At 30.4% G+C, this 72,089-nt stretch overlaps 2 protein-coding genes across 2 annotated transcripts in view; both read left to right on the top strand.

Moving 5' to 3' along the window:
* The window catches only part of LOC148278522 (uncharacterized), a 48,854-nt gene extending 42,408 nt beyond the window's left edge, over positions 1 to 6,446 (top strand). The window contains exons 4-6 of the mRNA XM_088231283.1: positions 2,735 to 2,868; positions 3,023 to 3,263; positions 5,961 to 6,446. Coding sequence (XP_088087409.1) covers positions 2,735 to 2,868; positions 3,023 to 3,263; positions 5,961 to 6,034 — 449 coding nt within the window. The 3' untranslated portion in view covers positions 6,035 to 6,446. The remainder of the gene's footprint in view (positions 1 to 2,734; positions 2,869 to 3,022; positions 3,264 to 5,960) is intronic.
* A 17,994-nt stretch (positions 6,447 to 24,440) lies between these two features.
* On the top strand, positions 24,441 to 56,217 carry LOC148278521 (glutamine synthetase 2, cytoplasmic-like). Its single transcript, XM_088231277.1, has 6 exons — positions 24,441 to 24,640; positions 43,721 to 43,913; positions 44,963 to 45,124; positions 48,009 to 48,480; positions 54,357 to 54,496; positions 55,763 to 56,217. Exons 2-6 carry the CDS (start codon positions 43,724 to 43,726, stop codon positions 55,909 to 55,911), a joined length of 1,113 nt encoding a protein of 370 aa, XP_088087403.1. The 5' UTR covers positions 24,441 to 24,640; positions 43,721 to 43,723; the 3' UTR covers positions 55,912 to 56,217.
* Positions 56,218 to 72,089: the final 15,872 nt, after the last annotated feature.

Genomic DNA, 72,089 nt, shown 5'->3' with positions numbered 1-72,089 from the left:
CCAGTCTGTTTTTTGGTTGGCAGGAAAATATTGCTTTTATCAATCCGCAAAAATACAATCTTTGTACTTGAAATTTTAAATAAATAAACTATTATTTAATTTAATCAATCAATTTTTACTCTTCAAATGAATAAAAATCAATGAGTTCGATTTTGGTATTGTGTTTAGCTTAATAAATGAAGATAGGTTATTGTATCAGGAGCACATAAATGCACGGCAGTACGCTTCAAATATTACTGACAATTGAAATTTCAATAGGTAATTCAGTAGGTGTATATGATCATTTTATCAGGCTTTGATCGCCGATCTACGTACATAGTTCTACATACAGCAGATCTATCGTCCAATGTTCTGTGAATATCACTCGCTGGTAGAGGAATGTTGAATTTTCACTATTGCCGCATTGTTTGAGGCTTAAATATTTGAAACCGAATGAGGAGAGCCTAGCAAACGAATAATCCCCCCCCCCACACGGGAGAGTTTGTTTCAATTGGTGTTCAAAGAACTAAATACTACACATTTTAGTAAGCTTTTGATGTTTTTCGATTCAGTGGTCTGATTAATGTGACATAAATTCATCGAAACGAAATGCAATTACGGAAAAATCGAAAACGAACGTAACGACAAATATTCATGAATTCATTTCAAATAATCAAATTGGAAAAAAAATATGCTGTCCTACATTTTTCAGATATTTATGAAATTTACTCTTTCAGTTGATGAAATCTGACAAACAAAACAATTTTTCATCTATTTATTAAATTCTACAGTTTCAAAACACAATTTTGTTAATCAACGGTTAGCAGTTAAAATAAATTAATTTAAAAAATATTTTTTACCAAGTGCAAGATATTACCTCTTTTTTGGTGTGGTGTTTATTTTCGTTTTTTTTTTATTGATACTTTTCGCCTTATTAGTTTTATTTATAAATATATAAAAGAATACGTTTATTCAAATATTACAATAGAGATTGAAGAGGAAGATATAGGGAAGTCCAGTTATTTACAAAGCTTATGACCTGTCATTGTCTGGTTTAACTGGCCACTTTACACACTGCGTAACATTTATCATTATGCTGGTTTTAACATCCATATTTCTTTAATGTTTCCCAATTGATTTTTGTGAAGCAAAGAGCTAGAACCGTTACTGATTTAAACATACTAATTACAGGCCATAAGCTATGCAAATGTCTAGATTTCTATATTTGTTTTTCAAAAATGTTCTCCATATATCTTGTAAAATTGAAAAAAAACATTTGTTAAACGTTTTAACACATGAAGTAAATTTTAGATTTATCAAATAAACATATTAGTTTTGGCGTTAATTTAGTTTTCATTTTCTTTTATAAATTTATTGCATAAAATAAGTAAACATATTTAGTAACAAGGAATCTATATAAAACTAGTAAATAGAAGATGAAAACGGAGTGTTCTCTGTTTAGGATAGTTTCCATCTTAAATGGCTCAGCCTGTTCTAAGATGGAGATTTTTTATCTTTTAAAGCATGAATAGTTTTATATCGATCTAACAATAACAAAAAAAACTCAAACCACTTAACTATAAATGCCCAGCTCATCAAATGTAAGAAATTAAATTAATTGTTATTTTACATAAGGTAAATATATTTGCCAAGAATTCGTGTTACTTAAACATAAATAAAATGGTATAATATCTAATAAAAAAACAGAAATAAAATAATGTATGTTAAAAAATAATATGTGTACTAATTATAAAAAGTACTACGTTTATTAATCTACATTTATATTTACTTTTTTATTCTCGCTATACTATTTATATGTGTAGTTAATTTTATTTTAAAATTTGTTTTACATTTTGATTCTTTTATATTAAGCATTCAATCAAAATTTTACTAAAATACTGATGAGAGTCAACGTACATTTGTTTGAAAAAGGCCCTTTAAAAAAAGGTCCAGATAATTATTTGAATATTGCCTAGCAAAATACAAAAAAAAGGTACGAAAAACATGAACATGAACTTTGCTTTGCATTGAAAAACAAACTTATCAAGGTATTTGGATTCTTTTAAAAATTTATTTTATGTATGCCCGTTCGAACGGTATTTTGTATTCAATACAATATCTTAAAATGAAGGATTAGATTATGAATAAAACTTAACAATGGCATTTCAGGTAAAAAAAAACATTTGTCATTTGCATAGTTAAGCCTACCTCTATTTCATAGAAACACTTTTGTAGAAAATCAAAATACTTTCTAACTTGCCTCTTTGGATATTTTTTTAAATGATTATCTGCATTAAATTATAGCTTTAGTACGGCGGCAAAAAACTACAAAAGGTAAACAAAATTGATTTGGAGCCGATACAAGCCTTAGATTTTTTCATATCAAAAGTACAAGACCAAAATCTGGGAAACTGACAAAAATTCTTTTTTTTTAAAACGTAATAATAAATTGATGACACTTAAGAACAGACCACTTTGCAAATTCGTTTCAAATGGCCTTCTCTATCTTTCATTTTTTTGTTGTTCTCTTTACCAAACAACCTGTTTATTAATATAAACTAATTTTGTTTTTTTATTACGACGAATACAAATATTTGCTGTCAATACTGAATCACAATATTTTTATGCAAAATAGCAAAAAATCTATCAAAATATTATCTGCAGCTTCAATTTAACTATCGCATTTTTTTATGCTTGTTTGAATTCAAAGTCGTCAAAATGTTTTGTTTATTTAGGATTATTTATTTTTCCCCAGCCCTTCCGAGGAGGGACCCAAAGATAGAAGGATTGCTCCTTCGATACTATATAGGGGAGGACATAAGGGTGAACTGTACGTCAGACGACTCTCTCCCTCCTGCCGAGATCACGTGGTACGTCAACGAAATTGAGGTAAGATAATATTTAATATAAGCTCAGCGTAGAGGCGTAGACTCTCTAAGGTTATATTATAAATCGAATTGAAGTATTTGAAATATGGATCCACCGTAGTATCCAACTGTACAAGTAAATCGCATTATTTAAGATACTTTTTTTTATTATTTAGGCCTCCTTTCTAAATCTGGAAGGATTCTGGTCAAGTCCTCCTGACAAACTTGGGCTAGTGAAGAGGTCCCAAGGGCTGAGACTGATCGCTGAGAGGTCACTGTTCCAGGCTGGAGGCCTGAGGCTTCGCTGTGCCTCGACTATATCCAGCAAGGTGGTTGGAGGCCCGTACAGTAGACAGACTGTCGGAGTGACGCATCTTCAGCCTCAGGCATTCTTCGACAAACTGCCATGGCTTGGAAGTAAGTTGGTAGAAATAGTTTACGCTTAAAGCAGCCATGTGTTTATTAGATTTTAAATTAAATTTTCACGTAACTACCTGCCGCTAAAACTCAGGTAGTATAAAATGAAAAAAAAATACATATTAGCCAACCAATAAGTTAATTAATTTTAAAAGTATAATAGTTATATCTCTATCGGCACAAACCATAATTCTTCTTCTTTCTTTTCCACATCCGCTCCTAAGTGGAGCATGTGGACATCACCAGCTGCCTCTGGGAGACTCTATCGCCAGCCACCATTTTCGCCTCCTTCCACGTTAGCGTCCTAGCGCCCCTTACTTCCGCCGAATAGTCTAAAGTCGTCATCGACGGCTTTCCAGGATGGCGTGAGCCCGAAGGTTTAAAGGAGAGGCAACTTGGGCTTAGGTTTTTCTGAAGAATGCGCAGCACGTGTCCAAGTCAGGTCTACCACCGCATTCTCAAGACTCTTGTTATAGGAGGCTGCTGCGTCCGTTCTTGGACTTCAATGTTAGTTATAAAATCGAACTACCTTTTACCTAATACTGCAAGGTAATAATGTAATACTGTACTAATAAGGTCCCAGAATTAACACCCATATAGGAGTACTGGCATTACGCAAGAGTTGAATAATCGGCATTTTGTTTTGACTGAGTATAGACTAGAGTTCCAGACAACACGACTCATGTTAAAAGTTACTCCAGCAAATCTTAAGTGAGTTGCGAGCTCTTTGTGCATGCTTCCATCATCAGTTATGTGAATTCCCAAGTATTTAAAGCTGTCAACTTTCTCGATTCTCGATCCATTATTTTAAAGAGGATGATTGAGGTCAGAACAGGATTTGTTGCACGAGTCTTTTTTGTATTAATATAAAGGTCCAGACAAGTTGAGTTTTCCTGAAGTTTGTAGACCATTTTTTTTGATAAATTGATACTGGTTCAAAAGAAAAAAATCAATTTAACCATCGCGCTATTTCCTCGTAGGAGTAGGCAGAAAAGATAAAATGCTGCTTTACCATGTCTTTGAATAATAATATTTTTTCTAAGTTTTACAAACCCATATATGGTCATGCCATGTCAGTCTCAGTCTATTTCGTTTTCTATATCCATCAACATTCTAATCGACAAACCTTTTAACTGTTCTTTGGCTGTCCATTCGCTCTACAAGTTCAAACTGGCAGAGCACTTCTTTCTTGATTTTGCGAAAACAATTTTTCTCAGCCTAACATAATGCACAGATTCCGACATTTGTGCACTAATCGTATATAGTTTTACGACACGTTTGCCTGAGAATTCGCATTTTGACAGTATTTAGCCTGCTCACATCCGTCTTTTAAAATTTTGGTTTAACTTAAATTAAAATTCATTCAAAATTTGACTTAAATTTGTTTCGAAAGAGAAGAAAAACATTTTTGAGAGGAAAATATGGGAGTCTAGACATTTACAGGGCTTATGACCTGTCATTTGGACGTACTCAAACATTTGGACATACTCAAAACATTTTAAAAAGTTGATTCACTATTCATCCGGTTTTCCGGCAGTATTTTTAAAAATGTATTTATTTTGAAAAATCAACCCATTCCTTTCCAGAGAGGCATTTTATTTTGATACCTTGAATCTGATAAAAGTATTTAAATAAAAATGAGCATTTGACTTGAAATAGAAAAATTAGTAAAAATTCAAATATTTTTTTGCACTTTTAACGAATTTCTGGCGAAAAATGAATAAATCATGGGTATTTTAAGACAATAATTGCTTCTTATTTTCGTTTCCATAGTCTTCTAATATTATAATGCATTTCCTCAAAAGACAGTCAACTACTTTTCAGTTCTTTGTTTTTATCTGCCATTGCCGATAAATGCTATTTCTTTCCTGGAAAATATTATTTTTTAAATTAACTGCTTTTTTTAATTTGTTTATAAGGACCTATCATTACTGCTAAAAGCAATTGTTGCTTTTTATTAATACTGCTTACTGGTATCAAAATCGTTTTAATTAATAATTGTTTTGTACCTTCAACAATGTTTTGAGTTTGTTTAAACGTTTGCAGACTGGCTAGATTTCTTCTTTAGGGAGTTATTAGGATCTAAATTTGTTGCAACAGAGAGGGAAAACCTTTTTGAGAAGGGAATAAATATTTTTTTCAAAAAAAAAAAAAGAAATATTTGCGTTCACAAATATTATGATTTTTGGGGCCATTTTCAACAAGCGGTAAATAACTTACTATTAGAAAACGGGAATCAAGTTCGGTAGAGTGGGGTTCGAACCTAGGACCTCTGATCCGTGAGTCCGTAACACTAGCCACCGGACCACAACCCGATTCAATGGGTTCCGGAATATGGGAGTTTCCGTCATTGGCTGGTTTAAGCGTTATGTTACGCAGTATTTAAATTAGCCAATTTTAGGTCATAAACCCTGTAAACGCCTAAATTTTTCATTCTCAAAAGGCTTTTTCCTCTCTGTTAAAACAAATTCAGTTTTGTACCTTATTCAATCAATATTTTGTATGATGAAAGAGGATTGTTTATCTTCTAAGAGATGTTTTCAATTTGTTTTATCTAAATTATTTAAATGGTTTAATTACTGATCAGAGTTTGAGATGTTTTAAACTGCCATAAAAATTTATTAAAAAATTCCATTGAATAAATTACGCAACATTTTATCATATGAATATATTTAACAATATTTTTCTTCATTACAGATTCCGGATCGAATTCATCAAAATCATGGCTGGCTCTTGTATTTCTTCTTTTATTTTATTTTGAATTATTTTAATTTGTTTTAATGTCTTGCCCTTTAAAATTTTAATCCTTAAAAAAAACACAACTTTCAAAGGGACTTTCCTTAATTTTGTTTTTTTTCATTTTTGATGTTATTTTAATAGTGTATATATTTTATTTATGTTTTAATTAATTGTATGAAATTCAATTTTAATTAAATAAACTTAATCATAGTATCAAGCAGGTCCCTGTGATATTAGAAAATTTCTGAATTAATATGCAATATTATCTCGATGTATTACTAGGTTTAATATTTTTTAAAAAGATATTATGTAAAAGTAAAAAAATTAAATCTTGTTTTATTTTCTTTGCCGGTAATTAATTAAACAAAGAATTTAAATAAATATTTATCGTAATATAATTAAATATGCATGTTTGTATAAATTGTAAATATTATAATAATTAATGTGTGTACTTACCTATCTTTGCACTGTAATATTGTAAGGACTATTAATTTACCGTAAGCACATTAAAACAATTATTCATTGTTAAATTTATTGTTTTATTTATACGAGTACTGCTGAACAATCATTTATAACTTTATTAACATTTAAAAATTAATAAATAAAAAAACTTCACTTTTCCACTCCTGAAATTATTTATCATCATCGAAATTCTTTTTCCGGACCTAATTGTGCAAAGGGCACTGCATTAGTACACCAATCGCAGCGTATCTTAATCATTTTTGTTGTTACATGAAGAAAACATGATCAGTCTTACGCTTCAGGTGCCAGTCCAGGGACAATGAAATATTCTAGTGTAAAAATACAATTTTATATCAACCATTACGGGAATCGAACCTGAGGCTTCTTGCTTGGTAAGCAAACGCGCTTATCATTACACCACGAGGCTGACTGAATTTATTTAAATGTAATAGTTTTCCATGAGAATAAAGCGTGTATTTAATTGTTTTCGTTTTTTTTGTTTCATTACTTAGGTGTATGAAAATAACTTATGAAAATCGTAAATTACTAGGTAATGGTAATGTTTTGAACAAAAGGAAGAATTTTTGTATCTGGGAAGCATGTTTTCAAGAGATGGAAGAGTAGAAAAAGACGATGAGAAGAGAGTGAATGCGGGCAACAAAATAAACGGCGCACTAAGCACAGTAATTGCTTATAAAAATATGTCAATCGAAGTAGAGCTTGCAGTGCACAACGGAGTTTTAGTCCCAACACTTATGTATGGAAGTGAATCATGGAACTGGCAGAGGAAAGATGTAAGCCGAGTGAACTCGGTTGAAATGCAATATCTTAAACGAATGTGTAGGAAATAAATGTTTTTTTTTTAAAATTACTTCACATGAAACATTATTTTTTTTCTTTTTTATTTTTTTTTATTAATGAAACGGGTTGCGAATGATGAAATCAGGCAAACGTGTTAATCTGAGTCAAGTATAATTGACAAGATTAAAAAAAGGTCTCTGAGATGGTTTGGTCATGTAGAACGAATAGATGACGAAAGAATGGTAAAACAAGTATGTATTAACATATTACAACAGAGATGAAGAACTTTTAAGAGAAGGTTTATGACCTGTCAATGGCTGGTTTAAGTGGCCACTTTATGGCACTTTATGGTTTAAGTGGACAAGTATGTATGGCAAAAATGAACGGTAACGTGGGACGAGGATGACCAAAGAGGACGTAGACATGATCAGATAAACCAAAATCTTAAGTTTGGTCATACCAAAAGTAGACAGAACCAAAGGGCATGTATGTAAAGATGTATGGATGTGGAAGAAGCTAGGAATATATGCCAGGATAGACGTGTGTGGTGGTCTAATCTGTCTGCCTACCCCTACGGGGAAATGGCGTGATGGTAGAAGTAGTAGTTGTAGTAAGGTACAAAGGACAACCTTAATCATCATTGTCACAAGAAGGTAAGATGTTCAGTCAAAACCGGGTCGTATTCTCGTGGTAGTATTGCGGACTCCCGAGCTACAGGTCTGAGGTTTAAATCCCATTCTACCACAACTCGATTTCCATTTTTCCAGCACAAGTAACATACGACTTTGAGGAAATGAGATGAAAATTTTAATATTTGAGTAAATAATAAGAATTCGAGTATTTATCTTATATATTTTTTTAATTTAAAATTTACATGCACAATACAGCACTACTGCCAATTACAATGTAAACATAAGTTTTTTTTTTATACAATAATCTTGAAAAAAAATCCATCTGAATTGTGAGCATAAGATTTGTCAGCAGGTTCATTTGTTTATTGTTTAAATGTTTCATACTTAATCCACATTTGTTCTACTTTTTATGATTCCTCTCCCCGGTGAAGGTTGGAAATCATCGCATCTAGTTTTTGTGCTTTGTTGGCAGCTCCCTGAACATTTGAACAATGACAGTTCTGCAATGGAACCAGTCACGCAAGTTCTTTAGCCAAGAGATGCGCCTTCTACCTACACTGCTTCTTCCTTCGAGCCTTCCCTGTTGAATGACTTGTAAAATGTTATATTTTTCGTTTCTAATCACACGCCTAATGTACTTAAGTTTTATTTTCTTAATGGTCTTCAGAACCTTCATCTTTAGCTTTATCCTCTCCACTGCTGGATAAAGGCCTCTTTCAAACGTCTCTATTCCTTCTTATCACCCGCTTTCATCATCCATTCAGTACCAATTAATCTTTATTCATTCGTTGGAGAACATCATCGTTTTGGACTCAGTCCACTGAACAGATTTTTAATATTTTCCTTTAGAACCACATTTAATCAAAGGTTTCGATCTTTTTTGAAGACGCTTGGTTTAGCCTTTACGCTTTGATGCCGTAAAAAAGTACTGATGAGACGCAACACCATACAATGCTTATTCGGAGGTCTAAATTAATGTTTTTACTACAAAAGAGGTCACGTATGCTGAAAAAACAGTCTCGTGCTATCTCTACACTGACTTTGATCTTTTGTGAGTGATTTCAAATATCATTCAGTTGGCGGCCTAAACATGTGTGTGGATGGACTTGCTCAATAACCTTCCTTTAACTTTTAAAGCCATCAGTATTAATTTCATTTGACGAAATCGCTTATTGTATTTTATTTAATTTAAAATTAAGACAATTATTGATAAAAAAAGACCTTTTCTTTTTCAGCCAATTATGGCTTCATGTTCAAATTATTGAACATTCGTCTGACTCCTGTATTTTACTTGTTACATGTTACATATATAAAAACAAAACGTGTAAAATAAAGTACACAAAAGAACATTTAAAGATAAAACATGAAGTCAATAAATAACTATAAAAAACAAAGACAATAATAATTAATACAGAGAGAAAGACTCTAAAACTGGTAATCCCAGCATGGAAAAGATCCATCTTTCTTAGCAGGTGGTTCAACAGACCAGTCATCCACCTCACAGGTATCATCAACGGTACACTAGTGATGCATTTAGGAAGAACCAATGGTATATATTGCCTAGCTCGGCGCATATAATATTCCGCTTCAAAATGTCGGGATTACAAATTGACCCTTTCAAAAGTTTTCAGGCCAACTTTACCAAGGCAATGCTTCTTCTGGCCCTCAAAATATGATATCAAGCATTTCTTAATAATAACAATGATGGGTCGTGCAGTGGATAGTATCTATATTCACTCATGGACGATAAAGTTGAAGAAGAAACCTCATCTGTATCCTCAATTTTGTCTATCTTTTATGCTTAAGTGTCAATTCAAAGACTGTGAATTCTTTTAATGTAAAAACACCTTTTAAAATAAATGTTTTTTTGTGATTATTCATAATATCGTAGTTAATAATAAATAATTGAAATATAAAAAATATTCTTTTTAAGCTAATTATGGGTGCTATTCTGAATCTCCGTGCAGAGGTAGAGAAGAAATAGATTGGAAATTTTTATTTTTGGCATGCGACACACTTTACTTTATATATGACCACACTGATGATTGAACTCCAAATAAATATTAACAAGTGAAACCAAACATCATGATTTTTAATTAATATTATTGAGACCTTAAAAACGAACCTAAAACACTCAGTTAGGTTGAATTAACCAAACAGTTTTGAAATGTCAAATTACAATGAAAGCACCCACCCTTTTCCCGAAACTTTTCATAAAGATTTGTGTCGATCTTCAGTTTCAGATGTGTCAAATTTATTTCCTGTTTTGGGAGTTGTTTTACTAATTACATCACATGACCAGAGACTTAAATAATTATTGCAATGAAACTTCGATATAACATAATATTACCAAGACAAAACTATAATATTTTTGTAGCATAACGGAAAAAACAAGTGAATTTTTTTTTCAAATATTTTGATGAATTTTCAAAAAATTGGTCAAGCGGAAATGAAATATTTCTTTACAATCAAACCGCGAAAATAACAAAACATAGAAACTTTAAAACCTTTCATAGTGATCAATCAAATCCACATAGACAAAACAATCACGTTTTTCTAATTTCCGAGTATGACAGTGAAGGAATACAGGTTAGCTCCAATTTGAGACCGCGGCCGCATGCTCCAGATCCCGCTTCGGAAAGAAAGAAAAACGTAATAATACAAACAAAACGACTAGACAATGTCAATTATAAAACTGTTAATTTTACGTCATTTGACGTTTAACCATCAGTGTGACCATATCTAAAGCAAAGTGTAGTCGCATGCAAAAAAAAATCACAAATTAACCACTATCTTCTCCTCCGCCAAAATTTAGAATAGCATCAGATTCAAATTATTTTTTTTGTACACGCAACACATTTAGCAATTTAAAAATGAATAATTTTGTTGTGTTTTGCTAACATACATATTAACAAATTAAAACAGATAAAGTGAACATTTTAGAAAAGGAAATAAAATAAAATTAAAAATATTAAAATAAAAATAATAATTTTATTTGAAATAATTATTGACAACCCTATTCGCGAGCTCGTTTTAACCGATGTAATAAACAAGCTTGACTTTTAAATCAAAACGTATCGTCTCTGAAGCCTCCAAACGGCTTGACGCGGACACTTGTTTTACCAAATTTGGTTGAATATTTTTTCCTCGTCAATATTTCACGATCGAAATTCTTAAACAACGGGTCAAATATGGTAACAACCAGTGGGTAAGCGAAAAAATATACGTGGATATTTCATCATAATCGTAGAACAACGACGCAGATGATTTTTTTCAACTCTAGATGGGAGCGGTTTATAAATTATTTTTTAAAATATTTTAAGCACTAACTTTGTGGTTATTCATTTTATTAAAATAAACAAAAAAGTTTTTTTTAAACCCTTTTTTTTCAAGAGTGTAAATAAAGTTTAGTTACGTAAACTTTGACAAAGAAGCTGGTTTGCTTTAAAACCGATCGAGAGTGGTTTAATTGATTTTTTTGACCCAAGTACCTGTTCGAACTACTCGGCAGCTAACGTTATTTTTTGAATCTCCTGGCAGTCAAAATTATTATTACAATTTACCAATACCTAGACTACACCGGCTAGGTAACGAGTATGGCGAAGTTGATATATTTCGTCTGTCTTTATAGAAATATAGGTTAAGTATTCAAAAGGTTATAAATTAATTTGTATAAAAGTTCTTAATATTGCTATTAATTACTATTATTATTTACGATTATTATCATTATTTACTATTTTTTTTCTCATGTATCTCTATAATAATGTATAAACTTATATGTATGAATATGTATGTGCATGTATGTGTATGTGTAAGTATATATATGTACATGCATGTATTTATATGTGTGTGTGTATGTATGCATATGTATGTGTATGTATGTGTGTATGTTTTCATATGTAAATTTGTTAAATATTTTTCTATGTACCCATATACCTATGTTGGTACATTTCCTTATTTTTACTTATTATAGTATCTTTTAGTTTTTCTTATGTTATCTTTAATTTTAACTAAATTTACATACTTATGTTTCACTGCTGCATTTAAATGTAATTGCTTATATATGTAAAAGCCCGTAGGGCGTGTAATTAATAAATAAAACTTGATAAACGCAAAAATATATAATTCGATACTTGGATTGGTTTTATAAATACTTTTTTCACACCTGAAATTTAGTCTTCATATAACCTTTTTAAGATAAAATATAAAATAATGCCTATTTAGCATTTTTTGCACATCCGTCATTGTTATACGACCACGACGGTTTTTTCTGCCTCGGTGTAGTGTTTTTTGAAAAAAAATGTACAGACAAAGGTTTACTTTTGACCTTATAAAACCAAGTAATCAAAACCATTTGGGGGTTATCAGTAAAACCCTTACAGGGTACGGCAGATTAAAAAAAAAGAAAAATGAATACCTCTAAAACTTCTTCATAGATGTAGGTTTTGCACTGCAGATAATAAAACACATGTAAAGGTGTAAACATGTTATGTGAATATGATGTTTTTTAATTCAAAAGAAACCGCATCTTCGGTGAAGTATTGGTAAACCTGAAGATGTGAGAGAACTCGCCCCTTATTTAATAGCCTGTAACTTTAAGGACTCGGGCATGGAGGGGGAGATTCAGCAGTTGACGTGAAAGCACTCGCCTTCCATTAAGTGGCCCGGCCCTTCAAATACCTAGGCTTGGAGGGCGACAATTAATTAACAGGGACCCGTCAAAGTAGATCTTTACAGGGCACAGTACCGTCAGTAACTTGTTTGTTAGTAAATATTGCACATTGTGTAAGGTGATCACTTTAACCAGCCAAAAATATGTATTTTGTCCGCGTTTACAAGGTAAAAGAACAACAATAAATTAATTTTATTTGTAGATTATAAACGTTTTCTCTTTTCAAAAAATGCCCTTATATGAAGCCAGATATCAAAAATAAGATTACCAATAAAGAAAAAAACCAAGTTAAATAACTCATCCTACTTGTGGTTTATTTCATTTTGTTACGGACTGTATTTACCACAGTAAATAATTAATTTACCCATATACTTGTACATAATAAATTAATGCAGCGAACTATCAAAATAATGGCACAACGAACGTCCATTCTAGAAAACCTGCTTCAAATTATTCCTACTCGTGTTATTGTATTAGCCTTCTGATATGTTCTCTTATGAATTGTTTATTTTGATTTGATGAAACCAATCAATAAATATATTGTTTGCTTTAAAATTCTAAGAAATGGCTTATAAACATCACAAAGCGAAACAAAACAAAAACAACATTTTTTATGAATATTTTTCCACAAGGTTACATTCCTCGCTTCGCTTGTAATGAACATGTTGTTGATTCTATCCATGTTGATTTTAAGTATAACTTTCTTTTTAAAAATATTTTTTCAACAAACATTACATAGTTTAATTTGGCGCGTGCTTTCATTGTCAGAAATCTCGGTATTTGGCAAATTACTCGAAAAGCTGATGATCTATCGGATCAACTGGCATTTTCATCGCAAAGGTAAGTTGAGTCAGACGCAATACGGATTTACGCATCAGAAATCAACAGTAGACGCTCTTAACGCATCAGTCAAGGTAATTAGGACTGCACTGCATGACAAGAAAATGATCGTAGCAATCTCGCTCGACATAAGAGGAGTTTTTGATAACGCTTGGTGGCCATTTTTAATGTGCTAACTGAGCCGTAAGATATCCCCTGGAAACTTGTTTCCATTGGTAAAGAGCTATCATCAACGACGGAAAGTTGCATTGTCACACTTTGATGCCACTCTCGAAAAGGTAATGACCAAAGAATGCGTTCAGGGATCCTCCTGCGGACCGAGCTTGAATTGGGATTACATCCTAAATTATGTACTCCAGAGAGATTTGGGGGCGGGAGTCAAACTGAAGAAATTTGCGAGCGACTTTCTTTTGACAGCTGTAGCACACAATACAACAGAACTTAAGAGGATGACAGACAATGCGTTGAAGATAATCACAACATGGGGCACAAAAGCTAAACTCCAATTTTCCGAAGACAAAACCAAAGCGATGTTTATAACCATTAGAAAAAACCGCCAGCCAGCCATTCATATGAACGGAGTACAGTTAAACTATGTGAACTACTTTAAGGTTCTGGGTCGTACCATTCACTCGTCGCACTCGTCTCCTACTTTATAGCCTCGTAATTAAAATGCCTAGGCATGGAGGAAGAAACTCAGCAATTTATACGATAACACTTGCCAACTCAGTTGCCCAGCTCTTTAAAATTCTACGCATGGAAGGCGAAAACTTATTTACGGGGACCCGTCACAATATACAGAATGTCTTGTTGGAATGTTTGAATTTCAAATATAATTAACGGGACAGCAGTTGATGTGAGGGAGAGTAGAGAGCACTTGGTCGATGAACCTAGAATTCGGGTTCAGTAGTCTCTATAGACCGTAGGATGGGAGCACAACGTGCTTTTGCGATTAAAGATTATTTTAAGAGTGATGATACTTACGCTGCAGCCCTTAGGAAGTATTCTCAATACAATTTTCGCAAAACATGAGATGCCCTTGTTGAAAAAGCAAATTGAGAAGTAACGTGAATCGAGTTGTGCCATCAACCAACTCATTCCGGAACCCACGCCTACTGTTTGAACAGAAGAAAATGTCCGTCGAGTGAGTGATTTGGTCCATGCAGATCCACAGCGTTCCGTACGAAGCACTCGGCTGTTTTAGGTATCTATAAGTCTACTGTTTTCGTGACTATGAAAAAAAAAGCATTTATATCCATGCAAATGCAATTAGTGCAAGCATTGAACAAAAATGATGGTGTTTTAAAGAAAACTTATTCTGAAAGAATATTGAAAGTTTTTTCTACGCAGCTAAGATTTAACAACGTTATCTTCAAGAATGAAAGATATTTTCGGTAATTGTCAACTCTGAGAGAAAAGGCCACATGATTGGCATATTTCTTGTTCTTATTACAGAAAGAAATCTCAGATTTAACAGAAGCACATGGTTTCAATAGAATGGAGTCACTGCCCATACTGCTAGGGAGTCCATGGACACGGTATGAGCGCATTTTATCCACAAAACGTGATATCGAGAATTGGGGACATATGCTGGCATCTAAGATCACCCGACCTCACTCCATGTGATTTTTTTTTATGGGGCTATTTAAAATTCAAAGTCTACTTCAACAAACCACAAACAATAAGAGACCTGAAAGAAAAAATTCGATGTAAAATCAACAACATTTCTCCGCAGTTCTACAAGAAAGTGGCAGTTAGTTTGTGCACTCGATAATAATAGTACCTAAGAATGAAAGGAAAACATTTGGAAGAAGCCATATTCAAAAAATGAAACCCAACAAATGCATAAACGTTTTGATGTAATTATTTAATTCACTATTTTCATTTACAGCGCTTTTAACTGTGAACATTCACATGAGATACACATACGAGTATATTCACACATCGAAGTGACAGCACTGACCCCCATCTTACAAAACGTGAATAATAAATGAGAAAGTATTTTAAAGAAAGAAAAACATGGCAAATTATAAAGGGTTTAACAATATTTAATTTAAAGAATCAAATAAAAGTCGAGGAAAGGATGTTCAGAAGGGTTAAGTGGGATTTACATGAAGATTGGAGGAAGTGATGGGTTAATTTAGAAGAAAAGGAATCTATCATGTAGAGCTGTAAAGTGTAGTACTATGATATTATTACCTATGTAGTAAAAGATTATTATTTCATATTTATTTTTATTTATTTTTATTTTATTTATTTATTCAACTTTTGTACATAATGTTATTTGTACATTGGCGAGCTTATTGCCAAATGGCAATTTCTTCCAACCAACCAATAAAATAAAAGATTTATTCAACAATGTTTGATTATGTCCAAATGCTTGCAGACTGGCTGGATTTCCTCCCTAGGGAGTTGTTCATATTTAAATTTATTTCAATTTCAAAGATGAATCTCACCCACGTGATAAAGGTTTCAGCTCTTTTACTTCACAAAAGTCAACAGATGGAAGAGTTGAGGAAATGTGGATGTTCAAACATGGGCAGAATGGTGAATGTTACACAGTGTGTAAAGTGGCCACTTAAACCAGCCAATGACAGGTCATAAGCCCTGTAAATGCTTAGACTTCCATATTCCCTTCTCAAATTTTTTTCCCTCTGTTGAAATAAATTTAAAAGATTTATTTTTATAATTTAAGTTACAGAACATATTCAATAGAAAAAAAAATTAAATAGCTAAAAGTATATAAAAATAGAAATAAACGTATTTGTTTATAAATTACCTTAAACCAAAACTATTACTCAATGGGAAAAGGGAAAAAAGAGGAAAGAGGAAAAAGGAAAGGAGGAGAGATTTAAGAAGAGAAAGGAGATGTTTTTTCAGACGTGATTTAAACAGAGATAATGTAGTAACATCTTTGATGGTGGATGGGAGATGATTCCACAGTCGAGCCGCATGGACACTATATAAGTTAGAGAAGAAAGAGGAATTGTGGATGGGTATTAAGAGAGTGCCTTGAGAATTAGAACGAAGAGGTAAACCATATACTGATAAGCGTTGAAATTTTTCACGCAGGTATATAGGAGCGTTAGGACTATGAAGTGCATTGAACAGAAATACCTATTACTACCTATTGTTGTTATCAGTGGTTTTTCAGGCTCTCTTTATTTTGTATCCTTTAGTTTACAACAAGGATCCAATCTCGGACCTCTACTCTTTCATATATTTATAAATGACATTCCTTTAAAAATTAAATTTTCCAAATTTCTTTTACTTGCGGATGACCTTAAAATATTCCAAATTAGAAAATCAATTAATGATAAACTACAAAATGACTTGCATTCTTTGTTATCTTGGTGTCATAAAAGCGACTTATTTTTCAATATGAAAAAATGTATTTCTATTAAATTTACAAAAAAAATGAATTAAATCGTTTTCAATCATTCAATTGACAATCACATTGACGACATTTCCTAGAAAACGTCCTAAATCTGTGGATTTATTTTGCGAATATCTAAGCCATTTAAAAGTCCAAAAAATGCAATTGCAAAATCATTTTTTCGTAGCTTGCCTGAATTTTATTATATAATATGGTCTCCTAATTATAATATTCCTATAACAGGGATTGAATCGCTGCAACAAATTTTTAAAATCGTTAATATTTAGAATTGGATCAAATACTTTCATAATTTACTATAATGATCGTCTAGAGTACTTTTATATCTTCAGTTTAAAATTCAGAAAGATTTTGACGGGATTGATATTCTTGCACAAATGAATATCTAACTGTATAAATGCCCATGATATCCTTGCTCAGATAAACCTTAATGTACCTCACCGTAACTTGCGTACTTAGTTAAGAGTATTACTGCAAAAGTGCGACATTTCAGAAGAGCAAAAAAAACTTCATTATGAATCTAATTATTAAGGTACACAACTCTTTTGCAAAATTAACATTTAAGTGCTTTGTATAAATAACAAAAATATTCAATGGTGTGATTAACCTTATGATCAAAAATAAACGATCATTTGGCAAATAAATCCTTTTTTTATTTTTTTATTATCCTCTTTAAAATACTCGCCATTTGCGACGGTACACTGATGCAAACGATTAATCTAATCGGTTTTTTTTAGTTTTCATGGGCCTGCAAAGGTATAGCTTTTAGCTCTGGCAGCGAATTCTTTTTTATGGCATTAATCGCCTTAAAGCGCTTTCCTCTAAATAGCAATTTTAGTCTTAAAAAAAAAAAAGTCAGACTGGTCTGACCTGGTCTGGAGAATACTGTGCTTGACTGATGACATTAGTCGAATTTTCAGCCAAAAACTCCGAAACAATCAACTCTGTATAAGATGGCGAAATTTCATGATGTAAAATCCGCACAGTAATTTGACGCTGCTTTTGGAAAAAAATCAGTTTTTTGGGACAAGGTGAACAGCGACGCGTTTCATGCCCAAAAAATCGGTCAAATATGATATCCTGATCCATATGAGATGCTTAATAATGCAGCAAGCTCTCGGGTTGGTACACATCGATTTTTCAACACGATTTGCTTTGCCTATTCAATGTTTTCTTCGTGTTGGACGTTGTTAGACGTCCAGTATATTTATCATCATCTTAGAATTCACGAACGTTGATGAACCTCTTATGCCATTCGTATGCTTGTGTTTTTAACTTATATGATTTACCAAAGGCTTCATTTAACATTTACAATAATTCGGCTTACAAAATTTCATTAGCAACATAAAATTTGAGGCACGCTTATTGTTCCAATTTTTTATCCGGTGTAAAAATAGCCACACAACATTTTTTTAACAGACGCTGACAGAATGCTGAACATTCGATCGCCGTCAAACTTTGTCAGATATTCAAAAACAATATTGTCAACGTAACGGCAGTTATCTGATTGATGCAGCGCGAGCATTTCAAATAAGAAATTTCTGTTTTTTTTTATCATATGATACTGCTTAAAAAATAAAAGATGGGACAGAAATGAGTCAACGTTTACTACTTAAACTAGTTTATACTGTTTGTACCACTCGATGAATGATAAAAATGAATCTACTTATATTACTAAGATTATCTTGTACTACTTGTGCCACTAAAAATATGACTCAAAAACAAAAAACATTTCCTCATATAAATCATAAAATCAACAAATTTCAGCTATGCTCTTATGTCCACCCATCAAAATAATTTTAAAATCTGGCTAAATTAAAAAGTGCAAAAAATTTCATATTTAATGAGCTTATTATTCAAACTTCAATTAAGTAAATTGCATCTTTAAACTTAATTGGCCGTTGAAGTTTTTTTAATAATATCTGGTTTCTGAAAGCTTACCCTGTAATCAAGAAACTTGTTTCAATTCTTTGAAATGCCGTTAACTGTCGAATACTCAGTAGTAATTATTAGGAATATTACAGTTTTGTAATTTGGTAGGTTTAATTCATTTTTTTAACCTTGTGCAATCAGAAATTACAAAAGAAAGTGTGTGTTGTAAACTGACCAAGTGGACAAACGATAAAAAAGTACGATTTTGAATGTTTAAAAGTATCTGCAAATAAAAATTATTGAAAGCATAAAGGTAAGGCACTTTTTTAATTTATTGTTTATACGTTTTTTAAGCTTAGAATAAAATACAAAATATTTAATGAAAATAATAATAACGTTCTACGCACAGGCCATGCTATGGGGAATATTTAATTTGCTTTTAGTAACAACAAAAAACATACTTACGGGACTTAAGGCATGAAAAGCAAAATAATGTACCTGTAGTGAGGAAGTAATTACCGGCATGTATTAAAGTATTAAAATATTTATTTTAATGTATATGCATAGAAAAAAAGTAGATTTTACGATTAACAAATTATTATTTATACATATGTATCTGTAATACGTGAACACAGATAAGCCTACCTAAATATGTGTTAAAACGCTAAATCACAAATAACTATCCACGCGCTTAAAAACATGCTAAGCATTTAAGCGATCACAATGAACAATAATGAACATGCTACGTTATCCCAGTCATAAGTCAACGCGTGTGTAATCTCTAAGTCAACGCTCGTGTTGGTTTGTTTTTTGTTTTTCTCGTAAACAAATACAGTTCGCTAGTGAAAAATTGGCGTTTACTATAAAAAATAATATAATATATTGCATTTGCAAAATAGTAAGGAGTATCTAATAAAAAAAAGGGAAAATTAAATTACAATTACTATGGCGACTGCTTTTCTTAACATTTGGCTTGCCAACCGCTAGTAAAATGCAATAAATAGCACGATGAATAATAAATTAATAAATAAAAATATCAGTTTTGGAATATTTTCCATACTTACACCGGTGAAATTTAAATATGTGATTGCGCAGCACATTCACGTCGCGAAACGTAAATATTTTGATATTTAATATTAGGTGTTCACGAATGTGGCATTGTGATCGCGAATACGATAAACAACCATGGTGAGAAACTGTTATCACGTCGCTTATTAGCACGTCGATAGTTATTTGTGATTGAGCTACTGGGTAAACTTTTAGAATGAAAGGCCGCATTACAAATTGAAAATGAACGCCGGGCCGCGAGTAAAATACCATTTAATGATTCACATAATTTATTTTCATAAAATAAAAATTTCAATAAATAAATAATATGAAGTACTCAATATGTGAATCAAATTTTTAAATAAATATAACTGCGTATTTGAATAGTGTAGCGAGAGAATTATTTTGAGAAATATTTATATTATCCAGATTAAGAAATGATTACTTTATACAATTTGAAAACATATTATTTTTATTCTCATACATTACTTTAAATTTGTTTCATATTAAATATTTTACCACATTATTTATGTTTAAGTAACGTTATGTATTCTTGGCATATATATATATATAAATTATATATATATATGCATATACTTTATATGAATATAATTATTATTATTTAGTTCTTACATTTGATTAGCTATGCATTTATGATTAAATAGTTTTAGTTTTTTTTCTGTCATTGATTAGTAGAGAATTATTTATAATTTAAAATATAAAAAACTCCATTTAAGAACAGGCTGAGCTATGTAAGATGAAGATTATTCCAACCAGAGGACGCTCCGTATTCATTTTGTCATTCACTACTTTCATACAGATTTCCTGGTATTAAATATTTACTTATTAATGCAACAAATTCATAAATAAATAATAAATAATTTATATTTTAAGTAATTCTCATATACTTATTATGACAATTTAACGAGTAGAAAAGAACTGGTTACACCTTTCAACATTTTTCGCCGTTAATTTTGTAGTTAGTGGGAGACACAATCAGGATAGAGAGTCAGTGCATGGATTATTATTTATATTTCAAATGAAAGGGCATACTACACATACATAATAACTTTAACACTTTATGCCACAACACGCGAGAAGAATGTTACATTTATCTTTACTTGATTTACTATGTCACTATTTTTACCTGAGAGTCGCCATTCATTCTGAAACACACGTCTAGGTTTTTGGTTCTGTTTCCCACGAAGAGACAGTATTCTCGATTCCACCTGGACACAATTTTTTTTTAACATTTAAAATATCAATGCCATTAAAACTATTATCAATTTGGAAGAAAAACATTTGGGTTTTAATTAGTACTAATTTTTTTAATTGTCGATTTATAGATTGAAAATACGCTTTTTGGCCTTGCGTTTTTTATCAACACAAAAAATTGCACTACCTTCATCGTTATTAACAAATGCTATTATATAAATATGCAAATCATTCTGAAAATCGATTTATTTCAGAACGCCCATTAAAAAAAAGTTTATCATAGTTGGGGTACTTATTATGTAAACTATCAATAAAACTTTTTTTACTTAAACGAGCTAATACAAAAAATCGTGTACCTATCCTCTGATGTAAATCATCATTATTATCAAGCCATAATTCGCACTCGAAGGCACTATTGCAACATTGCAGCGATTATCTGTTACAGACGGGTTAGTTTTTTTATTTTTTTAAATGCAATAACTTGCCAATTTATTTATAATATAGGGTATGTGGCAGGAGGTTATAAAATATACACTACAACACCCAGATCAATTCAGGAAAATTCTTTCTTGGATATTTTCGTGCAACGAGCGGGAATCGAACCCGTGACGCCAGTTTCACAGTTGGCCGTCTAACTTACTGCGCCACGGTACCTGTGTATGTATTGTGTATCAATGGATTAACCTTCAGGCGCCAGGCAAGTCCAGGAACAGTTTTATTCAAGTGTACAGAGGTTCGCGGTTTTAGATCTCGACTAGCTAAGAAATTCCTGTGTTTAGGCAGGTCCATTTTCTTTAGATGTGTTTTTTATCATTAACTGATGCGTTGAAAATTTAAATAATAATTACAGGAGACTGCTGTGAGATATTGCATCGATATATAAACTATTAAGCGTGTTGTCCAAATGCCCTCTGAAATATATGTATGTTTATGTAATAACATTGAATATTCATTTTTGCTATTATTTAATTATGTACATGTTTCCACATTCCATTATGTTGTATCCCAACTCAACACGGGGCCCTTGGACTTATAGAGTTTGGGATACGTTATTATCGTTATTATTTTTTGTCATATGAATGTATTTGTATGAATGAATAAATAAAAAAATTAAAAACTAATATTTTCAAAAAATTAAAAATTAATATAAATAAGAAAACATACAATGAAATATTTAAGTATAAAAAACCTTTAAAAACAAATATTTTCTCTCAACCTTCCTAGTATTTGAACCTGGTACCTCTAGCGTGGTTGAAAAATGAGCCAACCTTTACACTGCAAGGCAGCAGTTTATTTACCGAGTTCAGTGCTGCCATTGAATAAATAAAACACTCAAGAATTTCGATTTCAAAACCACAGTAAATGCACTGTACTCTGGGTCAGATGCAAAAATACAGTTGTGTTTTTGAAATCGAACCTGGGTCCCCAAGTATGCTATGCGATTGTGCCAACAACTGCACTAGCACGCAAATAATCTCCACTCGATTGTCAATATTCAGTATTTTTTAAGTTTATCAGTAGTGCACAATCCACTTTCGCAAACAAAATGTTTGTCACAGAAGGCAAAACTAGCAGTTTGTAAGTTTGAGTTCTTGTGCCGACCTCGTGTATGGAAGCGAAGTATTAAATTATAAAAACAATGATAAAGCAGGCTTGAATTGTGTCAGAATGAGATCTTCCAAATAAATCCCTGGTTAAACGATGTATGATAGGTGCACAAATGTTGAGATCGGTGGATTATGTAAGACTGACACTAGCATTATCGATAAAATCAAGAATGAAGTGCTGCGTTGGTTTTGAATTGTAGAGCAAATGGATAGCGAAAAAACCGAAAAAAGGATTATCGATGCGAATGTTGATAGCGAAAAAACCGAAAAAAGGATTATCGATGCGAATGTTGATAGCGAAAAAACCGAAAAAAGGATTATCGATGCGAATGTTAATGACTGCAGAAAACGATAAAGACATAACACGACCAAATTCAACAAATACTTGAAGATGGGCATGTCAAAAGTCAAATTATTTCGTTGTCTGTGAATGGAATCTAAATCGTAAGACTTTTTGCGATACGCTATAAGTGGAGATCTATAAATATGAAAAGCGAATGAAATTATAAATAAATTAATTAAACGAAATAACAAAATAATTTTTTTAACCCTAATTTATACCTAATAAAAGGGATAAATAAGATAAATAAGATAAATAAGATAAATAAAATAAATAAAATAAATAAAATAAATGAAATAAATAAAATAAATAAAATAAATAAAATTAATAAAATTAATAAAATTAATAAAATTAATAAAATAAATAAAATAAATTAAATAAATAAAATAAAATAAATAAATAAAATAAATGAAATAAATAAAATAAATAAAATAAATAAAATTAATAAAATTAATAAAATTAATAAAATTAATAAAATAAATAAAATAAATTAAATAAATAAAATAAATGAAATAAATGAAATAAATGAAATAAATGAAATAAATGAAATAAATTAAATAAATAAAGTAAATAAAATAAATAAAATAAATAAAATAAATAAAATAAATAAAATAAATAAAATAAATAAAATAAATAAAATAAATAAAATAAAAAAAATAAATAAAATAAATAAAATAAATAAAATAAATAAAATAAATAAAATAAATAAAATAAATAAAATAAATAAAATAAATAAAATAAAATAAATAAAATAAATAAAATAAATAAAATAAAAAATAAAATAAAATAAAAAATAAAATAAAATAAACAAAATAAATAAAATAAATGAAATAAATGAAATAAATGAAATAATTGAAATAAATTAAATAAATGAAATAAATTAAATAAATTAAATAAACTAAATAAATAAAATAAATGAAATAAATAAATAAATAAAATAAATTTAAAAAATAAGAAATAAAATAAATAAATAAAATTTATGAAATAAATGAAAAATACAAAATATGTAAAATGGTTGTTAAAAAATTAAATAAATAAACAAAAGGTTGTATAATATAAAATAATCAAAAATGTTTTTAAAAAATAAATAAAATTATTAAAATAAATAATAAAAATAAATAGAAGGAACTAAATAAATCAATTTGTTTGCGAAATAAATGCACAAATAAAATAAAATTTAACAAATATTATGAATAAAATTAACAAAGTTAATTAAATTAATCAAATATACGAAATAAAGAAAACAAATAAGTTAATGAATACGATAAAACAAATAAAATATTATTTTTTTTGTTACAAAAATGAATAAGATACGTCGTAATTGGGGCACCAACGCAAAATACCCTATGCGCCAATGGGTGCGGATTCCATTGTTTTGGTGTGTGTACGATTGTTTACACTTTTAAAACAAAAAAAATGTTTGTATAGGTATCAATAAATACTATTTTTAAAAAAACCTAATGTTTATGAATTTATTAACAAATAAAAAAGTATGCGTTAATGCCGCTTGGTTATTGTTACCACCGTCGAACTTTGCGTTCTTGAGTTATCTCTCCACACTACTTGCATATTAGTAACATGTTGGTTCTGAATAAATACACCGCGCGTACAATCCGCGAGCGTAGTCGGGAGTAGTATTGTGAGAACAGTCGACAAGTATCGTCGTGTAGTATTAATATCGGTGAATCGATTTGAAAGATTATTTTGCTATTCGTGCTCGGGGTTAGTGAACCAGAGAGTTCCGTAAACAAAACAAGTGAGTAACAATTATTGCAAACAATAATACATTCACTATCGCGAAAATATTATTTGCAAGTATTAAAATAACAGATAACAAATCACCGACCACAAGTGACAACCCACTTTGTTGGCGGGAATCCAGTTTATTGTTTTATTTAAAACATCATAAAACAAGATTCAGAAATAGCGATCTGTATGTACAACTTGACAGAAAGTTTATTTTTATAAATGATTTTAATTAATGACATGATGATACTAATTAATACTCGTACTATAATTTATTTTTTTGTTAAACCAATAACAGGTTCTGTCGGTCTTGCGACATCGTCAGACTATTACGCTTGTTAAGGGGTTGTATTGTTTTCTTATATAATAAATTCTATGAAATTTGTGTGTAGTACTTTTAAAAATAAATATTTTATCCAGTTTGGCAAATCGATGACAAAAGGGTATTATATGTATCTGTCACCTTTTTCAAAACAAAACATTCTATTTTATATGGCTTAATGATATGATGTTGATAAAATTATGAACAAAATCTTCTTGGTCAAGTTATACTTTATTTAAAAAATAACTTTGTAGTTTTATCAAGGAATATCTACAAAAAAATATTTAGATCACAAAAGGATATATCTCTGTACCGTACATTCACGGAGAATAGACCGCTGTGCACGTGCAAACCACGAGCCCACTGTGTGATATCGCATGATTGTCCCGTTTCACACCACGGCAAAAATCTACAGGATATGATAAAATACAATACAGTGGATCGATATTTATTGTTTCACAATTATTTATTTATTTAATTCATGGCAAACGCAATAACCAACACACCATGAGACCAACTAAGCTCCAGTCGGTTTCTTTTTGCAGAATTTTTACATGAGAGTACTAACTCGCTAAATTTAAATAACGGTTTTTATAAAATTATCATTAAAATCTCTTTTGTTAAATTTGACTCAATTATTTCAATCGGGTTGTAGTCCCGTGGTGAGTGTTACGGACTCACGGATCAGAGGTCGATGGTTTGAACCTCACTGTACCCCAACTTGATTTGCATTTTCTAATAGTTAGTTATTTACAACTGGTCATAAATGGTCACCAAAATTATAATATTTGGGTACTAAATCTATAAGAACGCTTATATATATTTTTTTAAACTAACATATTGACTGAGGCGTTTTTATTGATATTTTTATTAAAATCAGTATAAATAAACTATGGAGTTTTATAAAAAAAAAATATATAAATATTTTCATTTATTGTTTTTCTTGTAACCTTGTTTAATTCTTTCTGCTGTTGTTATTTATAAATGACAAATTATAACTAAAAATAATAATACTGGAATAAGTACAAACGAATCTTATAAATGTCAATCCATTATAATTTTACAAAGCCGTTAAGATTAAGATGATATGTGTGAAAAAGGATATTTTCCGTTGGATATCACGCGGCTGGTTTGTTTATTTGGAAATTCTTGTAATACTGAACAGACTTTAGAACTTATTTCAAAATGGCGTATTTAACGATGCGGTTCATTTGTTTTTTTCACACTGTTTAGTTAGTTTACTATGCGACAGAAAGAATTGTTTACTTGTTCTGTACAGTTTAAAAAATGACATATACTTTTTTTGCCATACCATTACCGAGTAATCACAATATTTAATATAAAAAAATGTTTTTAAGTTGAAAATATATATTCAGTCTAACACACCTTTAATGTTATTATTATTCATATTTTATATTATTTTGTTCTTTTTATCCATTTTTAAACTCTTCGTATTCTGTCCATGTTTGAGCATCTATGTTTTTTTTAGCAAATACCTGGGCTTCCATATTCCATTCTCCTTCTGTCTAAGTAAGTTAACAGAGATGGAGATATTTCTTAGGGACAGAATTTCCGAAGTAGTATCTATTTACAAGTTTTATGACCAATTGTTAAAATATAATTAAAATAATGTTTTCCATTTACATTAAGATATTTGTAATGTTATGTTTATATCAATAAATAAATTAACGGTGAATAAGATTTCAAAATAACATAAAAAATATTTATCAGGCCACCGAAAACAACGAAAAGTAAAAAAAATACTTACGTTTATAGACGCATGATAAGAAATTTCGTAAAAAATACATTCTTCCGTGAGATTTTTTTGACATCATGTAAATAAATAATAAAAACAACTATAAAGATACATGTATAGGTATTTTAAGACAAAACAATCGAGCTAACTATGACTGCTATCGACAAATCTGTTATCTTCTCATTGTTATTGTTACCTAGGGCTCCGATTTTAATAGGAAGTTAAAAGAGTTATCTTAATATAAAAAAATTATGTACGAAAATTAGTATATTTGAACGAAATTTTAAAAAGTCTTCATTAGAAACCTGTAACTTAAGATGTGAGTTGCTTTTTTAAACAAAAATATTTTGTTTTCTATTTGAAAAACTGGGTGCTTGTTTTATGGAAAATTAAAGGTATTATCTTCATTTTCCATTAAAATCGTTACCCGGGTAAATTGAAAAAAATAACTAACCTACATGAATCTTGCAGCGATCCCGTGGCTAGTCCTACGGACTGTCGGATCAGAGGTCCGAGATTCAAACCTCATTATACCCCAATTTTATTCTTATTTTCTTTAGTAATTTTTAAACAGCTAATTGAAAATTATTAAAAGATAAAAACAATAAGTGAATCTCATTAGCAAGTATTTCTGATTTTTTAATATTTTTTTATAACGCATTCATTTCAATTTTTGATTGTATTAAAATAATTTTCAAATGGGTGTATATATGCCCAATTTTGCGTTACATGGTATTTTTTCAGTATTTTTTTGTAACAACGCTTTTTGTCATTAATTATGTACGTTTTATAACATTGCCAATCCACTTAACTTGGTTTAAAATGTCAACGGTTGAAATTGTAATTAGTACCGCCATGAACGAATTCCGTACTGGCATATTTATGTCAATCAGCTAGTTTCGTATTAAATATTCAATGTCTTTCAAGGTAAAGAATCATCTCTATCTATAAAGAACCGTAGCAAAAACAATAAGGATGCACTTATTTTATTTAACTTAATCAAATGGAAAATAATTATTTTTAAAAAGTTGGTTTTTTTTACCAACAAAAGAAAACAGTTTCATAAAATGTTTTAATGCGTTAAAATTAACCAACAATATTAAAATAAGATGTATCTAAATGTGATTTTAATTGAAATTTATTGCAACTAAGACGAAAAACATTTTTCCAATTTTGTACTCCTTTTTATAAGTACGACTAGTAAGTAGATGAAATAATTTAGTGAGCTAAATTCACCCACATCAGAAGTTTCAGCTCTTTTTACTTCATAAAAGTCAACTGATATGAGAGTTGAGAAAATGTAGGTGTTTGAACAATGGCCGGCTGGGAATGTTACACAATGCGTATTTCAGTGGCCACTTAAACCAGCCAATGTCACAATTCCCGTAACTGCCACGACTTCTATAATCCCTTTTCAAAAATGAGTTTCCACTCTGTTGTAATAAACTTTGTTTAAATTCAGTAAACAAATAATCAAAAAATCCAATCCCATTCTTAATTCTAAAATTTTATACTGTGTTATTCATAAATTAGTCGCTCTGTAAGTTAAAAACAATCCCGTCAAATATTTGACTAGATATTCTTGGTAATATTATTGTTGTGATTAAAAATAATACTCATTGTTTTTATGGTAATCCTAAAAAACTGCTCAAATGACAAATGTAAAACTTAAAAATAAGGTCAGGTTCGGCAAGAGGAACAAAAAATTATCCATCAACATCTTTAGAATCAAGAGCCTGTTTACTCAGTTGGTTTGACAAAAATACGCGCTGCTGCTCCAGAATAAAAATAATTATGTTTTTATTGCTTTCCATTTTTTCTTTAAGAAGTGCAATTTCTGACAGAGCAGTAAAAGCCATTTTTTTAAGCTCATTTGAATAATAAAAGGTAATTTCATTGGTGGTTACTCAAATTATTTGTATTACAGAAGATAATATCTACATATATTCTGACTTTATTAGTCTTTGGCTGGTTTAAGTAGCCATTTTACAAACTATGTAACATTCACTATTCTGTCTATGTTTAAACATTCACATTTCTCAACGCTTCCAATTGTTGATTTTTATGAAACAAAAGAGATGAAACGTTTATCATGTGGGTGAGATTCATCCGGCTGAACCAATTTATCTACTAGGCAACGCCTGAAAACAATTTTCCAATTTTTTTACTTCTTGTTTTACCAGTTAGCTAATTCAACAATGTTTTGAGTATGTCAAAATGTTTGCAGACTATCAGGATTTCCTCCCTAGGAAGTTATTCAGATATAAATTTGTTGCAACAGAGGGAAAACATTTTTGAAAGGGAAATATGGAAGTCTAGGAATTTACAGGGCTTATGACATGTCGTTGGCTGGTTTAAGTGGCCACTTATACTCTGAGTAACATTCATTATTCTGAAAATGTTTTCCCTCTGTTGCAAAAAAAAAAGATTTGAATAACTCACTAGGGAAAAAATCCAGCTAGTCTGCAAACATTTGAACATACTGAAAACATATTTTTATCATTAATAACACTATGTTTTTAGTGCAAAAAGTAGTTTTATAAAAATCATAATAAATATACTTTCGTTTTGGGGTAAATTAAAATAAAAAACAATATTCTGGAGTCAAAGAGCGTTTAATTCGATTGACAAAAAAGTATTACACTCTTACCATAACCAGGACCTTTAATAATTTCGTTTAACAAAACATTTCATAATACTGGTTTTATTATCATGAAATTAAATAACTATACAGGTTCAGAATACAAAAAGAAATTGATAAAAAATATTATCCTTACCTAGGGTATACGTTTTACAAGATGACACATACAAACAAATACTTTTTTTTTTTATAACCTTATACCCAAATTATTTTTTGCCAGACAAATTACGTATTTTTTGCTACTGATGTGATGATGTAATATGTAAAATAAAAAAATTCAATTTCGTTACGAAATTTATTTTCCCAGGAAATATGTAATTAAGATTAATATGACCACATGTTTTAATCCGTCATGTTTTAATACGCCACAGCATTGTACCAGGGATGGATCCTTTCCGGTTGCTAATAATAGTAATTACTGTTAAAGTATGATATTTATTTTAACCTTTTACATGCTGTGTGAAAAAACTTTATTTTGTCACTGTGTGGTAATTTGAGGTTACCTTATGTAACTTGAGGTTAGGAAATGATCTCCGAATGATGACTGTTTCTGTTCATCTTATTAAAATTTAGACGGATTTTCAAGGCCAGACTGAGAAACTTCAGAGGAACATTCCTGAAAAAAAAGTCCTTTTTCAACTATTTTTTTAAAGATTACCATAAGGAATGTTCCTCTAAAGTTTAGCGGTCTGGCCCTGAAAAACCGTGTATGGGTATTTAGCTGAGTAATCTAATTTGGTAATATCTACATAGTTCTCTCAAATAAATGTTTTATATATTTGTCCCAGGGTACTCGATATTTTGTCATTTTTGGAGATCCTGATATATTTTTATTTTTTAAATGTGATGATTTTTTTCTAATGTACTTGAAGATTGCAAAAAAATGTATCGTGATAATATTTTATAGTAGTTGCCAAGATAATAATTCATTAAATTCAATTTACAATGCCGATTACATCTCAGGGATGGGCCGGCAAGTAATAATAATTAATAATTAGTCAATATCAAATCTTTAGTGCAACAAATGATCACCATCTAATCAATTATATTCTGACATGTAAATTTAAGTGCAAAATATTGATAAAAATCACAAGATATTAATTGCCCTACCTTTTTCATATCCTAATGAATCTTCTGAACACATTATGTGGTCTTGTCTTTATCCCCTCTCTTCGAATACCGAATAAAGCTTCGTGCCACTATCCATGGCCCTGTTATATATCTTGTCAGATATATAGATCTGGTGGCTTCCAAAATAAATTTCAAAGCTTTTAAAAATGTTGTCAATATATTAATTTATTTGATTTTATTTCATAAGGCAATTCAACAAAAATACATACTAAAAAACAAACAATTTTAAGGTATTCGTTGATACAATTTCACATGCATATATATCTTCAATTATAGAATTACACAAAAAATATAGAATTACATATCTTGCTGCTTAAAATATCAACCCTAATGTATGGGAGCGAAGTATGGAATTGGACATATAATGGTGAAAATAGGTTAAGTGCGGTCGAAATACGATCCCTCAGACGAATTTGTGGTAAAACGGTGTACATAATGATAGGAACACAAATGTCGAGAACAGTGAACTGTGTAAGGCTGAGACATGCAACATCGACAGAATCAAGAAAGGGGTGCTGCGTTGATTTGGACGCGTAGAGTTAATAGACAACATAAGAACGGCTAAAAGGATCTACGACGCGAATGTTGATGGATACAGAAAGCGAGGAAGACCGAAAAAGACATGGCACGATCAAGCATGTCGAGAATATGAATAATTAGCGTGCGTGCATGAGATAATGTATAAATGTAAAGGAAGCGAGGTCTGAATGCAAAGACAAAGTGATGAGGCGCTATCTCTGCCCACTCCTACGGGGAAACGGCGTGATGATTTGTTGTTTGTTGTTGTTGTTGTTGTTGTTGTACATTTGTTGTTTTTTTTATTTTTATTTATTTATTTGTTAAAGTTTTATGTACAGTATAGAATGCAATGAAAAATAATTTGTACGTATGTATTTATTAACTGAAATTTATTCCTGAGAGATTATTCGCAAATGTTGAAAGAGTATCATGAAAAATGTAATCATTTCGGCGAATTGATCACGTCCAATCAATTTAATCCCAGTCAGTGAAGAATTTACTTCCCTCATTACAACAATCGAATGAAGTGCATTTAATTTACTTCTGGATTACCTTCTTTCAGCACAAAGATGCCAAGGTTATCAGATTATAGAGAGAACATACGGACAGCTTTTCTATTTAGGCAACGAGCAATTTTTCCATGTATGTGGGCACCGCCAAGGAGACTTATGTCCTCAGATGTGGTTTGCGGTATGTGGCGGGCAAACTATGCGCTACCTTCTTTACATACAAACTTTGAACTGTCTAGATTACTTGTATGGCATTCACGGGAGTAAAAATAAATAAATTATAAAAATAAATTGATCTTTAAATAGGTAATTAATCACGAAATGATAAGATGTAAAAGCTGATTAAATCAATAAAGAAATATATATGTATTTACGTAGATTCCATCAAAAGATTTAATTACCCTTGTCTTAAGCGTGCTGAAAAATATTTTTTCATGTAGGTCATTCAAATTTTAGTCTTTAAAATATAGCTTGATTAAAGTGACAGCTGCCAAACTAATGTGACTAGTGATGGGAAAGTACTGATCACTGACCATGTACCGATTACTTTTTTTTATGCAATCATGAAACTCTGTTTCCAAAAATTAATATAAAAACGCAAAAACAAGACTATAATAGTGTTTTTAAGACAATTATTAACCAATAAAAAAGTAATTTGTACTGTTTTTCGTGAACAACATCAAATATTTATTTTTTTATTCGATCGATTTACATTGATCAATTTGTCTCCTCTCAATCATTCTGGCGAAATAATGTAACCTTTTAAGTACGTCGTTAATAATTGGGTTTTTTTTAGTTCTTTCTTTTGTTTTATAGCTGATTTTATAAAATAATGTTGATTAATATGACAAGCATTGTATTCAAAAAATAAATTAACATGCCAGATATGAATGATTTTTCATGTGTCAATATAAATCACTCTTAAGATGTTACTACAAAGTTATGTCGTCACTTTTGGTGACAACTGTCATTCTAATCAAGCTATAATATTTCAAGGACTATAATAGTTTAAAAAATTACATGAAAACTTATAAACCATTAATACGACCACAACCCGGCTTATTTCATTGGACATTTTTAGTATTTGACTTCAAATTTTTATCTATTTTTTTAAATGCAACCAGCCGCATATTTTTAAATACTCGACGCGTTATCAATTTGGGATGTTTCGGAATCCACCCAAATTGGCTTTGTAAATAACAGACGTGTTGGATGTAGATACCTGACACGTTAACCGGCTCAGTAACTTAAACGAACCAGATTCTTTTATTTAAATCATTTATAGATAATACAATGAAAACGATGCTGTTAATGTTGAGTGCCGTTAGCAGGCGCTACTCAGGGATAACTTTTTGGTAGTTACAAAATTAAGTAGTGTATATTAATAACGAGCGCCAGAGTGATTCCAAAACATCCATGGGTAACGTTTTGGGTTTTTTTCACATGCCAAAAACAAAAATAATATTGTCTTATAAAATTGCGATTTGCGTGCGGCGTTCTTCCTTATTATATTCAATTCACAGGTTTGTTAATGTGATAATTTTGTTTTTAGAATATCGCTCATTTTAATTGAATACTTTTTTATCTTTATTTCATAATCAATAAAAAAAAACTTTTAGTCACAAAAAACAACACACTTTAAGATACAAAAAATGTATGTATGAATGAATACGCGAGTGCTAGAGTTATATTTATAATTCCAAACAGAAGATGTGCCATTTGGCAACATACTGATCTAAGAATTTTACATCGGTGACCCATTTAGTACGAAGATACTTCTATTAAAAAAACTTTGTTTGGTTTCTGTTTGTTTACAAACTATTTTTTATTCTCAATTTTAGCGGCGTCTCAGAAAACATGTGAGATAATCGATATTTTTAAATAACACTAAATAAGATATTTATGTACATTTATCCTCATTTTTTTTTTATAATCTTGCTTTTCACAAAACAAACAAACCATTTATCACGCCGTTTACCGTAGGGGAGCATAGGGTAGCAGAGCGTAGGGCAGAGAGGACAGAACGCCACATCACTTTCCTCAGCATTTACATTCATACTAGAGGGGTAAAAAAGAAGGGTAGTTTCAGATCTTAAAAAAGAGTGTTCCTAGGAGGGAGAGTGGTCACAGTTTTACCCACACAGTTCTGAATTGTTATTTTATAAATAGTTTCACATTTCGTTACTATTTTTTCGTTGCAAGGAACAGTTTTGTGTATGTATTTTTTTGAACTGTTTTAGTAGTTACTTGTAGCAGATTTTTTGCTCACACTCCTCTAAACTGTTATTTTAGAAACCGTTTAATTTTTAGAATTGTAGTTACCGGTGTTACTGTTACAGTTGTTACTGTTATTTCTTGAAAATAACTGAAACGGCCGTCTTTAATTCATCTCATACACGTCCGCTGCGTCGATTATTCCGACTTTTGACATGTCTGTCTTCTAGTTTTTGTTAGATTTGGTCGTGCCATGTAATTTTTCTTCTTTTTCGTTTTCTACATCCATCAATATTTGTATCTTCAATCTTTTAAGCCATTTTTCTGCCGTCCGTTCACTCTACATGTAAAAACCAACGCAAAACTCCTTACTATATTTTCGATTATTCTTATCTCAGCCTTATACTTAATAAAAGGAGCTTGACAGTTTTACATCTATAGTGCATAGTTTTACCACACATTTACCTGAGAAATTGCATTTAGAGAGCATTCCGCCTATCTTAATTGCCATTTTTCCAATTCCATATTTTGCTTCTACGTATAATGGTCGGTACCGGGATTCCATTGTGAGCGGACAATTACTTTGCATACTTCTAATCATAAAATGTAAACAAAATTTCTAACTTATACAATAATGAAAATTGTGAATTCGATGCATTTAGTTATGATATTTATAGAATAAGCAGTTTGAATGTTTATAATTTCACTTAGCTCTTTTCACATATTTGAGGTTTTTTTTAAATTTTAAACTGAAAATATTGTTATTTGTTGAAATTTTCAATTTGGGGGGTACTGTTATTGTTGGTAAAGTATTCATTTATATATATATTTTAATTAAAGTACAATTCAATCCAAATTTTTATTTTAGTTACCTTACGAACAATTAAAATAGAATTCTACCAATTAACTGCACTGCATTCAAAATAAATGGGTACTGTTATGTCCATTTTTCAATTTGTATTTATGAATATAATTGTTATTATTTTTGTTTTCATTAATTATTTTATGAACCACTTTCTAAATTTCAAATATTAAATAGAAATAATAAATTTGAAATAAAAATTGTGTCACTTTAGTTGGCTATAATGTTTTGCAAATTGAGTAAAACATTTCTGATTTCGATCTTCTAAATTTTTTACAAAAAACACTAAAACAATTATGTAGAATAATTATTTCCATTAATCATCGTAAATGTGGCTTATCTCGTTCATAATCCAAAATCTACATTGATTTGAAACATTAAAACGAGATAATACGGTTCTACTTTTATCTCTATCGCCATGAGCTCTGTGTAAACAAAAATTTATCTGGGCGATATTTTTAGCAAACAAAACTTGTGGTTCTCAACTGGCAACTAGTGACTCTTGATTCGAGTGGAATTTGTCAGTGAAAACACTTAACTTTAGTCAGCTGAACGATCAAGCTTTAAGAGCCCCCGCTGACAGAAAATTTTTGTTACGTCGACTTTTTGTCGCTGTCTCCTTATGCTACAATTGATGCGCGAAAATAACTGACACCGGATGACAAGGATGTTCATTAAGTTATGGATTTTGAAGAGGTCATAGTGATTAGTAGTCTTAAAACACGCAGAAAGAAAATGCAATAAAAAAAAAACTGCTGGGTATACCCCATACACAATAAAATATCTGTACCTTAAAGGATAAAATACATAAGTCCACATTTTCCCATTTTAAAGTTTAAAATGCAGAAATTGTCACATTGAGCTATTTTATGCATGTATAAATGTTATATAGGCTCGAGAGTATATAACCTTATCCCAGATTCGTGGAAATGTGGTGGGATTGCCAGGCTGAGGAAGGTGTTAACTGCATTTTTAATCCACATGGGTCGGAGGGAGTCAGAGAAATTGTCGTCCGATGTAGAAGGACGTAAGTTGGTTTCTTGTTTTACTAGCAATGACTTAGGACTTAGGATATAGAGATTTTGGTATTATATATGTTTTCTCTGGATATTTATTGTTTACTTTTAAGACTAAACAAGCACACATAATAATTAAATTGTAATTTCTTTTTAATATTATTGTAAAACACATAATATACTGCCGTAGAACGGGGAAGCTATCCCTTGTAAGGCAGTTTAGATGAACCAACAGCAAAAATAAAAAAATGTATATGTTTACTTTTACTACTAAATTAATTTGTTGTATGGATAATTACTTGTAAATTGCTGAAATAAATATGTAAAAAAATAAATAATAAAAGACCAAAGTCCACTAGTGTTGTTAATTTTTTTGAAAGTTAGAAATAAAAATCTGAAGCCCACTTTGATCTAACGCAAAAAACATCAGTGGTCCCAGATACGCTATTTTAATATTTAAATTATCTTTCATTTTGCCAAAGTGGTTGAGTCTATAATACGGTATGGAATAAAATCATGGGGCCATTCAACCAGAACCGATATCAACATGATGCAGGATCTACAGTATTCCATTATTAAGAAAGTTGTGACACTAGAATTATTCAATCAGAGAGATAACAAAAGACTCCTTTACAAATCACTCAAAACTCTGCCAGTTCAAGGAATTTTGTGGTTTGCATCATTTAAAAGCAGTATAATTCTATTATTTTTTAAATTTATTAAAATCATACTCATAACACTAGCTTTACTTACAATAATGGTTCAGTGATCCCTAAAGTAAGTTATTAATATGGCAGTAGAACATTGAATTATATTGTACCTTACATTTTTAATTTTATTTCTACTGACTTTACATTAAATAATATACGTGACAAGAAAAAAACAGAAATTGAGTTTTTATATTAATGTTCTATAAATAATAGGTTCAAATTTGATTTAATTGTTAACTAATTTTTTCAATCATGAAATGTATGAATGTATCAACATTTGTTTTTCTTATTATTTTTTTGATTGAGCGAATACAGTTTAAGTATTGTCCCTTTGTCTGTAATTGTTTATGTTAAGATATTTATTTTTAAGAAGTATTATGTAAATATATATTTATACAAACTTCACCAAAAACCACAAAAAGTGACTAGGTGAGGTTTATGTATTTAATAGGTTTATTTCTATGTAATGTAACTCAATTTTTATTCATGTGTATTTTTACAATTAAATGAATAAAAATAACAAAAAACAAAAAATCATCATTTTACAGGGGAAGTTCTATAAAGGTTGAAATTATCTTATTTGGTTCAAAAGTTTTGATGTTTTGAAAATTGCAAAATCACAGTCTTGTTTCCAAAATATTTCGTTTTGGGTGATTCTAAACTACTATTATTCGTAGATGGCGCCTTTATAATTTTTGATTGAAAAATTAAATTTTTACGTTTATTTGCAATGAAAATGGTGTACGAAAACAAAAATATTTATCTCTTTTTTTGTTTTGTAAAAGAACCTTAATTATATTGCTATGGTATTTGTTACAATAAATATAGTATAAAATTTCCGCAAACCAAGTTTTATAAAATCTCCATTAAAAATAATCGTAAGAATTGCATTTTTCAACAAATTTTCAATAAAGTTTCATATTTTCGTTTAAAATCACCTTAGCGTGACTCCCGTAGTTTATCCTTTAGGGAACTGATAAATTTGAAGGAAAATTTTACGCCGTATATTATTCTAAATTACGTCAGAATTCTCAAAAGTTCTTTAATTATTTTTGTGTCTGAATAAAGAGTTTCCACGACTTAGTTATATATTTGGTGGGTCCTTTAATTTCATTTCAAGATACAATCTTTGAAAAAGCTGTTTAAGTAGAAGAAAGGCTAAAGATAACACTGAGGTAAAGTAACGTTAATGCCCGCTGAGTGTCAAAAAGTCACTCAGTAAAATGTATGTATGTATTTATATTTATTGTTCAGGACGGATAAAAGAACAGCATGTCCACCAAATACCGCACACCTCATCTTAGGACATAAGTCTACTCGGAAAAATGTTAATTGCTGATCGCAAAAAACTGCCCAAATGAGCTCTCAGTGATATAGTAGCCTTAGCATCTTTGTGCTGAAAGATGATAATTCAGAAGTACATTAGTTTTTCATTAGATTTAAAAAAACAGGGAAGTGAATTCTTCACAGGCTGGGATTAAATTGATTGTACATCATGATCAATTCGCCGAAATGATTACAAAACTTTTTAACTATTAAAAGACTGTTGTAAATAATCTCTTTGCTCGCGGTGATGTAACATCGTGTTGCCACAAGTAAAAGACGGAATATTCTAAAATTTAGACATTTGAAGATAAAAAACATGCAGTCATACTATTTAATTATAATAATAAAACTATGTACTTTTTTTTCATTATTATAATAAAAATGAAGTAATACCAAAAAATGTCAGTAGAAAAACTAAATCACACTGTTTAATTATTCCTTTTCCATAATTTAAACAAATAAACATATATTACAGCTCTGTTTTAGCAAAATAAATTCAAAATCATAAATACACCTCTCATATTACGCGCATGCATCCCCCATCACTGTTATCAACCATCTAAATCTGTTTTACACAACACTGGCCACAGAACAGCGTCTCTACCTTTTTTGTTAGGAGTTTTATCTCTGTGCTCTCTCTTATATAGATGTGTTGCTGAATTAGCGGATATTCATTCTTCGCGTAACAGGGATAAAAAAAATTGTATAAAGATGCAGCATAGTTACATAAATTTTACTTTACAAATCCGGTGTAAAAATGCCCATTTAAAGATTACCAAAAATACGTGTTTATCATTTGAAAAAAATTGAGAGATATATCAAGTCGTGTTGTATGTCGACTAGAATGACATTATAGCCTCACAAGAGTTAAAAGGCTTGAAATTTTTTTTGGAAACTATCAGATCTGTATATCCAACAGAACCTATAACAGGGCCACGGATAGTAGCGAGAGACCTCATTCGGTAATCATTGAGAGGGGGAAAGGGATAAGACCCCAGTATTAGTTCAGAAGATTGGTCACATGGTGACGGTGACGCAGCGTTGCCAACTCTTCGGATTTTTCGGTGTTTACCAATTTCTAAAAGTTTTCTAATATATTAAAATTGTAAGATAGAAATGGTTTTATCTGTGAAATTTTGAACTGATAATTTTTTGAGGCAGTAACTGTGAATTCTCCCCCGTCCTCCCCTATTAACGACACTTGAGATGATAATAAATCTACCAAATTTCGCTTGATGGAGGTTGGCAACGCCGCAGTAACGTCAACGTGCCGGCCTCTGGAACTTTTTGCCACCGCGTTGTCACATCACCACAGAGAGCGAACTCTCATACAATATAAGTATATCTTTATACCACTCATCGTGGTATCAAAAAATCAAAGTCGGCGGGGGGCTTTCAGTTATCTTGAAGAACAGTTTTTTTTTTCAGGAAAATTTTATTTTTAATTTATTTGACTCATATTCTTATTGCTCATGGCTTCGTGCTTTTGTTTTCAAACAGCCTATGATTTTTTTATTAATTTTAATAATAAATATCAAACATGATTGTATTGTTGTTTCCGCAAAACCAAAGCTTGTCTGCGGGCTACATAACATTTATATTGTTTTTATTTTCTTGAATTTATTTATAAGTACAAAATATTTCTTCTCATCATTTTTTTTAATCATTATATATTTTTATTCATAAATATATACTATTTACTTAAGTATTATTTTTAAATAATAAAACATATGAACGTTTTTATTTTTATCGTTTAATGTTATTCAAAATTGTTTTCTTAGTTTTTTTTAAACTGATTCAAAGTATTTCTAAAACCAAATTATAATTTTTTATCGATAATTCTATTATTGGTGATATTTTATTTTTTTATGTAGTTAATCATTTTAAGACTTTCTTAATTTGTTAATTGACAATAACAATTTTTCGTTTCATGATTCGAATGAGTAAACACTTTGATAATCCAAAGGCCCTAATTTCATTATATTATACATTTGTCCGAAGCCATTTGGAATACGCCTCTCAGATATGGAATCCCCAGTATGCCATATATATAAGTAGAATAGAAAATATTCAAAACAAATTTATAAACTACCCTAAATACAAAACCGGTATTTCTTATGTATCTACTCTCACTGCCTCCACCTTCCATGGAATCATTTCTCTACAATACCGCAGAGTGTGTGCGGAGCAACTACTGCTTTACAAAATTATGACAGGAATGGTTGACTGTACAGAGCTGCTTGGTTTAATAACAATACATGTGCCAGCCAGGATTTGTAGACGGTACCACCCGTTTCATGTACCAATAAGTAAAACATCGTATGTTAAAAATGCTTTTTTTCGTAGGACTTTTTCAATGTAAAATACAAAATTTTAAGATATAGACTAAACAAACATCACTCTGTCAGATTGAAAATTTACACTAAAAATGTATTATGTAACTTAGTAGACATTATAATAATAAATATGTACATCTCCCCTCCCCTCCTTATCCTCTCTTCAAGCATTTTTGTCCTTATCCCGCCCAATTTACAGTAACTTAATGTTCTTAAAATAAATATTTTTAAAAATCTTTGATTCAAAAACCAAAGATTTTTTTACTCAATAATCAAAGATTACTCAATAGTACATAAAAATAACATTTTTATATGTATAAATTGTATCTATTTATTTGATATGTAATATATTTTCTTTACTAACTTTGTATACTATGTGGAAATCTGTTATTAGTTCTGAGTTATACACTATATCTGTTTGTTTACTAAAAATATGTATGTAGAACTGTTGATTTCCCAAATAAAATAAATAATATTGTTTTAAATGCACTGTATTATTTATTTTACATGTACGTTTATTTAACTGTATTTGTAACAAATATGTAAAAGGCAAAAAAGGCCGTTTATTTCAATAAAATAAAATAAAAAGTAGGTACAGAGTTTAATAAAAAAGAAGAAAATATTGACGTGCACACTTAAGATTCACTTGTTCTTTTTAATACGTTCTTGATGATTTAAAAAAAATGTATTCAAGTTTTTTTTCTGTTGATTTTCACTGGGTTTTAAGTTAAACAGTTTTTTTACTACACTCTCCGTTGTTCTATCTCCGTAGTAGTTTTTCTGTCTAGGCACCGCCAGCTGCTGTACCGATACTTGTCGGGTCACGATTTGGGCCGCGATTTTGAAAGGCTATATACTGAGACGGTATAAATTATTATCGATATTTATGTAGTGTGTATATGTATGAAAACTTTAGCCCAAAATATTCTTAGTGAATTAAAATCTAACGAAGACACCCTGGCTTATAATATACCATCTCTTGCTTCAGCACATAAAATTGAAGAAATTACAACAACACCTATTGAAATAATAAAAACTATAGACTCCTTGAAACTGAGCACAGCTACGGGTCCAGATAAAATAAATTCAATTGTTATAAAATCAATTAAAACATATATAGCAAAACCATTAGCATTTATATTTAATCTTAGTTTTAATATGGGAATTTTTCCGAAACATTTGAAAGAATCGACTGTAATACCAATTCATAAAAATGGTGACAGTAAACGAATTAAAAACTACAGACCAATCTCCTTGCTCAATACTGTTTCTAAAATTATTGAAAAAATTGTCAAACTAAAACTTAATAACTATTTAGAAAAAAATAATTTACTCTCAGAAAACCAATATGGATTTCGGACAGGCATGGGTACTGAAAACGCAATAGCTAAATTGACTGAAACAATAGCTAAACATCTAGACAATAGGGAAAAATGCTTGGCTATTTTTTTGGACCTGGCTAAAGCTTTTGACACTATTTCACATAAAATTCTATTTAAAAGGTTACATAATATAGGAATCCAAGGGCAGTTATATAAATGGTTAAACAGCTATGTAAGTGGAAGATTTCAGAAGGTGAAAGTGGGTAGTGACTTGAGCGAACCTGCTCAGCTCTCATTTGGTGTTCCACAAGGGAGCACTTTGGGACCACTGCTGTTCTTGATATATATTAACGAACTTTGTAACAAGCCATCACTTGGACAAATCATTTCATTTGCAGATGATACAGCTATAATTTATAGCGCATCAACTTGGTCAGAAACTCATAAAAAAGCAAGTAATGACTTAAGTTATATTAAAAAATGGCTAGACGAAAACTTGTTGACTTTAAATTCGGATAAAACAAAGTTCATACGTTTTAGTGCAACTTCCGCCGGGCAACCTAATGAAATTCACGAACTTCAACTACATAATTGTTCAGTGATGGTAAATTGCAACTGCAAAAAACTGAGTAGTGTTCAAAGTATAAAATATCTTGGAATAATTATAGACCAGTATTTGAGATGGAATGAACAAATTGAAACTATAACTGCAAAAATTAAGCGCTTAATACATTTTTTCATCCCACTTAGAAATATACTTAAAGTCCCGGACTTGAAACACCTATACCATGCACTGGCAAATTCTGTGTTGACTTACGGTCTAATTGGTTGGGGAGCTTGCACAAAAACCGCCCTTGAACCTGTAGCAATTGCACAGAAATCTTTAATCCGAGTCATCTTAAAAAAAACATTTCGCTATCCAAGTGACTTGCTCTTCAAAGAATTCAGAGTACTGAATATTATTCAACAGTATATATTGAGAACGGTAGTGGTTACACACATAAAGAGAGACATTTACCCAAGCGTCAACCACAACCATAATACAAGATACTCTAATAGGGATCTGATACAAAGTGAAGGGGTCAACACTGTTCTGGCATCGAGACAACACTATAACGTAGGCAAAAAGGTCCATAACCTTTTGCCAGAATCGTGGAAAGACGGGAGTGTTGTCAAGTTACGGAAGGTGTTGACCTCGCTCTTTCATGACATTGGTCGTAGGGAGTCAGAAAAGTTGATGCATGCCACGGATTGGAGAACCTTACTGGATGTCAAAAATAAAATATAAAAAATAAAGAATAATTTAAAAAATATATATTTATAGATGACAACCATGAAGTTTCGCATAAATAAATTGTCTATGTTTTTATGAATGTATGTATGTGTATGCGCATGGGTGTATGTACGTGTGTGTGTATGTACATGTGTATATATGTGTATATTTATATATACATGTGTGTATATATGTGTATGTCTGTATGTATATGAATCAAAATGTGTATCCGAATAAGTTTATATTTTGTTTGTCTGTGCTCTATATTAATTTGTTAAGTATTATAATATATTAAAATGTAATTGCCTAGCTTGGAACGGGGTATGTACCCTTGTTAGCTGGGCAAAGTGAATATGGAATTGTATTTTGATAAAGAGTGTGAATAAATAAATAAATAAAATAAAATAAATGCATTACGATCTGTTATCTTCAGTCTTCAGCGCTGATGCCATATTTGTTACTAATGCACTGACAGAAGTTTTGATACATGGTTAATTAATTATTTATTTCGTGATGCGCTTAATACATTATTCTCATGTATTAATTTTAAAAATTAAATTGATTTATTTACAAAATAACTAAATAACTTTGTAATATGCCCTAGAAGTATTTTATAACAAAAAATAGCGCTACAAAATTCAATCACAATTATATATTTTATTTTATTATATTATAAAACCATACAATTTTTTTTGTTCTTCAAGTCAAGATATGGTAAAAATATAAGGGTGAATTTTCTTCACTATGATTTTTTTTAAATATTTTTGACAGTTTTATTTTATTTTTTAAATCCTGAATTGATTTTTATACAAGGAAACTTGACAACTATTATTTTTTTATTACACTTATTTATACAGTATTTTTAGACGGTACGGCTTAGAATGTATTTATTTAGCAAAAAGGGGTCCCAGTGTCAGGTCCCAGGGTCCCAGAGTCAGGAAGGTCAGTTAGCTAATTAATCTCCCAGTAAACGTTTGATGAAATAAAGTTTTATTAAGTTGAATTTAAAGCTATTGTTTTAAAACTGAAGCAACCTATTTTACCCGGTTTCACGAAAAAGTAACTGCTACCTTTTTATGTAACTGTTTATTAATAAAAGACGAATGGGCAAACATGAAAATCTTTTTTCTTATCTTTAATTAAATATTTTCAGAACATGTCTGGTAAAAGCAGTTTTTTAACCGACTCTCCTAACACTTCCTTGGATAAAACTATCCTGACGAAGTATCACGATCTCCCGATTCCTGATGGAAAGGTCCAGGTCACCTACATATGGATTGACGGGTCTGGAGAGAATGTACGGAGCAAGGATAGAACGCTGGATTATATCCCGAAGAGTCCAAAGGGTAAGAAAGAAATCTACTGTTTTGAGTATTAAAAATCTAAATACTTGAAGATAATCACTTGGCGTACTCACTGGGGAGTTAACTTATTAGATAATTAATTTAAGTACCAAGCAGTACGCTATGCACTATCGGATGCAGGTAAGGGAACGATAATGCACTATCAATACAACTCTCAGCTCAATGCACAGATTGCACGGTAACATAAAACCCGCTTTCAATAGAAACATCCATCAGTACAGTACTCGATAAAAAATAACATTTATATTGGACCTGTGAAGTCTACAAAGTTCGGTATTAGATTTTTGCAAAACATAGGTTTTAAGGAATCTAATAAATTGCCAAATATATTAAAAGTAACGATTTCTAAATACAGAAACAGGACGTGCGAATTAAAAAATATTTTTTTTCCAGAAATCCTTCGAATAAATCATATTAGTTGACCCAGAGAAGGCGCATCCTGAACATATAACTTTCGATATTTAACCATTTTAGCGTGTATATGTAACTTTTAATAATTTTATATTTTTTCATACTTCCTTAGCTAGTATTGGGTTCATTTATTTTGTTAATATAAACTTTTTAATTCTTGTAAAAAAAATCACATAATCATTCAGCTTGCATTATGTAGGTACAAACATGTAAAATTATAAGCTTGTATTATGTTTATTTTGTATTTTTAAAACTTTTATATACTCATTTAATTTGTTGCGTATCTTAATTTCTATTCTGCTGTTGAAAATAATATTATTGTGATAAAATATAAATACGTCTGTAAATAAATATTGTTATCTGCATATAAAATGTCATTTGCATTATTGTATTTGTAAAAAAAAATTTATTACTAGATAAAATATTTTTTTGTCATAAGCGTTCATTTTAACTCATTTTAAATGAATGAACGAATGAGTGAGGTAAATTGCGTATTCAAGTATTATAAATAATTTGTGATAGCATTTGTCTGGACTTAAAACGGATTTAAATTCTAGCAAGCTGAGACAATATATTTATAAATTTTATGATTATATTTACAATATGTATATTCATTTCAGATATCCCAGAATGGAATTATGACGGGAGTTCTACTGGACAAGCCTCGGGGGAAAATTCTGATGTCTTCCTATATCCTCAAGTTATTTATAAGGATCCTTTTAGGAGAGGGAATAATATCCTTGTCATGTGCGACACCTACAAATACAATTATGAGCCAACAGGTAAAGGCAGGATTACATTTTTTTTATTTGAAATTTATATATTTATAAGCCCTTACGGATTTCACCCAGATAATAAAATATTTTTATTTCATATTCTATAATTAATGAAAATATATTTAACATCATTTAAAAATATTAAATTATTTTTTTACTGATAATATTTCATTGATTCCAAACTTTCAAAATTTTCTTTCTTTTAAAAAACATGCACTATCCTGGATTCAACCTAAAGATATGAACTCTTTTTTTCTATGATTTATTTTTTTGCCCTTTAATAATAGGGAATATTTTTGTGTTTTTTTAAATATTTTTTTTCCTTTTTTAATTACTACAAAAAAAAACATATTATCTTTTACAGAATATTAATTTTTTTCTTTCTTATGTTACACAAAAATATTATAACTGTCCATTATTTATTATAGGAACAAAAATTCATTAACATTTTCATGTATACCCACGAACAGGCCACGCCTTTGTGGGATTTTTTTGTTTACTATTTTTCCATTAATATGTATTTCATTGCTATGTAATTGTGCTTTATCTTTTTAATACTTTGTTTTATTATTATGTTTATTGTAAAAAAAACAAAAATTAATAAATAAAAAAAATAAATAAAAAAAGTTCTCCTGGGTATTTTGTTTGGTTTTGTCTGGTAGTTTATTGTATAATTTCAGTCCATGGTTTATTAATATCAACAGTCCTTGTCTTGTTTTAGAATGTTGTACTTAATATTGTTCTGATATTCTTGTATTGAGCTCGTGTGTTGTAGAGTAGTGTGTTGAAGAGCCATCTGTATGGTTATAATTACATTGCTCTCGTGTGTTGTGTCGAGGCGCCTACAATATCCGTATAAACAATACGCTCCAGATGACTCCCCAACACACTACTCCATAACAAACGAGAACAACATAATCCTACCTTAAGTGTTAGACGACTCGGGAAAACTTATTTCTTATTATTCTACTTTTAACAAGAAGGCAAAAAAATAAAACTTACCTTTGAAAAAAAAAAGTTGAAAAAATTATTGGACATTAAAATTTTCTCATTACTTTCAATTTGAAGACTCTTATATACGTAGATATGATAGTAACATAATCGGTAATATTTGAGTGTAAACGTGAGAATAACTATAATGAAAACAAAATAGATTTTAAGTTTTCAATATTTGGCTATTGTAAAAAATGATCGTTATTGAATTTGAAAAAAATTAATATTGAATGTCGAACTTGTTTTTAGAAAAAAAAATATTTATAAAATTATTTTACAAAGTAATGGGTGGTAGTCTTTTAGTTTTCATTTTCTTATTCCACTCTCAGAAAACAAACATTTTGGTGGACAAGTGTGCAACTCTTACGCTCCCATTTTCTAGGGGCAAATCATCGTAACAAGCGATTATGTGCAGCTTACCATTTTATCGATTATAATATTTTATGGTACTTATATTTATGAAAAAATAAATAAAATAATTGTAATTTAATGTAAATTACTGTCACCGTTTATATGTTAGATTAAATAAATAAAGTAGGCCCAGCGCCCAGCCCGCACCCAGTGAATGAATAAACAAACAGATAACTTCAGCTTTTTTCTTCATATAAATATGTTTACTTTATTTAAATTCGTAAAACTCAGTTACTGTTATTTCCTTCTTAAGTAAGAGTACAGATTTTGTATATTATTTGAAGATTGACTGTTTGAAGAATAGTAATTAAAACATGATTATACAGTTGACACAATATGATAGGACATGCAGTGCACGACTTGGGCCTTTTTGGCATTATTTATTTCTATGAGTCAGCTCTTAGAACTTTGTGCTGATCATGTTTTTTTTTAAATACTGAAAGTCATTGTGGTACTTTTCAATATTTATTGTATTAAACTAGTGTGGAATATAGTTACATAATATCGCTAAGTTAATAAGAATCACTGTTTTAATTGATTTGATAGATTATTGTTAATATTTTTTTGTTTTCAACAGCTAAAGTTGAGATATGATGTTCACAGAACCACTGAAAAAAGCCATTTATTTATTCAAAAAAAGATACATATTCCAAAAAAATCATAACGTATTACTAACTCTATGAAGCCAAGAGTCCTGTGGTGAGTTGGGATACAATAAAATAGAAAGCGAAAACATCATTTTATTAAAGAACACCACAAATAAAAATTATTGAATTAACGTAAATTTCAAGAAATAATCTGGGCCTCAATTATAATAAAAGATCAAATTTATCTTAAATTTTATCTGCAAAGTAAAATAAGTTTTCTGTATGAAAAATACAATATGTTAGTTGTTTTTTTTTCTAAAAATGTTCAATTACCGGTTACCGACAAAGATACTTTTCATACAATAGAATACAATAGAAATAGATTTCAAACAAATATACACTATTTCGTACATAAATATCGATATAAGTTTTTACCGTCTTAGAATATATCGATGATGGTAGCCGCTCATAATCGCGGCAATGGATTCAATCTGGACAACATGCTTAATAGTACTAAATAAATCTACGCAATGTCTTGCGGCAGTCTCCTGCAACGGCCTCGTCCCTAAGACAAAACTCAAATTTGTACTCTTCTCCTGAAAATGGCTTTCGTTTTGGAGAACGTTATATGTTTATCCAAAAAATTGAATACTCTTAAAGCCACAGAAGGAAAATTTTTCTGAGCAAAAGTCATTCGTGTTTTTTCTTATTTAATAATTCAAATTACAGGAAAACCTCGTACAAACCTTCTGTTGGATATCTCCTCTTGATACCACATGATCAGAAATGTATCAATGACTTTACGGCTTTGAAAAAACTTAATTCAATGTTCCGAAAATAATTATGTATTGCTTTATTTTGTTATTATTATCAAATGTATTATTTTTACGTTAATATAGAAACGAATCACAGGAAAAAATGCGACGAGGCTTACCAGCGCTGTATGTCAGAAGAGCCATGGTTCGGCATCGAGCAAGAATACTTCCTTCTTGACTTTAACAAACGACCGTTCGGCTGGCCAAACGCGGACTGCCTCCCAGTGCCTATAGCCAATTATTGCGGAGTAGGAGCCAACAAAGTGTTTGCCCGAGACCTGGTTGAAGCCCATTATCGCTGCTGCCTCTATGCCGGAGTGCCGATCAGTGGCACCAACGCGGAGGTCATGCCGGCTCAGTGGGAGTTCCAGATCGGGCCGTGTGTTGGGACCAGGGCAGCAGACGACGTCTGGGTGGCGAGGTTCATCCTGCATCGATTGGCTGAAGAATACGGCATTATAGTCAGCTTACACCCAAAGCCCGTACCCAACTGGAATGGATCAGGAGCGCATACAAACTTCTCTACCAACACCATGAGAAATGAAAATGGCATCGTGTGAGTATTCGAAACATATTTTTCTATGCAAAATAATAGTATTTAAGTAAGCCGGCCAATTGGGTGGAATCGAGCTTCTATTTCAATTAAGGACCTTTTTTGAAAACACGACATTCGGTTAAAACGTAAATTTTATATCTCTGGGGGTTTTTTGTGATTGAAATTATTGATCTACGTATTACATAAGTCTGAAACACGAGCTATTTAAATAATAATATTCATATAAAATTATTTCAATTTATTTATTAATATATATGTATATTACAAAATGGAATATCTTAATTCATACATATAGAAAAAATTTAAATAATAAGGTAAAATTAGGTATATATAAAAATAACACATAAGTATACATAATATCCAGAGAATTATATGTTAAAAAAGTAAGAAAATCTTGTAACGAAAAAATCCCTCAGAGACGTGAAAAATGACTATGTCCAAAGTAATATGGTTCAACACAGAGATAGCCCCTCCAACGGACATAACCATTTGCAGGTTGGTCCTGAATATTGGAATGTAAAACAGTCTATGCTGACGCTGTCTAAGGTAATTATCCGGAACATAAAAGCTTATGATCCACAAAATTTCAGGGTTGCCAATAATACCGCGCAACAATCGAAAGAAGTGCGTAGTTAAATACACATTCATTCTGGTCCTCAAACTGCTGAAACCAAGCATACCCTGGAGGAACTCAGTGGGATAAAGCCATGGATAATATCCGCACTCCCTCATGTAGAGAAACCGAACTAATTTCTTCTGAACCCTCTCCACCAAAGGAGAGTACTTCAACTCACACGGTCCCCAAATCATCGAGCCACTTTCGAGTCTTCTTCGCACTAACGAGTTATAAAGAATTCTCAGTACTCGTGTACTACCAAAAACCCTGGCAGTACGCAAGACGAATCCTAACATCTTCAACAAACTACTACAAACTGTTTCGATCTGATCATGAAATGTCCGGGAACTTACAAAAGTGATGCCTAGATCTTTAACCTTCGCAATCCGCATAAAACTCTATGCAAGTCAACCGTATTTAGTTTAATTACATATCTATATATGACATTGTTATTTTGCGTAGATTCAGATTATTGTAATTTTATTATACACACATATTGAATATTTTTCAAAATATATGTATTTTGGAATAATTAAAAAACACATGTTTACAGTACTCTGCAGTAAATATAATACATCGGGCTTAAGAATGAGACAGCTTACTTTGTACAGCGTCGTCTCAGTCGCAGGAGTTCGGTATTTGTATGCATGTATGTATGACAAAGACGACGCTCTAAAAGCCGCAGTTTGCTGATTACGCTGGCGCGGCAGTCTCTTTCATAAACCCGATGTATTTTGTATAATGCCGGCTACTGTACTAATGCAAGTTTTCTCACATTTCTAATTAATAACATGAACACAAATAGTCTTTGAAAATATATTATTAAACTTATAATATTAATCGGATTGTGATCCCGTAGCTAATATCGCGGACTCGTAGATCAGATGTTTAAAGTTCGAAGCCTAATCTACCACAACTTGGTTCTTATTTCCTAAAACATAGTTAGTTTTTTAAAACTTGTTACAAATGGCCCCAAAAAATAAAAGATAATACGTATGCTATGTAATGTAAGAAAAAAATTAATTTAAAAAATGTTTATGGAAATATCAAATATTTATGTTAATGTTAATTTTGCATCAACGTTCGCGTATTGTCATACCTATCATGTTTATTATTGACATAGCATCGTTAACACTGCATTTTGTTGTTATCTACCGCATTTAATGGGACTCGTTGCACATTATTCATTATTCACTCGATATCAGCAATTTAATTATAAAATAAAACGTTTTTATTAGAATCAGGTTTAAAAATGATATTTTTTTTATAAATGCATCATTTTATAATATTAGTAAAGTAAAATATTTTTATGTGTAAACATATTATTTTAAATAACTAAACCTCTCACCAAGCTCTCTCTTTACCCTCTACATTTTAAATTATTATTTTTTTTACCTATGCACACACGCACTCACTCTCCCACACACGCTCCCAACCTCACATATTCACTCATACACGTACATATATGATTACAAAAGTCGCATACATACAATTAGGTAGACTCTCTCATTTTATTTATTTTTTTAATTTTTTTTTTTTTTTAGACTAACAGTGGATTTTTTCATTTGATTCTGGTATTGTGAATATATTTATACTTATAGTTACTCAAAATTTTCTTATGGCAAACACTGTAAAAAAATAGTAATAAATAAGAACGCAATTACTACATCAAAAAAACGCGATGCGAACCATTTGAAAACACTCTTACACTGATTTTTTGTTTATTTAGAAACGAGATTTTTTTAGTTTTTGAGTAGCAAGACAAATACTTATTTCCATACATGTTTTTATAACAGTTCGCAAATAAAACATACAATAATGGTAGTTTTTCTAGAGGAAAGTAAAATGTTTTAAAAATTAATAATTAAATGAAATTACTTCAACATTTTCGCTAAAATAATGCATTATATTAAAATTATGTAAAAAACCACAACAGTAGCGAAAACAAAATTGAAAGGCCGAATAATAATTTAAATCATGTGTATTACTAAATAGCAAGTTTCCTAAAAACCGAGAGACTGAAAAAATAATATTCTGTAAAATGTTACCTTTTTTGTTCAACCAAATACATTTTTAAAATAAAATACTTATACGCAAGTTATTATAAGTGGTGTTTATATCGTCATGATATTAAAATTAGATTGTTTGCAAATCTAATTTTCTTTTTCGCATAAAAACATCTGTCAATTTTTCTTTTAATTTTTTCTTTGTTTCAGAACCAATTTTTATTTTTTTATTAAACAAACAATATTGACTTCTCATAATATAAAACTGCAAGCACACATAATGCTTTCACATAAAAATACATAATCGGAAAACAAGGTAATTTACGAACGTCACTCGCAATATTATCCATAAATTTTTCGTTGAACTTGAAGAAATAATATTTTGTTTTTATTTATGTACCTCCTTGCTAAGAAAGTCATAAATAACAGCAGTAAATTTTTATTAGTATTTAACATTGCGATTCGCAGAATGCAATTAAATTGCTGTCAAAATGCATTCGCCTAAATGTTTTACAGAAGTATGCATAATTTGGCAGTGATAGCAAATATGTCAAAGACAAATTATCAATTCATAATGTGGGTATGTTCTAATCAGTAGGGTGTTCAATTGTCCAATGCCAATGCAAAGTATTTGTTGCAATAATTAATTGTTTATTTGTCCACCAATTTATTGACAATCTGAATAACTTAATTGGCATGGCGGGTGTGCCATAGTAGATCAGCACAAAACTGCTCTTCATTGGCATTTTGCCATATGCAGCCCTGATAAAAAACATGTGTGATTACGAGTAACATACAATTACCTCTATTAATCAATATACAATAAATTGTAAAGCGTCGTGAAAAAACAAAAAAAAAATGTTAGAAATAATGATACAATGTAACAAACATTTGTAAAAAATGTCTTTTAATCAACATAATTTCCATTCCTGAACCCAACGGTGTACCAGTTGTACACAAAAAGCAGCGTATCTTGATCATCTATTACATGAAAGCAAGGTGATTAATCTTACGCTTCAGGAGCTAGTTCAGTGAGGAAATACTGCGGTTAAAAGCCACCTATCAAAAAAATATTTCAAGTGAGAAAGAAAAATCAGAATATTTATGAAAACACAAATATTTATGAGAATTACGCCATTAATTAGGCAGATTAAAAATACTGCACCCCCAGCAGTACGCTAATGTAGAGTTGTAAATGCATTTAAACCACATTTTTTCCCTCTTTTTTAGGAAAACACTGCGTATCATGGTATTTGTTGAGCGAGATAAACCACTAATTGCAGTGTATTCTAAAATAATTTGAATAAAATATTGGAAAGAACACAGCAGTATATTATGTTTAACGTATAGCAATCTTTTGTTATGTTATTGCCAAGAGATCTCACTAAGCAGAAATAGTTTGACGACACTTGTGTCAGTTCATTAGGCGTTATCCAGGGTGTATCTTAAGGAGACGAACGAACATTACCTGCAGTAATTATGATGTTACAGTGCTTTTTCCTATTTAAACAGCAACAACACAAATCAGGTATTATAGTGTCAATAAACATTAAGTTTTGAGCATTCATACATTGTAATGGGTTTTGTTTTGCTCTCCTGCAAAACGACTGTTTTACATATACGAGTAGCACAGTATACTTCCGGGGGGCGACATATTCGGGGACATTTTTGTATACTTACCGCAAAAATGAAAATTTCGGACTTGTTTATTTATTTATGTTTATTGTTGTGCACGCATGACCATGTTGTTCTAATATTTATTCATTTATTTATTTTAAGCTTCAAGTACATATGATAAGTACTGGGGTGGCGATTATATTTTTGTGCGGGTATAATTTGACTGAATCCGTTGATCTGTGTTAAAATTTGCGGGGAAATAAGAGATGCGTTGCGCGGAGATGGAAAATGCGAAATCAAACAGCACGTGGTTAAACAAACTTCAGAAGACAAAAATCCTACCTTAAGGGAGACAGGAAAGGAAATCACGGACAGGAACCCGGATGATATCTCCAAGTCCTGGCTTTTGAGTAGTTTTTCCTTTTTGGTGAACACGGCACTTTCGCTAAAGTTATTTGCAAAATATAATGATGAATGTGGCGCAGCAGCGGTCAGATGATGTAAAAATGTTCAGAAGCGGGTAGATAATTATGGGACGAGCAGATGCAGACAGATAAAATTCTGACATGCGGAAGTTGGCAGAAATGATCAAAAACCAAAAAAATGTGTAATTGTTGATGTTGGTTGCTATGGATATGGAAAATTGTTTCCATACCAACCGTAGCAACCCATGGCCAAAGAGACGAAGAGAATAACAAACATTAAAAGTTGGAAGATCACAGGATGGATAGGATAGGTGGACCTTTATCCACCGGTGGTCCATTCAGCCACAAACTACTCAATCTCATCAACCACTCGCGCAATCAAGTATTTTGGCGGACTTATTGCTAAAAGCAATATCTTCCAGACATCCAAAAACAGACTGGTTAAAAGAGGAGTTCGTCGAAATTTAGTACTAAACAACCATAAAAAATACATAAATAAAATAGAAATAACCTAATTAATAAAAACCAATAGCTATTTTTTGATTAGGAGATAAGGCTAACACATATTAACTTTTTTTAAAGTACATTATGTTTTACTTTTTAAGTACATTATGTTTTACATATTAAATTATGGAGAATTTGGAATCAGATAATGAGTTAAGAAGGAGAGAAAGAGGAACCAAGGAAAGAAAAAATGATAAAAATATAGATTTAAATAAAATAGTTAAAATTCAGGAAATATAGGATTCTGAGGATATATATAATTATGTTTCAGGGGATAAATACAGTAATATTATTCCAAAAAATGTCATAAACCTATCAACAAACCAATTACGTTCAGAACACAATAATATAATACGATTTCTGAACAGGACAACAAAATGTGACGAGAACATGTATAACACGTGACTCCACTTGTGTCAGCATCTCCATTGTTGTGAAATATGTTGTGTGGCTTATGGAGTAATGTGTGTAAAATGTGGCGTCCGTTAAATATGTATACGAGATTAAATATTTTCTGTCTTTGCTTTCATATTTACTTTTTTTTTAAAGAGGCTAAATGATATTACTGTCGATGAGACTGAGCTTCCGTTTATAGCGGAGAACTGAGTCGTAAAATAAGTCAATATTTGCATGTTTTTAAATTTTGAAAAATGCCCCACTATTATTGTCCCGGTGCATAATGTACTAAGATTTTGTTAACCTTTTTAGCGCGATCGAGAGAGCGATAGAGAAGCTGTCCAAATGCCACATGAAGCATATTGAGGTATACGATCCACATGGAGGGAAAGATAACGCGGAGCGGTTAACTGGAAAGTTCGAGACTTCTGACATCCATGATTTCAGCTCTGGTAAGTTTGAGAACGAAGTTCGGAACTTCGTACTTCACTTTAAACTTTCAATATAACTCAAATTAACCGGTTTTAATAACACATCATGTAATTTTAAACTACTTAAATGAAACAAGTTATTAATGAGTAAATAAAAATAATCGACTAAATGGAAATTTAAAACGAGCCCATCTACAATTTCATATATTTTTTACTCGTACGTCTTCAAAGGGCTTTTACATTTTTTTTAAGGATTAACCAACTAAATCTCTATTTAGAGGATTGTCAGCTGGTGGGAAAGAGAGAATATGGAAGGAGGTTATGAAAAATATACCACACCAAAAGAAAAAAAAATCTAAGAATTTTTTTCTTGCAACTGGCGGAACCAAACCCGCGACGCCAGTTTCAGAGTTTTTTTTTTTTTTTTTTAAATTTGCGATTTTATAATTTAAATTACCCACATTTTAAATTTTGAGGGCCTTTTTCAACGAGTTGTAAATAATCAACTATTATAAAATGGGATTAAGTTGGGGTAGAGTGGGATCCGAACCACGGACCTTTGAGCCGTGAGTCCGAGACGCTAGCCACGGGACCACAACCCGATCCAAGCAAGATCAGTTAGCCGTGTAATCAACTGCGCCACGGCGCCTGCTGATTTATTACGTAAGTCGGCCTCGTTGTGTAATAGTCAGCCAATTACCTACCATGCGTGAGATCTCGGGTTCAATTCCTGACATGGTTGATATGCAATATATTTATATATTTTTTTTAATATTTGCGTTCTTATGACTTACCCAAATATTTAATTTTGAGGGCCATTTTCAACTATAAGCTGTAAAGAGGAAACAAAGAAAGAAAAGGAATAATTATGTTAATGATTTTTCACTTTATCAAAATCATAAACTACGGAGTTTTATCAAGAAATATCTGCAAAAAAATCAATATATGAATCAAAATGCGTATTTGAAAAAACAAATTAATGAAGGGGGTGAATTATACATAATTTGTAAACTATTTTTTTGTTCTTAATTTCAATAAATATTTGTAAATAACCACTTACCAGTTTCGAGACATACTCGTTTCTTCATCAGGACACCAATTAAACCAACATGCAAACTAACATGCAAAACCCACTATACACCTTCAACATGGTTGTTACACAAAAATATATAACCATCACCACAAGCGTTTTAATAAGCACATTCACTGATTAGTACAAACATACATTGATTGTAGTTACATACAAATATTTATTAACATAACTTTAAACTTTATTTTTTTTCTCAGGGGTAGCTAATCGAGGGTGTAGTATAAGGATTCCAAGGAATGTCGCAGAACAAAAGAAAGGGTATCTTGAAGACAGGAGACCGTCGTCCAACTGTGATCCTTACGCTGTGGTTGATGTTATTTTGAGGACATGTTGTCTTGACGAGTAACATCAAGCTGTTATCATTTTATGAATAATAAAATTGCTTTATTGTCATTTTCAGAACTCAAAAAACGAAAATCGTTTAATTTTAAAAACAACCAATTATTATTTGGTTAGGTACATCGAACTCACAATCTTGGCCGTTCTTTGTTTTGTAAAAAGTTATTTCAACGTTGATTGAATGAAACAAACATATATTTTTTATTTGTTTTGCATATTTTCGATTATGTAAAAAATGTACTTGATTAAGTAAAATAATAATAAATAGTTTAAGCCATAACAAATTGGTACAAGCCTCAAGTAAAAAACAAAACATTAAATTTATTGAACATAAAATTTAATTTCGCTTTGATGTTTTAAAAGAATTCGGAAAAAAAATACCTCATGTTTTTTGTTTTGAAATGAAATCCAGATATTTCTATTTTGGACTGTAAAATGCGGGTATTTAAAGCAATGTTTTCAATTTCAAATTAAAACTGAACACTTTTTTATGCAATACTTTATTTACCATTTTCTTATTTAAATTATTGGAAGTGTATTCAAATTTAAACGTAAGTTTTAAATTTCATTCCATTAAATATATTTCTTAAAATAATCTAGGTATTCACGTTCAAAATAATTATGTATGCATGTTGATTTACGTAAAATAGTTACAAAAACACAATCGCTCTCAGAATTATTCGTTTATACTATTTTGAATGTCATTTGATTTAATTAATAAAATAAACAATATTTTTATTTACTAAATAAACATTAAATTATAATTTGGTATTGTATTAGCATCCCTCTAAATCACGTTATGTTTTAAAGTTGTAAGTAAATATTAATTAAGTATAACTGAACGTTATAAAGGTGATTTTTGCTTAAAGAAAAACTAGCACGTTACAAAAAGAATTGCACAAAAGTCTTTTGATAAAATATCAATTAAATTTCTTGGTTTCGTTTGATTGTATTGTTAACTATTAACAAGCGCTTTTGCCTATCTAGGAATAGTTAAAATATTTTTTCACGTATTTATAATAATATGTTAACATCCCTGTCATAAAATCAAGGGTGTTGGTAAGTTATAATTATGCGTTCTTCCCTAATTTTTAACTAGTAAATATTGCTTAATCCCAATTTTATTACAACACAAATTTTCCCAATATAACAATGAATTATTTAGCATATTAATAAATACACACAATTCGTAGGCCTCGAGTCGTAATGGTCAGCGCGTTTACCTACCATGCAAGAGGTCTCGGGGTCGATTCCTGACATGATTAATATGAAATATTTATTTAAAGGGGTAATTTCTCACTATAATATTTCAAAGTTCCTGGATTGGTATCTGAAGCATAAGGCTGATCATCTTAACTTCACGTTACAAAAATGATTAAGATACGCTGCGATTTGTGTACCAACGCAGTACCCTATGCACCATTAGGTGAAGAAAAATAATGAAACTAAAAAAAATAAAAATATAATATTTTGTGTATTTTCCTAAATTATAATACAAATTTAACATATCGGTAGTCAGATGGCAGAAGGGACCATTTATTTTTAGTTGTAATGAGTTTGTGTAAATATTTCAGTAAAGACACGCAAAAAATAAAATAAAAAAAAGCGTTATTTAAAATGGTAATGAATTATTGATAAAAAACAGTACTTTTCTTTAGTTTTTGGATTAAAGTCTTGAAATTTAGTTATTTTTCAGCTCTCCTGATCATTTTCGAAAATTACAGATGGTTCCTTCTGCCATCTGACTACCGAATATGTTTTTAGCTACTAAAACTTGTTAGAAAATAGCATCTAAATTAGAAATGTTGAAATCGATTTACCTGTCTTGAAGTTGGCTGCTAAGCAGTGCTTAGGCAAAAGCGTTGTTGGTCAATAAACAAAATTATAAAACTTAACCAAAACCATTAACTATGGAGTTTTACCATCAAATGTCTACAAAAAACAATAATATTCGCTTGTATTTTTAAACACATTTTTAGTAAAATGTTACTATGTAACTATGTACTTCTTAAATCGTTTTTAGTTAAGTGAATTATTTTATATTTGTTTACACTCAATAAAATTGTAAACGTCAACAATCTTGTAATTTATTACCCCCATTTAAGTTATAATGAATTTAATGGGTGTTTTTGTTTTATGAAATAATTTACCCTTATTGTGCTTCTGTGTTTTAATATCCGGAGGCTAAATGATACTAATAAAACAACAATGAATAATTCCTTTTTATAACGAAATAAATCTTAGAAATTTCAAACTTACTCTTTATGCGATTTCAGAATTTATTTGATCGTATAAATCTTAAAAATACTAAAGATTTATATTTTCTTTAAATTTGTTCTATTATGTACCAGCAAAATATATCGAGAATAATGAATACAGTGATCATTCACCAACTACCTTTTCTTATTATATTTAAAGATATATTTATTCGTTGTAGGAAACTAAGAACTGGTACCGCGACTTCTTTTCGTTTTCATCAAGAATGCCCAGGCTTTACGACGTTGTTTCAAAAGGCAGTTCGGTTATTTTATTCTTACAGCAAAGACAGTTATTCAAAAAGCTTAATATTTGGCTTTAAAGGTCGCTTGCATGTGGGAAATACAATGTTGTTTTGTCCCAGGCTTGACTATTGTCCACGTCTAAACTGCAATTTATAGGACAAAAAATTGTTTCAAGACATCGCAATTTGGACAATAAAGATTGGGTTTGGATCTAGTGTCAAAAACTCTTTTATTTTTAGATGTATATTTTTAAAAAAATCACGAATATATAATAGTCTCAAAGGCTTCAAAATCAAATTAATTTTAATATAATATTTTTATTTTCAAACACTAAAACATAAAAAATAATATAGAAAACTTAAAAAATTGTGTTTATTTGATAATAATATGTATACAAACTAATTATTATAAAATCTACGGGTTATTATTATTATTATAAAATGACAAATACTTATCAATAATATGAATAAATGATTCACGATGATTTTTATCACATTTTTCATAATGACTTCATGATAGGCAAACTTTGGCAGCTGATTTTTATAAATGTTTTTTATGAATACTTAGACTACAAAACAACATTAAATGTAAAGCACAGGGAGACTTGGGTTACTATCAAAAGTCCTGATGAACTTTTTTTTTATTTATATTTTTTGGTATAATTACTTTAATATATATCTAAAAAAAAAACAAAGTTAAATGTTTTAATAGTTTTATGATGTTTCAAAGATTAACTTTTCAGATAAATATACAACACTTTTTATTTATTCCTCCAAAGTTCAATAATAAATTAACTTTTCAGGTGATGAAGTGAACATATTTAAACGGTATCTGTAAAAAAATACGGCTTGTGGGCATTGAAAAAAATGTATGATTTTCACTTAATTTAAAAACCATTTTTTTATAGATTGACTCTTAAATTCTCTAAAAATATATTGAAATGTGTCAGTAGCAACATTGGTAAAACTCACTTATGGTATGCCGTTGTTCTACGATTTTCCATAGTGCGTCGCCACCGAGATGGACGGGCATGCTATCTCCGCGGAACAATGATTATGCCCACCACCGCGCGCAGCTGCCAGTGGCCACATTGTATTCGTGCGAGCACCCACGGACAGGAGCAGGTGATTTTCTGGACGTGAAATTGTCTCTCCTACACATTTTTTCTGCTGAAAATGGAGGCAAAAAAAAACATTTTCATTATTTAGTTCGTGCTTTAACAATTTCCATACATCTTGGTATAATATATACGTTATTTTTTGTAAACTCACTCGTTGTCATTGTAATGCGTTGTTGCTATAATCCTTAAAACATAGCTTGATTAGAATGACAGCTGTCAAACTATTATTCATTAGTGATGGGAAATTACTGATTACTGATCAAATCGATTTCATCAGTTATTTCACTCAATCATGAAACTCTGTTTCCGAAAATTGATATAAAAAATGCAAAAACAAGCATAATATAGTGTGATTAATACAATTATTCAACAAATAATAAGAATTATAATTAGAAATCAAACTCTGATTTGAGTCGACTGAAAACTTTATTTTATTTTTACAAATATAAACATATAAAAATAAAAACTTCGTGACGATTGTTTCGCCTTATTAGGGCATTTTCAAACGAATGTGAAGATTATTTGGATTGAATGTCCTTATATAGTCATATAATTCAAGGTACTTAAGTAGAAAATAAAAATAATCTCATAAAATGAAATAATACGGACCAAAATGGACACCAAGTAGTTGGAACAATAGGCATAATCCCCCAGTCTACACACGTGCGTTTCCAGAAATTCTCCAGCAGCCTAGTGGACTACATGGTGACGATATCTACCTACTGTCTACAAAAGATTCTCTTCGGACATCTATCTCCCTTTGTTAACCATGGAGTTGATACAGTGCTTTATTTATTTAGTTTTTTATTGCTTAGTTCTTGGCATGAACACTTGACAAACTTACTACTATGCTCTATTTTTTATAAATTTATTGATATCATTCTAACTTTGCTAGAGTTCCACTCGTCCATGCGTTTTGTAGCTGCACGATGATTGGTTATCTAGCTTTCATATACCAACTTAAAAATACCTAAATTTTATAAATGGGGTCTAGAATTCCAATCGTCTATGCGCTTAGTAGCTGCAAGACGTGTTGTAATATTACTCCTTTTTATTATTCATATTTTTTTTATTTTTTTTTTGTATCATTAATACACTAAATTTATTTGTCAATTTTTAAAATGTGTAAATGGGGGCTAAATTTCTAACTGTCTATGCGCTCTGTAGCTGCAAGACGTCCTGTAATCTAGATCCTATCTGTTGTAATTTTTTATTGATCTCAATTGAAAACGAGGAACTAGAATCCCAACCGTCCATGCGCTCTGTAGCTGCAAGACGTACTGGGATATTTATTAATTGTACAGCGCCCTTGAGGTGATTTTCACAAAAATGGCGCTATATAAATTATCCAACTATATATATATATGTATATATATATATATATATATATATATATAACATACTTGTATGTCAATAAATACTTTGTTATATTTTCCCCGAAATTCAAATATAAATACCTAAATTCCCCATTACCTATTAAACACTTCGCCTCACCCTTAACCATTGGTTTTTCCCTCAATTATGATTAATATACATGCTTTAGTTCATAAGATTAAGTTATTTTCTACTTAAGTACCTTGAATTATATAACTATAAAAGGACATTCAATCCAAATAATCTTCACATTCGTTTGAAAATGCCCTAATAAGGCGAAACAATTGTCACGAAGTTTTTATTTTTATATGTTTATATATGTAAAAATAAAATAAAGTGTTCGGTAGACTCAAATCAGTGTTTGATTTCTAATTATAAGTTTAAATATGGAGTTCTACAAAATAAACACCAAATCAATCAATAATTAATAAGACATTTATATTTTTTTCATGAACAACATTAAATAAATTAATGTTTTTTTATTAGATCATTTTACATTGATCAATTTGTCCCATCTCTAACGTTGTTGCAAAATGATGTAACCTTGTAAGAACGTAACGACGTTAACGAATAATTTGGTTTATTTTAGTTTTAAAGCTGATTTTATATATTAACGTTGATTTATGTGTCAAGCATTGTATTAAAAAAATACATTTTCACACCAGATACGAATGATTTTTCATGTTTTTATTTATTAGTTTATACATACATTGTTACAAAAATGGCACAAAAAACACTCCGGCAAATTCCGCTTGTACTAGGTGTAGGCTCAGTATATGAAGGCAAGCCAGAAATATTAGTATGCTTAATGTTGCAATCGGTTCCTATATGGGCAGATACCTGTTCTAAGAAACCAATTTGTAGCGGCAAATATGGTTTTCGAATATGTTTTCCATAAATGAAAATAATATTGAAGAAATAGAAAAACAGTTATAGCCCAAAAGAGAAGAAAAGAAAAAAAAATACAGTTTACATTAAATGTAAAAATTAAATTGAAAATATAAATATATACACATACACGCATACATACTACATACATACATATATACATGCATTCATATATACACACATATACATACATATACATATATATACACACATCCAAACATAATTATGCACATGCAAATATACAATAAATTTATAAATAATTCAATGGGATAGCATAATATTGTCAATATAAATAACTCCTTTGACGTTACTACCAAGTTATGTTGTCGCTTTTTCTGACAAATGTCATTCTAATCAAGCTATATAATAAACACGATAGTAAATTTTTTCGTTTTTTTTATTTATTATATTATATACATAAACTTAAACATTTATACAAAGTTGCTTTGAATGTTTAACTAGGGTTATTTACCCCATTCTAATTAAATCAAACTTTGAGACAATTTCGAAACGCTGCAACTGTTGCCGCCTGTTTACATACAAACATATAATACCTATATTTACGCACGGCGTCCTAAATAAATAGAACTAATAGACTCATTAATTTGTCAGTTGAGGCAAAAGTCGGGCTTGTAAAATTAAAAAAATAAATAAGACGGAATTCGGGACTGTACAAATAGATAAAATTGTGTGTCGGTTAACATCAAAAATGTATATATCCAGACTAAGCATTTTTTCAAAAAGAACACTTTTCTGAAACTGATTATTGCTATTCGACGTAGGTAATAAAAGTATTCTACGTTATTTGATTTGATCGATTAGACTTAGTTTCCGTGTAAAACTTATATATAATTTGAATGTAACTCATTTTGATATATCGTAATGGATTTAACAAGTTTTGATAAAAATAATTCGTGGATTTAACCAGTTTTGATCTAATCTGACATTGAATGTTTGTGTCAGGGTTGTCACTTTTACAAAGTAAAAAATAAATTAAACTAATCGTTTTGAGTGTTATTGTGTTATTTGAGTGTTATTGAGTGGATGTTGCCGATTTTGATATAAAATCAAACATCTGACCACAATTATTATGGTATAATATTGGATTTTCCCACTTTTGAAATAAGTATTCCATGTTAAACTAAACTTTTAATTGTGTTTACAGAAAAAATGTTTTTTTACCAATTTTGGATTTAACCAATTTTGATATCCACCGACACATGTACCCCACCGGCCGCCTAGTTTGTGTCATGGCCGTTATTTGCCAATGAATTTATTGCATTTACTTTTTTAGTATGTTAAGCTGTTTACCAGTTTTGAATTTATCAACAATTGAATTGAATTATCTTTCTGAAGGAACAATAATGAGAGGTCCCGAAAAAATCTTGTGCATGAATAAGGGTGCACACGTGTGTGTGTATGTAAACGGAGATATATTATAAATAAACAGATATGTTAGTTTGCCTTAGCGCGGGTCTTTTCCTACTAGGCATTACTTTATAATATACTCGTATATATAAAAAAAGAAATATATTAATTGAAAAAAAAATGGGCTGTGGTTAAAAAAATCCTTTGGGCGCGGTGATGCAACATCGTGTTACCTCAAGCAAAAGACGGAATATTCTCGCGTTCAGACATTGAAAAAAGAACATTGATGCATATGTTTTAATAATTCCTTTTCCATAATTTATATAAAACTTAGCCTATTTAAAAAAAAATTAAGATTATATATTTATTTATACATTAACGGTTCAAACAACCTTTTACAAAAAATAATAATTCACAGAAATAATCACAGTAGTGCACAATAAACATGTATTACATAGTATAAAATAATAGAATTATTAAAACAAAAAAGAGAGTGAAGATATAATACAAAAAACAAAAAGTAAAAAAGAAACATAACATCTTAAATAAAATATAACAAAAACCATGAAATAATCTAAGTTTTTTTAACAATAAAAGTACAAAAATTAAAAAAAAAACTTAAATTAACTAAATAATACCTTTATTTTATTCCAGGAAACAAAGTTAAATAAATATTACATTTAAAAATAAATCCACTATTTAGACTCTATTTGATTGTAAATACACCGGTCATTTTACATGCGTGCACTTTCGCTCACTACCAATGACTGACTATTTCTTTCACACAAACACCAGCCACAGAACGGCGTCTCTGTATTCATTTTTATAAGTTCTATCTTCGTGCTCTCTCTAATACAGATTAATTTCTGTATTGGCGTCACATACATTATTCGCGTCGTAAGGATAGTTATTTTTGTTTTAAAATCCTGCATATTTTAACAAATTTTACGTTTAAATTAAGTGTGTTTACGTTTAAATTAACGTCGATTTGAAGATTACAAAAAATACAACTGAATCATTATTTTTTTAAAAATATATAATCTTGTATCGTATGTAGACTATTGGGACCAGTCGCGTGCACAGAGTTTTTAACTAGGGTAGGCAGTAGAAAAAAAGTACGTTTTATATAGTATAAGTAATCAATCTTACCAAACAGTTTCCTTTACTAGTCGCATTCTTAATTCTATGCTAGTCACATTAGTTTGAATAACTATATTTTAGTTAATATTAAAATTACCTAAGCCACATCAAATATATAAAAAAGCTAAATTTATATAATACATTACCTATTTTTTATATTCTTTACATAATATATTGCTACAAAATCCTTTTTATTTTATTTTAATATTTTCATATATTACGGTTGCTACACTCAAAATTAAATCATTTTAGACTTTTTTTGACATTCCCGTTAATAAACTACTAGATAATTGCAAGGTATTTTTCAAGATACCGTCATATTTAGCAGGCAAATCAATAAATTCCAAAAAATTACATGAATTAATTTTTATAAACAAAATCGCGGAACATAAATATTACCGATTGTATAATAGGAAATAATCTGAGGTTATTCATTTGACGCGACTGTTTTTTATTAAATAATAATTTTTAAAAACGCTAGATGTCCGTAACGTATTCGCTTTTTTTTCTAAAACAATTTACCTACTGACGTTCGAAAAACGCCAAATACTTATTTACTCATACACACGTAATTACAATTGAAAAAAAACCCACACATGCACGTTTCGTTCACGCATACACGTTTTGTTCATATGAACGAAATAGGCATTTGTAGTTCATGCCCTTTGCCGACCCAGGCCGATAGCGGCGCCCCGATCGGTACAATATACTACAAAACCGAATTATTTCTGGCGCACTTTTCAAATTTTAAAATTAGTTATTAATATTTTTTATATTATTTTTGATATTTTTTTCATTATAATAGAGTAGGCACTGCTTATGTGCCTACATAGAACGTACGCCATTGTGACATCACAACCACATAAAAGTTAAGAATGTGTAATTCACGTACCTACCCGTCTTTCGGAAGTTCTATTTTTTTACGTTTTAAAAATTGAAATATTTGCTGATTCTTTTTTGAGGCAAAATGTTGTAGTTTTTGATGATTTTGTCACGTATCTACTCATAAGTGATTGTTTTCTGACGATATTATACTTTGATATGTCACACCACTAAGTAACTTACACAATTAAACAAGATTTCTATAATATGCGAGCCAGTCATGAATTCAATGTGGTAATAATAAATTTAACTTCTTGTAACAAGGTGATCAGATAAGCGTTTGGAGATAAATTCTCCTGAGTTTGTGACAGGTTTCTTTTGAGTTTAGAGTTAAACTGAGGTGCGGGAGCGATAAAACTTTCCTTCATTTAACTCTGGGAAAGTTCGGGCAACCTCCGCGGTTTATGATACGGCGCCCGCTTATTGCGACAAATGGATTTCATGAGATATTAAATTACATTTAGCTCTGGTTCCTTGAAGGGTGTTATTAGGGCAGCAATTTCGCTAAATCGGCCTACAAATTCTCATATTTACGAAAATAAGTTGTCGCGCTGAATTGTTATGAATGAACTCCTATTAAGGCAAATGTTTGACTCGCCCAATCTCAATGGTGTAAGTTAAATAACAGGCAACAAAAATGTAATTTTAAACCTGTGAATTTAAAGAGCTTCATTATTCTCTCAGGCATTTATTTCGAGCCGTTTTATTCTGTAAGAACGCAAATTAAGATTTACTTATAACGAAAAAAGAATAAAATATTCAAATATTATTTAGTAAGTCTCGTGGTGTAATGATTAGAGCGTTAGCCTACAATGCAAGAGGTCTCGGGTCCGACTCCTGACATGGTTGAAATGAAATATTTAACTCCTTGATGATTTTCCAAATGCTTAGGTTTACTGTTTACCATATTGATGTGCCATATAAATGTTTTTAAAAAAAAATCTAATCCTAAAAAGTTTCTAATCCTATATTTGTGGTGATGTCAACTCATGAGTCTGTGTCATATTATTGCTCGTCCCATCTCAACACAGAACTTTTAGTCCCGTGGACTTGGGACTTGGGAGTTGGGAATCTTATGTATGTCAATAAATAAATAAATTGAAAAGGTTGTTTTCACACTAGAATATTTCATAGTCCTTGGACTGGTACCTGAAACGTACGACTGATCGTCTTACCTTCATGTAACAAAAATGATCAAGATACGCTGCAATTGGTGTACCAATGCAGTGTCCTAATTACCATACGGTGCGTAAAGTGAATGATGATGATGATGAATCTCAAAAGTCTACGATGTATGCAAGAAAAGTGATTTGCTTATAAATGTTGATAAATGAAAATGATGGTTTTTGAAAGGGATGAAAATATAACTAAATATGAGATCAGTGTGAACGAAGATATTCTGAATCATGTAGAAGAATTTGGGTATCTGGGAAATATTTTTACTAGGGATGGAAATACTGCGAAAGATATTGAAAGGAGGGTGAATGCCGGGAACAGGGTTAACGGTACACTGAAATCTACTTTGACAAACAAATGTTTACCGCAGGAGGCTAAACTAGAAGTTCACAATGGAATTCTAGAACTAGTGCCAACTCAAATGTATAGGAGCGAAGTATAGAATTGGAAAAAAAATGATGAAAGTAGGTTAAATGCTGTCAAAATGCGATCTCTCAGGCAAATGTGTGGTAAAACGATGTATGATAGGTGCACAAATGTCGAGATCCGTGAACAATGTAAGGCTGAGACTTGCGTTATTGTCCGCATCAAGAAAGAGGTGCTGCGTTGGTTTGGACATGAAGAGCGAATGGACAGCGAAAGGATCTACAATGCAAATGTTGATGGATGCAGAAAACCGGGAAGACCGAAAAAGACATGGCACGATCAAAATCAAATACTTGAAGATGGACATGTCAAGAGTAAGAATAATCGGTGTGCGTTTATGAGAAGATAAATGAATGTAGAGGAAGCGAGGTATGTATGCAAAGAAATATTGATATGGCGTTATATCTTCTCTGCCAACCCGTACGGAGAAACGGCGTGATGGCTTGTTTGTGTTTGATTGAAGGTGAATCTCACCCTCATCAATAAATGTTTTATGTAGTTCTTTGACTTTTAAAAAATCAATAATTGAAAGAATTCAAGAAATATAATAACCTACAATGTTTTGATTACGTCCAAATCTTTGTAGACAGGCTGGATTTCCTTCCAATCAAGTCATTTAGATCTAAAATTGTTCCAACAGAGAGGGAAAATATTTCTGAGAAGGGGATATGGAAGTCTAGGCATTTAAAGGGCTTCCGACCTGTCATTGGCTGGTTTAAGTGGCCACTTTATACACTGTGTAACATTCAACAATGTAGTCCATGTTTAAACATCCACATTTTCTCATTTCTTTCATCCGCTGACTTTTGGGAAGTAAAAAGGCTGAAACCTTTTAGTTGAAGACGTTAACTAGCCAATGACGGATTATAAGCTCTGTAAATGCCTAGACTTCTATACCTCTTCTCACAAATGTTTTTCACTCTATTTCTATATAACAAATTTAGAAATATAATAACATGTAAATAAGCGTCCTACTTGCAAGATTATTGGAAAAAAAATTGGTGACTTATATGACGGACGTCTGATTAAGGAAATTTTTAAAAAATGACAATAATAATTTGATCAGATTTTAATAAATTTTCAAAAATACTGCAATGGACAGGCTATTATAATACAAAAAAATATGGGTAGCGCTTCCATTCTTGTTTGTAATATGGTCCATATAATTTGCCAAACGTCATGTCAAACAAATGAACGACGAAAGAATGGTAAAACAAGTATATATGGCGAAAATTAACGGTAACGTGAGACGAGGACGACCGAGGAAGACGTGGCATGACCAGATAAACCAAAACCTTAAGTTTGGTCATGTCAAAAGCAGACAGAACCGAAGGGCATGTATGACAAGATATATGAATGTGGAAGAAGCTAGGAATGTATGCCAGGATAGACGTGTGATTGACACCATTTTCAGAACATGATTTATAAAGTTTTTTTGTATGAAAGCGATCTGGCTATTTTTAACAAAACATAGGATTGACCTTACTGCACCCGATAACATAAAGGTCTCATTTTTAAAAAATTGTGAACCGGCTGTTTTCTGCAAAACGTCGTTTAATTTATATTAAGTACTTTGTTTACAATATTATTTGTTTTCCATTTTGTAAGAGTAAAGTTGTACGTAATTAAAATAAACGCTGATTTTGTCGGAACTAAATCTGAAAAAACACAAAATAGAAATTGATCATGTTAGTAACAGTGTAAATAACAATCAAAGGAAATGAGAGAGCTAACATAATTACGTAACGTATTTACTATTTGACTCAGATCCATCCAGCTATGAAATTATCATACATGTAAAATAAATACACCAACCGTATATAATTACAATTATCTGCCTGTTGTTAAGAGGGAAGTTTTTGCTCATTTCCACAGCTGAAATTTTACCTCTTAAAAGAGTGTGGGAAATAATCTCTTTGCGCGAGATGATGTAACATCTTATCAATTTATTCTAAATCTGACATTTGAAAAAAAAAACATAGAAAAAAACAGTTAAATTAATCATTTTTTTTTCCATACTTTATGAAAATATACTTACAATTTAGCCCTGTTATAGAAAAAAAAATCATAAATTCGCCTCTCATAATTCACGCGTGCGTCGCCCATCACTGTCAACAGCCGACTGAATTAGTTACTCACAGCACCGGCTCCGGCAGCTACAGAACATCGTCTCTTTTTTCCGTGTTATTTGTTCTATCTCCGTACTCTCTCCAATGCAGATGTATTGCTGTATTTGCGGACATCATTCTTCGGGTAGAAATTAAATATTTAATTTATATTGTAACTTTTACTTTTCAAATCCGGTGTGAAAATGTCCATTTGAAGATTGTCAAAATTACGATTTTATCGTTTAAAAAATTAGAGAGATATATCAAGTATTGTATCTGTTAAAATATGTAAAATATGTTATAAAAAAAGTAAGTTTTTAAAATTTGTTTTAAGTCTTGTTTTCACGTCGTTGTTTAGTGATTATCTAGTTTTCGTGTTATGTTTGAGGTCCTAAATTCGATTCTCGAGAAGTTTTTATAAAACATATCAAGTATATTATGTTGTATTCCAACTCAATACAGGGCTCTTGGCCTCATAGAGTTAGGGATAAGTTATTATTATTGTTTTGTGGTAATATGTGTTTGCATGAATTTATTTATTTCATTATATTGTTTTGTTTTTTTTTTTACAATTTATATACATGTAAGAGCGGGCATTTTGCTTTAAGACCATTTCTTCCTTCGTACCCAAACCGTTCAGTTTGGGAAAATTTCAAGTACATGGACATATTTTAACAGAATACAATGTTATATAACAATTTAAAACGTAAAAAAATACAAAGCTTACACTTGTAAGTTTATACGAAAATTAACTAAAACCATACCCTCTACTATGAAGAAAAAAGAGGAGAGGTGGTAGGATGGAAAAAAGAAGGAAAAAGGAACAACTCAAACATTTATATATTGAAATTTCAATCTTGATTTAAATGTAAATAAAGAAAAACCTCTAATAATAGTAAGTAGATTATTCCACAAACAAGGACCTACTATTGTGAAAGAGGAGGCAAGAAAGTTAGAGCGATGAAGGGGTTTTAAAAGAGGTTTCTCGTTACTAGAGCGATAAGATAGTTTATGTTGTGATAGACGTTGAAAGAACTCTCTCAGATAAAGAGGCGAAGTGAAATATATATATAAGAGGTAAAACAGAGTATTAAAAAAAAATACATAGCAATGAAATACATATAATTAGAAAGAGTAGTAAACAAAAAACCTCACAAAGGCATGGCCTGTGCGTGGGTATACAAGAAATGTTTAGGAATAATTTGCTCCTATAATAAATAGACAGGTATAATATTTTTGTATAATATAAGAAAGAGAAAAGAAATGTATTATGTAAAAGATTAGGAAGTATTTTTTTTTTTTATAATTAAAAAAGCAAAATATATTACAGGAAAAATAATTATTATTTTCAGTTTGAATCCAGAATAGTGCGTGTTTTTTAAAAGAAGAAATATTTTTTAATTTTATGATTAACGAAATATTAACAGTCAAAAAATTAATAAAAATATTTGGCCCCATAAAACATGCATGTCTCTGTGCTAGCCTCGTTTTACAATGTTGTATTTCTGCACACGATTCTTTCTTAGACTTGATCGATTTGAATGACTAGAAAATAAATTGCGATTCATAAATATTTATTTTGAATATTCCAAAAAAATATATTTGACAAATATGATACTTATATAAAATGTAAATAATAAAAACAAATATATGTAAATGTTTATATATGTTATACATTGTCTTTGTCCGGGCCTATGAAGAATGAGGTTTTATGTGTGACACAGAACCAAAACCCTAACGAGCGTTTTTATTAATTTTATTGTTACAGAAAACTTTTAAAACAGTTCCGGGTTGCAAAGATTTATGCATGGTACTAGTAAGCGTGTTGTCTAGATGTTTATTATAATTTACATTTATGTTGATTTTTTAGAAATACTCTTTAAAAATATTCATGCTTCCACTTTCTATTTTGTTGTATCCCAACTCAACCCAGGGCTCTTAGCCTCATAAAGTTTGGGATATTTATTTTTTTGTTTTCTTATATATCTCTTTATATGAATAAATAAAAATAGATAAAATTAATGAATAAGAAAAAGAAAGTTTAAAAAGTAAGAGCAATTACAGATTTCCCGAATCTTTGACTCGATGGGTAAAATGATAAGGTGAAATTGAGTGGAGATAAGTCCACCTCTTTGTGTAGTAATTGGTGCATTTGCCAAACATTTTTGATGTCCTGGGTTCAATTTCTGGCTGAGCGGACGTGAAATATTTGTTTTAAAGGTGGTTTCACACTCTAATATTTCAAGTTTCCTAAACTGCCACCTATACCGTAAGACTGATCAACGTGCCTTCCTGTAATACATTATCTAGTAAGGGCTGCATTTACTTTTACAATGCAGTGTAATATGCACGATTAGGTGCAGATAAAGGTTTGATTATGAAATGTTTCATATTTTAGTTATACCCTATCTAGAGGTAAAAAAAATCTAAATTTTATCGGGTAATCGTTATCTTAATTGTAAATACCCACCAAGATAAAAAACTAAAATAAATATTTTTTGTAAAAGGAATAAACCACTAAGCCTTTATCTTTAAAGGCTTGTCAGCAGGTTAGAAAGAAAAGATTTGGAAGGAATTTGGACAAATTCACCACTACACCTGAATCGATTGAAAAAACCTTAATTGGATTTTTTTCTTGCTACTGGCAGGAATTATTTCACAAGATGCCGTTTTTTTCTAAAAATTTCATATAATAGTTTAAAATGCAAAATATTCATATTTAAATATAACCGCTTCACTCACAACCCGGGTGTAGGCATTTACTTACTTAATTTATTACGTTATTACTTTTTTGAACCACAACAGGCCAGGAGGCCAAATTACTTGAGGAAAATCTATTTTTTTAAGTTTTAAATTTTTGATCTCACCGAGAAACGAATCCAAAACCTTCCGTGTGTGAGTCAGGCGTCTTGACCACTACAAAATAGAGGCCACATTATTTATTTTTTCTATTTTGTGTCGATAATTATATATTTATGCATAATATACATACCATTCTAGAGATGGGCGTCTAGGTTATTTCACAAATTAACTCTTGTATGGCTGTGATGTCAAACTAGTATACATACGATAAAAGACTTGATATATCATTCTTTTTTTTTTAGTGAAAGAGTTGTATTTTTTTTAATGGACTGTTTCACTCCAGATTTAGATAGTAAAATTTGGATAACTATCCTGGATTTTAATACAAAAAATATTTATC

This window comes from Micrasema longulum, unplaced genomic scaffold (assembly GCF_059751315.1).
Source record: "Micrasema longulum isolate JH-2025_06_02 unplaced genomic scaffold, ASM5975131v1 h1tg000867l, whole genome shotgun sequence".
Lineage (NCBI taxonomy): Eukaryota > Metazoa > Arthropoda > Insecta > Trichoptera > Brachycentridae > Micrasema > Micrasema longulum.
Note: the sequence above shows the minus strand (reverse complement) of the source record. Positions and strands in the feature narration are given on the sequence as shown.

What these genes read in the sequence shown, in the direction of transcription:
- LOC148278521 (XM_088231277.1), top strand. Translation starts at nt 43,724, where the DNA reads ATGTCTGGTAAAAGCAGTTTTTTAACCGACTCTCCTAACACTTCCTTG. An exon ending in ATACAATTATGAGCCAACAG is followed by an intron (nt 45,125 to 48,008) that starts GTAAAGGCAGGA and finishes ACGTTAATATAG; the next exon opens with AAACGAATCACAGGAAAAAA. An exon ending in CATCCATGATTTCAGCTCTG is followed by an intron (nt 54,497 to 55,762) that starts GTAAGTTTGAGA and finishes TTTTTTTCTCAG; the next exon opens with GGGTAGCTAATCGAGGGTGT.